General features: G+C 32.8%; 5 protein-coding genes, 1 long non-coding RNA gene and 1 other non-coding gene across 9 annotated transcripts; 4 read left to right on the top strand and 3 right to left on the bottom strand.

Moving 5' to 3' along the window:
• The first annotated feature begins 1610 nt into the window (after positions 1-1610).
• On the top strand, positions 1611-4265 carry LOC108456406 (probable endo-1,3(4)-beta-glucanase ARB_01444). Its single transcript, XM_017755000.2, has one exon. The coding sequence runs from the start codon at positions 1892-1894 to the stop codon at positions 4088-4090; it is 2199 nt and encodes a 732-aa protein (XP_017610489.1). The 5' UTR covers positions 1611-1891; the 3' UTR covers positions 4091-4265.
• An 813-nt stretch (positions 4266-5078) lies between these two features.
• Positions 5079-6909, top strand: LOC108470340 (cinnamoyl-CoA reductase-like SNL6). Its single transcript, XM_017771630.2, has 5 exons — positions 5079-5320; positions 5622-5794; positions 5891-6076; positions 6154-6307; positions 6399-6909. The coding sequence occupies exons 1-5, from the start codon at positions 5113-5115 to the stop codon at positions 6710-6712; spliced, it is 1035 nt and encodes a 344-aa protein (XP_017627119.1). The 5' UTR covers positions 5079-5112; the 3' UTR covers positions 6713-6909.
• A 9189-nt stretch (positions 6910-16098) lies between these two features.
• On the bottom strand, positions 16099-16806 carry LOC128295602 (uncharacterized). Its single transcript, XR_008286143.1, has 2 exons — positions 16665-16806; positions 16099-16449 (listed from the first exon to the last, which is right to left on the bottom strand). It is a non-coding gene; the product is annotated as an uncharacterized LOC128295602 (long non-coding RNA).
• Positions 16807-36810: 20004 nt separating this feature from the next.
• LOC128296140 (small nucleolar RNA R71) lies at positions 36811-36917 on the bottom strand. Its single transcript, XR_008286689.1, has one exon. It is a non-coding gene; the product is annotated as a small nucleolar RNA R71 (small nucleolar RNA).
• An 18248-nt stretch (positions 36918-55165) lies between these two features.
• LOC108489377 (uncharacterized) lies at positions 55166-59573 on the top strand. The gene is made up of 9 exons (XM_017793936.2): positions 55166-55595; positions 56369-56486; positions 56635-56735; positions 57049-57174; positions 57437-57557; positions 57657-57741; positions 58211-58324; positions 58437-58476; positions 59138-59573. Exons 1-9 carry the CDS (start codon positions 55428-55430, stop codon positions 59288-59290), a joined length of 1026 nt encoding a protein of 341 aa, XP_017649425.1. The 5' UTR covers positions 55166-55427; the 3' UTR covers positions 59291-59573.
• Positions 59574-63554: 3981 nt separating this feature from the next.
• Positions 63555-70286, top strand: LOC108457692 (isoprenylcysteine alpha-carbonyl methylesterase ICME-like). 3 transcript variants are annotated; one of them, XR_008285818.1, is made up of 11 exons: positions 63555-64034; positions 64894-64970; positions 65758-65827; positions 66030-66110; positions 66736-66810; positions 67051-67152; positions 67237-67374; positions 68243-68308; positions 68421-68588; positions 68853-68943; positions 69829-69852. XR_008285818.1 is itself a non-coding variant. In XM_017756772.2 (11 exons), the coding sequence occupies exons 1-11, from the start codon at positions 63769-63771 to the stop codon at positions 69988-69990; spliced, it is 1272 nt and encodes a 423-aa protein (XP_017612261.1). In that variant the 5' UTR covers positions 63555-63768; the 3' UTR covers positions 69991-70286. The 3 variants fall into 3 exon arrangements, 2 of the variants coding, with proteins under 2 accessions (XP_017612261.1, XP_017612268.1); XM_017756772.2 differs by having other exon boundaries at positions 68421-68564; positions 69829-70286; XM_017756779.2 differs by having other exon boundaries at positions 63842-64034; positions 64899-64970; positions 68421-68564; positions 69829-70286.
• A 567-nt stretch (positions 70287-70853) lies between these two features.
• Positions 70854-71720, bottom strand: LOC108481324 (uncharacterized). The gene has a single exon (XM_017784474.2). It carries the CDS (start codon positions 71528-71530, stop codon positions 71051-71053), a length of 480 nt encoding a protein of 159 aa, XP_017639963.1. The 5' UTR covers positions 71531-71720; the 3' UTR covers positions 70854-71050.
• Between the last annotated feature and the right edge of the window lie 369 nt (positions 71721-72089).

Genomic DNA, 72089 nt, shown 5'->3' with positions numbered 1-72089 from the left:
AAGTGTATGTTCATTCCTTGCGTTACCTCCATTATCCTTTCTTGTCACAAATTTAAATAATTATATACGTTGGACCAACATTTTTATTGGTTCTTTGGGCTTGATGTTTTATTAATGGGCCTTGAAATCCGTTGACTCTATCCACTTATTATTGGGCTACACACTAACACTACACTGAATTTAGAGACAAAACTCAAATTAAAATATAATATGCCACAATAATTTAATATCAACAACCCAACCGCAATATAAGGATGGATTTTGGTATTAGGAATTATATTATATTTAAAAATGAGTAAATTAATTTGTATATATTAGATCAAAGAGTAAATTAATTATTTTCATTAAAAATTTCATTTATTTCTACTATTAAAATATAATATGATGCATTTTAATAACTAGACAGTTAGACATAGCATGTCATGTGTATATTATGTTGACATATAAGGACCACTTTTTAACAGTAAAATACATTAAATTTTTAACAGAATGACTAGTTTACTCTTTAATTTAACGTACATGAATTAATTTGTCATTTTTTTTTGTAAGAGTAAAGTGCAATCTAACTCATAATGTAGTAGCCTCCATGGTACTTTTACCAAAGTGATTTAAGTTTCATATTGTCACTTTAACAAATTCAAATGGACATCTCATCTCTACTGGAAAAAGAAATCAACCTCTTTCCTGATTTGTAATGAATTAAAAATTCAATTAAACTTAATTGAGTCTTAGCTCGATTGACATCGACATTGTTGCCAGTATAGGAGAACGTGGGTTTTAGTGTTTAAGCGCATTATCCTCATATTTAAAGATCGGAGAGGGCCATGAGTAGTTCTGGAAATGTATAAAAAATTAATTAAACTTTAAAAATATTAAAAGCAAGAAACAACTAAATTTATCTGTGTATATAGCAATAAGTTATTAAACTTCATTTATTTTCGGGTCAGGTCGATGCAGAATTTTAAGCCTAATTTTAAGGTTCGAGCCCAACTCGACTCAAAAAATAGGCCTAAAATTCTGTTCAAGTCCAACTCATTAAAAATGTTAAACTCGAGCTCGACCCGACTCAAATGTAATAATTTTTTAGATTATTTTTTATATAGAAACAAATTTAAAAAATATAATATATAAAATATACACTAAAAATATTAAAATAAATGTTTCTTAATAAATTGGAAATACAAAAAAAAAGTATAAACATATGATTCAGACCGGACTTGAGCCAAAAAAAAATTATTCTCAAAACTTGACCCGTTTAAAAATTGGGCTTTATTTTTTTTGTTTGAACCTATTTTTCGAACTCATATTTTTATGAAAACATTTATTATCGAATTAATTGCATTTAGTTTGATGGAAGCAAATTGAAGAAATGGTTGGAGTTCCCTCTTGCATTTAATAAAATTTTCATGCTTTAAAAAAAATTAAATTTGATAAGAAAACTTAAAAGCAATAACCAAAATTCTCAAGTTGTAAAAACCGTGTTAGATTGAAAAGGATAAGTCTCTGGATTTGCTTACCTCTTAAGCATGAGATTGTATTGAATTGAACATATCCCTTCCTTTGATTGATAGATTAGATATTCTCGTATTACAAAAATGTTAGCATAACTTGCAATCCTCAACAACGACAATAATAAATAGTCCCACATTCGTCGTCATCTTCTTCTTCTTCCCCTTAACTTCCAATCCAACCCTTGTTTATGTTGTAAATGAATTTCATGTTATTGTCATTATTCAATTCAACATCCCCTCCAAGCCAAGTCCCTACATTTCCATAGCCAGAGCAGCCTTATTCATTTGGCCACTCTCACCTACCAATACTACAACAAGACATAGTCAAACTTTCCTTTATTTCCGCCCACGTTCTGCTCACCTTCCTATATATACAAATCATGTTGAAGAAACTCAGGAGAAAAGTCAATACTTTAATCACCAAACCCTTTAAAAAGCCTAAAAAGCCACCCCCTAAATCACCATCACCACTACCACCACCACTACCCCTACCATCTCCACCAATGTCTCCGCCGATGCCTCAAATCCCTCCCAAAAACTACCCTTTTCTCTTCCCCAAAGTACAATCCTCTGTTCTCTCTGACCCTTCTCGTTTCTTCTCCCCAAACCTCCTCTCATCCCCTCTCCCTACTAACTCTTTCTTCCAAAACTTCACTCTCAAAAATGGCGACCAGCCTGAATACATCCACCCTTATCTCATCAAATCAGCCGACTCTTCTCTTTCTATTTCCTACCCATCCTTCTTTCACAGCCCTTCTTTCATTTACCAAATTTTCGTCCCTGATTTAACCATCTCTGCTACCGATAAAACCACCTCAACTTCGGATAAAAGCCACGTTATCTCTTCTTATTGTGATCTCAGTCTTACTTTAGATATCCCTTCCTCCAACCTCCGTTTCTTTCTTGTTCGAGGTAGTCCCTTTGTAACCTGTTCTGTAACCGGCAATACACCGATATCGATCTCCACTGTTCATGCAATTCTCTCGTTTTCTTCCAATAGTTCACTCACCAAGCATACCATTAAGCTGAACAATGGCCAAACTTGGATTATATACGCATCGTCATCCATCAGTTTGAATCATAGTGTTTCTTTGATTACTTCTGGTGGGTTTTCGGGTATTCTTCGGATAGCTGTATTGTCTGATTCTGACCCGACATGTGAATCAATCCTCGATCAGTTCTGTTCTTGCTACCCGACTTCAGGTGATGCAGTTTTAACCAAACCGTTTTGTGTAGAGTATAAATGGGAAAAGAAAGGATGGGGTGATTTGCTTATGCTTGCACACCCACTTCATCTTGATATTTTATGTAAGGACTATTGTGATGTTAAGGTTTTAGAGAATTTTAGGTATAAAAGTATTGATGGGGACCTTGTTGGTATTGTTGGTGATTCCTGGGTGTTGAAACCACACCAAGTTTCAGTAACTTGGCATTCAATTAAAGGGGTTAATGAAGAATCGTATGCTGAGATTGTAACTGCTCTTGCTAAGGACGTTGATGCCTTGGATTCATCGGCTATAACGACGAAATCATCTTATTTTTATGGCAAGTTGATTGCAAGAGCAGCAAGGTTGGCTTTGATTGCTGAAGAAGTGTGCTTTCTTGATGTGATTCCAGCTATAAGAAAGTTCTTGAAGGATACAATTGAGCCATGGCTGGATGGGACTTTTAATGGGAACGGTTTCCTGTATGAATCGAAATGGGGTGGAATTGTGACTAAACAAGGGTCAACGGATTCAGGGGCAGATTTCGGGTTTGGAGTTTACAATGACCACCATTATCATATTGGTTACTTCCTTTATGGAATAGCTGTCTTGACCAAGATTGACCCTGCATGGGGAAGGAGGTATAAGCCCCAAGCTTATTCACTTGTGGCTGATTTTATGAACTTAGGCAGGAGATCGAATTCAAATTATCCAAGAGTGAGGTGTTTCGATTTCTACAAGCTCCATTCTTGGGCTGGAGGGTTGACTGAATTTGCAGATGGAAGGAATCAAGAAAGCACTAGTGAAGCTGTTAATGCATATTACTCTGCTGCACTAATGGGGTTAGCCTATGGAGACACCCATCTTGTTGCAACTGGTTCAACACTTACAGCACTGGAGATTCAAGCAGCGCAAACATGGTGGCATGTTAAGGAAGGAGATAATCTATATGGAGAAGAATTCACTAGAGAAAACAGAGTTGTAGGTGTTTTGTGGGCCAACAAGAGGGACAGTGGTCTTTGGTTTGCTCCTCCTGACTGGAGAGAATGCAGGCTTGGAATCCAATTGCTACCAATATTGCCTATCAGTGAGGTATTGTTCTCTGACATTGAGTTTACCAGACAGCTTGTGAACTGGACATTGCCAGCACTGGGAAGGGAAGGTGTAGGAGAGGGATGGAAAGGGTTTGTATATGCCTTGGAAGCAATTTATGACAAAGAGAGTGCTTTGGAAAAGATAAGGAACCTGTCTGGCCATGATGATGGGAATTCACTTACTAATCTCTTGTGGTGGGTTCATAGCAGAGGTGATGAACTTGAAATTCAACATGGTGCAGAAGGGAAATATTGCTGGTTCACTCATTATTGTCATTGAATTTGCCTTATGGATTTCAATTGAATAAACCATGAAATGTTACTGGACTCAGTTCCTGCCATTTTCTTCTGTGATTGCTGCTTAATGCTATGTATGATGCTTGCTGAAAATGATGTACACATCCAAACTGAAAGGACATTTATATCTATATATATATAAATTCTTATTATTAATATATACCCTGCTGTTTCCACTTAAGTTAATTAACCAATAACATCAAATGTCTTCATGTGATGAACTATGTTTCCCAATGATCTCAAGCATCAAATTAGTGGTTTTCAAATGAATTAGTGTAACATCATCATTAAAAACATAATAAACATGTTTCCGGGAAACAAAAGAGAACATAAAAAACATGATGGATTTATTTTATCTTATGTATTATGATGAAACTCAATGTTCAAATATCAAACAATCTAGTATAATTGCAACTTAATAATACACCATTGCTTGCAAGAACTATTAATACTCAGATTTCAGATGCATCATAGTGTTGAAGAGGATAATTTAACCCTGAATTTATAACACTCATAAATTGGTTTTGCCACTGGAAATAAATGAAAACAGACTGACGACTTTTCCATTTTTGTAAGATATGCTTGCCTGTTATATCTCATTCTTGATTCCTACCAGTCTAAGGCTACCGAACATACAAGGTAGCCGATAAGCTAACCTGTTAAAACTTAAGGCATAGTTTTTATTTTAGTACTGGTATCAATGCAACATTTCGAGATAATTTTAATTTCATGGTCTAATAAACTATATATTTATGCCCCAACTTCACAGAGGAATTCAAACCTTGTATTTATTTCGTATTATTGCAATTTGCATGTGGAAGTTGGGAAGGTGAAAGCAAATTATATGTATTATTGGTCAACTATGACATCAATCCGTTATTCTGACTTCACTTACTTACCACTCTCGTGCTTTTTCCATCTAATCTTCTCCATCTACCCAGCAAACACTTGCTTAAACTCTCATATAAAAACCCAAGCTTATCACACTAATAATAAATAAAGAAGATGGAAGAAATAGAGGTACCAAAACCAATATTGATGCCAATTTCAGGAAAGGAGCAAAAGTGTGTTGGGAATATATTTAGTTGCAGTTTTAATGCAAGAGAGAAGAAACTGATATGTGTGACCAGTGGCAACTCTTACTTGGGTTCTTTCATTGTCAAAGAGCTATTGGCTCATGGTTACCTTGTTCGAGTAACCATTCAACACCCAGGTACTATATTATCATTGCTTGTCTGAGTTTTTCTTTTCTTTTTTTGGGAATTACAATCATGCATAGATTATTTTAGTCAACACCTTATTCTTTTTTTATTTTTCGACATTTGTCTGCTTCTCTCGTGAGTATGGAGATACGATCATCCTACTAGTAACATAGGCTACAAAAAACAATTGTTGACTTTGAAATGTAATTCTTAGTAGTCATCAAAGAAGGGAAGCCTACCATGGTTGAAATGTGCTTAGTACAAAATGATATGCTGGAACTTATTACAGTGTTGATGTTCTTCTCTGAACAGCTGAATTTGAAGATGTGAAAGACCTGCTAGGGGTGGAAGATTTAAACCTATTGGAAAGTGTAGTTGTAACCAAGATGGAAAAATTACAAAGCCTTTGTGATGCTTTTAGAGGTTGCCATGCTGTTTTTCATACATCTTCCTTTATTGATCCACATGGTATCTCTGGTTATTCAGTAAGTTTATTGAACAAATGCATGTCGATTACAACAGATTCTCGTACTGGAGTAACATTTTGTTCTGCAATTGACAACTTTGCTTGATGATTTAAGGAACAAAAGGTGTTTTTGGAGACTGAAGTGGCAAGGACTGTCATGGAAGCTTGTGCTAAGGCAGCCTATATAAAGAGATGCGTCTTCACTTCATCTCTATTGGCATCCATTTGGAGGAATGAAAATATAGATGGAATTATTGATGACAGCTGTTGGAGCAGTGAAGAATTTTGCAGAGAAAAAAAGGTACTTTTTTTCCATAATTGGAACAATTACTTGTTCATAGGCCTCATATGGATGACATTGTTTGTTTTGGACAACAGCTATGGCTTGCATTGGGTAAGACAAAGGCAGAGAAGGTAGCTTGGATGAAAGCAAAGGAGCTAAAAGTAAACCTGGTTACTGTCTGCCCTGGTCTTCTCATGGCTCCCACTTTTCCAAATCCTCATATACAAACTTCTATACCATACCTTAAAGGTACATCGAAACAGAATACTTTTTATGTTGTTCTAACTATTCATTTTTCCTTCAAATATGACCCTTCAAACATATGAAAAACACCATGTAGGTGGGCAGATGATGTTGCAACAAGGTTGCTTAGCAATTGCAGAGGTGGAAAAAGTGGCCAAAGCTCATGTTAGTGTGTATGAAGGCATGAAATATGGAGCAAGTGGACGGTACTTATGCTTTGATGGAGTAGTGCGAAGACAGCAAGAGGCCATTGAGCTTGAAAAGGGTTTAAAAATGACAGGTTTTTTGTTGGGAGAAAGACATGTAGTCTTATCAGAAGAAGATGAAGAAGAAATTCCAATCAAAATTAGGAACTCAAAGCTTGCTGCCCTCTTAAATAAAATCAATCAACGCTTGCCTTGTAAAACTTGAAACCTCGTTGTTGTAATGTTTTATTGAGATTTTTATTTCTCGATGATTGTTGGAATCAAACTGAGTCTGTTGGACCAGAATTGATTGATATATGGGAAATATTCTAACATTTTGTTGAGATTTTTGTTCCCAGTGGTGAAATCATAAAATTATTTTGAAGGCCAAAACTGAATAAATTTTTTTGAGAGTTAGTGCAATTTATCATTATATTAACTTGTAGTTTTATAAAAGTTAAAATTACTACGTAAATAACTTTTCATTTTAACGCTAGAAAGATGCTTTTAACTATCTTTGGATCGAGCTTTCCCGGGCTAACTTTAGTATAAGCAGGACAACTGAAAATTTTAAAATTAGAATAATTGGGAGGATTACCTGACCATATCTCCTCTGAAACTTTACCGTTCAACGCTCGATGAAGAGATCAATTCACCAAATAACTTGCTAGGTTTACGACTTCAACCCAAAATTCATTCCCTAAGCCTACATTAGAAAGCATGCATTCTAACAAGGTTCTGTTCATTCTTTCTGCAACTCCCTTCTGCTGTGGAGTTCCAATAATGGTTCGATGTCTTTCAATTCCTTCCCGTTTGCAAAGATCGTTAAACACTGACGAACATAACTCAAGGTCATTACCCGTTCTCAATCGCTTCATGAATTTTCCAGTTTTTCTTTCTAACGATGTCTTCCACTGTTTGACGATTCCGAGGACTTCGCTTTTCTATTTTAAGAAATAAACCCAAACTTTTCTGGAGTAATCATCAATGAAAGTTAGGAAGTATTTATTGCCTCCCTTTGAGATATCAGGAGACGGACCCCATAAATCGAAATGAATGTAATCAATAGTCCCTTTTGTTTTGTGCACTGTTAAATTGAAGTTGACTAGAGTTTGCTTCCCGGAAATGCAATGCTCGTAGAAACCTAACTTACCAACTCCAGTGTCTTTTGAGAATTCCTCTATTGCACAACTTTTCTCACTCATATGCCTAGCTGCATGTGCCAAATTTTGGTTTAATTGGAACCGACGGAGAAAAAATCACATCGCGTCGTCGTGACATGGAGAATGTCATTGTCGGGACGTCGTGTCGTCACGACATCGGGGTCTTTCTTGTCTTGACATGGTGACAATTTCAGTTGTTCTTCAGTAATTATAGTCGCACTAGTTACGATTGACTCTTGCAGAATGTATAGATTGCCTTTTTTTTCTGTCATCTCATCACAACGAGAGCTTTATGAAAGACTTTTAAGTCATTTGATTCAATGACTATCCTGCAACCGTTAGAATCCAAAATTGCCAACGAGATGAATTTTTTCTTTAAGTAGAGTACATACCTGACGTCTGAAAGTGTTTGAATAAATTTGTCGTGCATTCTAATTTGTATGGTTCCTATGCCGACTATCTTAAATGGAGAATTACTCCTTATTAGCACAACTCTACCTTCAACTGAATTGTACGTAGAGAACCAGCCCTTTATTGAGACACATGTGATAGGAGCACCCTGAATCTAGGATCCATTTGGAAGTAAGATTAGAGCTTTTGCTCGTCAACACTAATAAGAAATCATCACCTCTGTCTTTGACTACACTAGCATAAACAACTTCAGCTTTTCGCATGTCTCTCTTGTCATTTTTAGCATCCCTCTTAATTTTATTTTGAAGTTTCCAGCATTCTGCCATAACATGTCCCACATTTTAGCAATAGCCACAATATTTGTCACGGTTCCTAGATTTGGATCTCATTTTAGACTTGTTTTGGTTTGGCGTTCTTTATTGTTGTTTGCCTCTTGCAACTAGAATTGAGGCTTGCCCGTCTGACTTTTTGTTTGGTCTTAACTCATTATTGAGTTTATCCTTACTCAACAGATTCCCTTTCACGCCCTCAAATGAGAGATGATCTCTCCCATAAATCAAAGTTTCCCTGAAAGTTTTATAAGAAGAAGACAAAGAGCATAACAACAACAAAGCTTGATCCTTTTCATTAATCTCTGCTTCAATATTCTTTAAATCATTAAGAAGGGTAACAAACTCTTTAATATGAGCTCTAATAGGCTCACCTTTGGCCATTCTGAATGTGTAGAGACATTGTTTTAATACTAACCTATTGGCCAAGTATTTCGTCATGTACAGGGCTTCCAGTTTCTTCCACAATGTATATGTTGTTTTTTCTTTCGAAACCTCCTGTAACACATTATTTGTTAGGTATAATTGAATTTTAGATGGAACCTTTTTTTTTATTTAACTTATCCTATTCTAATTGTTCTATGTCATTAGGTTTCTTCTTTGCAAGGATCCTCTCAAGATAACTCTGGATCAAAATTGCTGACATGCGAACTTGTCATAAACTGAAATTTGTAATGCCGTCAAACTTGTCAATATCAAACCTTGATGCTACCATCTCTGAACGGGTTGAATACGAAAATCGAACTAGCTCTGATACCAGTTTGTAAGGAATAAACCTCTGTATGCAATGAACAAGTAAATAAAAAAGAATCGAAAAGATTGAACACGCAAACTTTAACGTGAAAAAACTCCTCAAATAAGGATAAAAAACCACGAGTAAAAGGAGATTTCACTATAAATAAAGAAGAGCACAAAAGATAGAGAGAATTGAAGGAAAACTTGAAGCCCCACAAGAAAAACTCTTCAAAACAGAAAAACAAAATTCTCTCAATCCGAATATTTCTGTTATGTTTAAACCTAGAGTAACTAAGACCTATTTATAGGCTGAAGTTCATAGTATATTTGACTAGAATAACTCTAAGTTAATCAAAGTTTAAGTGGGAAACTAAAAATAGAGTTAAATTGAGAGAAGAAAAATTGAAAAATTTGTATTGCACGTCGCCACGTCGTGATGTAGCTTGATATGTCATTGGGACGTGAGGAACTGCCGCATCATCGAGACAAAGTGCTATCTGTTGGGACGTCGTGTGCTGTTTGGTCAAAATAAAAGGCATTCTCCCACACTTTCCTTACCAATTCAAAGTTTGAATACTCTTTTCTAAGAGCAGAAACCTAATTTGACAAGTCACACAATTTGGTGTATGGAGGGGCAAAACTATAGGGGCTGGAAGGGGCCCCGACCTCCCCTAAAATGGAATTTTTTTTATTTAGGCCCTTTAAAATTTTTAAAATTTTAAATTAGGAAAGGTAAAATTATACTTTGGCTCTCCTAAAAATATAAAAATTTGATTTAATCCTTTAAAATTTATAAAGATATAGGCTATTAAAATGGTGAAATTACATTTTTGCTATCTTAAAAATTACAATTTAATTTTGGCCATTAAAAAATTTTATGTAACAGCCGATTTTTCAGTGGTGTCGAAAACAGTGGTTCGAGGCCATCAAATCTAGAGACTAAGCTTATAAATATTATTATTTAATATTTACGAGTCAAATAGGGTTTTAAAAAATTGAATTAGTAATTTATGTTTTTTAATGAATTATTAGGTTCGAGTGGTAAAACCCTAAGTCAAGTGGTTTTAGAAAGTAAGTTATCGGGACCTCATTTCCATAAATTGAGCCATAAATATTTTTATAAATATTTACGGAGTGTTATTAAGGTAGGATTAAAGTTTCGTTGAAAAATTTTAACGTTTCGATAGTTCATTAATTAAAAAGGACTAAATTGAAAAAGGTACAAAACTTGCTAATTGTAATAATTAAGTGACTAAATGGCTTAATTAATAAATGAGGGAGGACTTAAGAAACAATTATGCCTAAATTAAAAGATGAGGTGGCATAAGGAAAAATAATAACAAAATAAAGCGACAAATTTGTAATATTGTTGAAATTAAAACAAACAAATTGAAATTGAAGATATTTTATACAATTGTTCTTCAATTTCGGTTCAAAAAGACACACGGAGAGCTTATTAAGCTGGTATTACCTATTTTTGCTTAATGTGAGTCCAATTCTTACCCGTTTCTTATAATTTTTATGTTTTTGAGATTGTTACAATTAGGTCCAACTAAATCTTACCTTAGTTTTTTATTTTATTAAAAATTTTGGAAGTTACCCTTGATGGATATTAGATGCTTTTTGATGAATAACATAGATTTAGACCCTTAATTGTGTTGTATGATGATTTTATAAAGTGATTTTGTTAAATATTGATTTTGGAATTAAATTGTGAAAATGTTAAAATATTAGGGCTTAATAGTGAATTTTTGGTTTATTAGGGCTTTATAATGGCTTATAATATCTGAATAAATTATTGATTGAGGAAAATTAGTTAATTTGATAGATTAATTAATTAAATGATTAAACCGCAAAAATTATAAAAGTTTGGGGTAATTGTGTAAATTAAAAAAAGGTATTAATTGTGAAGTGAATTGAAAGTGAAATTTATGCTAATGAATGAGTAATTTTATATTTTAGATCAAGATCCCGTAGATACTCGTGCAAAAGGAAAAATAGCAGAATAGTCCCTGAACTTCTACAATTACTACAATTCAATCCAAGTAAGTTCGTACAGTTAAACTTTAATATTTGTATAAATTGATGATTGGTATTAAGCATATATTTTATTGTTGGAAATAATTTATTGTTCGAATTATAATATTGAATTGGATATTCGATTTGAATTGAACGCGAGATTTGAGTACATTCGTGATTTGGCATATGACGGTATTGGAAGAAGATATCGGAAAATTACCCAAGTAAATCGGGGTTCAGCAGTTGTTGTGAAATCTCATGTTTTACTTTCTGTTTATCTTTTTCGAGCTTCTGTTCTACTCTTATGAGTTTTTATTTAGCTCTTTCGAGCTTCTGTTCAACTCTTATGAGTTTCTGTTTAGCCCTTCGAGCTTCTATTTAACTTTCGAGCTTCTGTTGGTATATTTGGGACACCAGCTCTTATGAGCTTCTGTCGATAATGTACTATTATCCGTAAGTCGTTCTTCAATTTGGGAAAGTCTTGGTAAAGTGATATATTTATTGAATTTGAAAGACATGCTATTTATTTTGTATTGACTTGAAAACAAATTTATTTATCAATTGAAGTTGTAATTGATAGGTAGTTGTCGTGAATGATTTTTATTATTTGATTTATTATAATTAGTTCGGTAAGATTTTTGTTAAATCCGTCAAACTTACTAAGCCTCATTAAGCTTATCTGTATTGTTTAATGTTATTGTAGATTTTCGAAAGGTTGGACGATCAAATCAACACTCAACTTGCACTATCTAACTTATCTCGGTAGTTTTTGAAACATTAAATACGGTTTATATGGCATGTATAGGCTTTTGTACAACCTTGGTCAAAGTTTAGCTTATACAAATATTATAAATAATATTATGTTTATATAATCAACTTACATATTGGTATGAGATTATAGTATAATTGTGATGTCAGTATGTGAGATATATGTATGTATGTAATTGAGTTATATTGAAATTTGGTAACTTGGTTAGATAAACTAATTAGGTAAGGTTGGATACTTGATTGACATTTTTTAGATTGTCATTTGAGGTGCTTAATGGTTTATTAGTTGTATGTGGTGATAATACATGTTTAAGACTTGATTTTTAGCTTGATTTGAATGCCTTATTATAACTTATTGATGTGCATTTTGTTGAGGCTAGGTTGATGTCAATTTGGGTGAGAAATGTGGCTTAGAAAATGACTTATTTTCGTTCACACAGGTAGAGACACGGGCGTGTGTCTCAGCCGTATGTCAGGCAACACGGCCTTGTGTCCCTTGTATCTTTTAATTTGTGTAAGTCAATATGCTCACACGACCTAGCACACAGGCTTGTGGCTCGGCCGTGTGACCCAAGTCAGTATACTCACGCGGGCACAGACACAGGCTAAGACATGGCCACATGTCCTTATTTCGAATGCCCACATTGCTTGGCCACACGGCTGTGTGACCCCTGCAATGTTAAAAATTTTAAATAATTCTGAAAAATTCTCTGAGTTTCCGATTTAGTCCCAACTTTTTTCTAGTATGTATTTCGGGTCTTGAGTGCTCGTTTAAGGGACAATATATATGATTTTGATTGGTTTTATTATGAATATTGATATGTAATGAAACGCTTGAAATTTCTTTCTGATTGATTCGTAAACCCCGATAATGTTCTGTAACCCTATTCTGGCGACAGATATAGGTTAGGGGTGTTACATTCTGGTTTAACCCTGGGTGTATGTTTATTGTCTTGAGGTTTTGTTGAGTTTTATTCTTTGGTTTGTTTTTCAAAGAAATTCACGGTTTCAACTCAAACATGCTGAAAGAGTGTTGGTTCTGCGATTTCCTTTGCAAAGGTGGGTAGGATTGTGTGTTTGTTTATGGGATGTAATTTATACAAGGTGGGAATCTAATGTTTTGAAAATGCTTGCGAGATGGTTGCAACAATTTGCTTCATCTTTGATGTTCTTTGGATTCGATTACAATAGTTGGTGTCCTCTATTGAGATTTGTGCAAGGTTCTACTGCAATCTACTTTTTATGTTTTTGTATCATTTTGGTGTCTTTTTGTTTCCTCGAAGATGGTTCGAGATCTGAGGTTAGTTTGATGGTGGTTATCGGTGTTAGGAAATACAATGACAAAACGGAGAGCCAATAGGGTAGTTTGGCAGATTTTCAATTTCTAGTGTTAATGTCAATGTGTTGTTGCTCTTTGTTGTGGGTTATCTTTATTGACAGAGGTTGCATTGTTTCTTTTGGCATTTTTCCGTCTTGCGTTGATTAGGTGTCGTTTTGGGTATGGAATCATTATGTGCTATTATGATTGACACCACCACATTTATTCACCATTTCAATAAAATTATTTTCTAAGCAAAAAAAAGAAGGGATTAGTGTGACTGCTAAGTTTGATCTTTTCCATTTCAATCAGCTCACTTTAATTTTTTTGATAGAAAATAGCTTAGAGTTAATTTTTTAAAATGATAATGGTTAAAGACAATTTTTTTTATTTACCTAAGGCATTAGTTTTTTACTATGTTGCATAAGTAGAATACGTATAAAACTACATTTTCTATATTTAACTTTGATTAGAATAAGGTTTTTTAGCCTTTAAATAGATGTAGTTGGAACTCCACTTGTATCATTCGATTTTCAACACTAGAGAATTTTCTTCTCCTCTGCCTGTAGTTTTTTTCCCGAAAAGGTTTCCACACAAAATCTGTGTTTCCTTTCTTATTGCTTTCCAATCGTTCTATATTGCCATTGCCAACGTTCAATTTTTACAGCATAATTTAACTATATAAATATATTTTTTTAAGAAACAATATAAACATTGCAAGGGAAGAAAATTGATAAAATATAAACGAAGGTTATTACTTAATAACCTATGCATTTAGGGGAAGAAAATTGTAACCTCCATTTTCATTCTTTATGTATACCATTTTAGTAAGAATTTTGTTTTAAAATATTATAATCGATCTACTAATTGTATATAAATTCATCCACTTGAACTTTAAAGAAGTCACTTGTTATAAATATATTTTGGAATTATATTTGATATGCATTAAAATTCTTCAATTCATTATCGATTGAGTCTTAGTTCAATTGACATTGGCATTGTTAACAATGTAGGAGGACGTAAGTTTGAGTTCACTGAAGCGCATTATCTTCCTATTTAAAGATTGGGGAAGGACTATGAATAATTATAAACATTGTATCAAAAAATTCATCAACTCATTAATGAGAAAAATAAAAAATAAATACTTTTTAATAAATACTTAAAAGTTTATTTAAATTTAATTAAAATTAATTATATATTTCTCTCCAATTTTCTACTCTCTGTACCTGTGTATCTACAGAAAATTGAGAAAGCTTTAGAGTTCATTAAAATCTTAAAAAAAAAATTTGGAATTTATAAGACTGGGGTTTAGGATTAAAGTTGGATTGAAGCAAAGGGATTGTGAAATTTGAATATCTGAAAATTTGTAAAAGTCAACAACATTCTTTTTTTGGTTCAGAAAAACTCTTCAATAAACTAGTTATTAAGAGTCATTCTTGAAAGCATCCTATCAAATTTAACAATTTTAAATAACAATAATTAGCCTCAATCACATGTATATATTTTAAAATTTTATTTATTTAAGCAGCTGATTAAAAAGCCTAAAGGAATTTATAAATTTTTAAAAGTTTATAATAACGTAAATCAAGTTTAAAGCAGTACTTTCAAATTAATTCTTGAAAGTAAATTTTGTTATTGTCTACCTTGGGCTTCTCATAGCTCCCACATTTCCATGTTTTTTACATACAAACTTCTATACCATACATTAAAGTATATTGAAACCAAATACTTTATATGTTACTCTGATTATTCATTTTTCTTTCGAATTCACCTTTTAAACATATGGAAAAAAAAAACCATACAGACAAGTAAATGATGTTGCAACAATGCTATTTAGCAATTATGGAGGTGAAAAAAAGGGACAAAGCTAATGTTAGTATGATGAATGGATTATAAATAAATGTGTGATATTTATGCTTTGATGAAGTGGTGGGAAGAACTCAAGAGACATTGAAATTGAAAAGGGTCTAAAAATGGGAGGTATTTTGTCAAAAGAAGATGATGAAGAAATTCTTATTTAAATTAACAATTCAAATCTTGTTATCCTCTTCAATGCTTATCAACTTGAAATCTTGTTATTCTAACATTCTGTTGGGATTTTTGTTTCCTCAATTAAATTGTTAATACAAGGAAAATGAAAAAATCTTCGATTACTCGAGCATTTCTTTTTTCAACACAATATAGAGTGTTTACAATTGAATGGTTATTGGAATCAGCTTGAGTTGATATATAGGAAATAATTTAATATTTTGTTGGGATTTTTGTTCCCCTCAACAATGGGTGAAGCAAGAAAATTGTTTTGAGGCCAGAAATGAATAATAACTTTTTTGGAAGCCAAAGTACAATTTTACCATTATATTAACTTGTAATTTCATAAAAGCTAAAAGAATTATATAGAGAATTTTTCATTTTGGGTCAAAAGATCACTCACTACCAACCCCGTCTTTGCCCCTACCCACCAATCAAATGTTAATAGAAGGGAAAAGAAATAAACCTTTGAGCACTCAAACATGTCTCTTTCAACACAACAAATAGATTTATAAGTACAATTCAATAAAGAATTAATGAAGTATCAAATTCATCAATGCAAGACCATCAAGAAGATTTTTAAATGTAAATTTTATATGTTAGATATGTCACGATTACACAATATAAATACAACATGAAAAAAACATACACGCAACATGAATATATTATTCATATTTAAGTTGGAAGCATGATTTTATATGTTAAATATGTCACGATTACACAATATAAACATAACATGAAAAAAACATACACGCAACATGAATACATTATTCATATTTAAGTTGGAAGTATGATTTAATTATTAGTTCATTATCTATATTTTTCAAGATCAACCAAGTCGTTTTTAGTATAACAAAAAGCAAATTAATTCTTTTTACACCCATTTTTATTCACTAATTTTTAGTACAAATTATTGAAAGGCCTAAAATTGGAGCCTCTGAAAGAAAACAGTATATTTTTTATGCAGTACAATGGCACAAACAATAGCCGCGCACACAGTTATAGTGTTTGCAACCTTGTCCACATGGCTTGGCGCAGTCTGAATCTTTGCTGCATTTAGCATCATTGGATGGTAGTGGCTCAAATACTGGCAAGCAACTACATTTTTTGGTTTTTAAGTCACAAAGGTCGAGATGTTCACAATTCAATTGACACTCTGAGTCGTGAGTACATGCTTCTGAGTTCAATACACCTGCAAATTAAACAATAATTTTCATCATTTATTTGTTTTATTTAATTATCTATTTTAGGTATATATATATATATAATGAATTTGAGACAAATGAGATTTAAATCACAACAATTGCAGCTCCTCTTTTATCTTTAGACTATAAACTCTTTTGTACTAAATTTTTTTTATGATGTAACGATTAAAAATTAGAGTAGAGAAATATTGTATATACTTACAAAATGTTGCAATCAAAATCACGAAACAAGAAGCAATGCCACAAGAAGCCATTGTTTGCAAACTATTGAGAGATATAACTAAGAATTGATTATATGAAGATGAGCTAGTTATGTACAAAGTATGAGATATGTTATACATTTTATAGTTGAATTTGTAAACCTTTTGAACCTAATATTAAATTATGCAATAACAAGTTGATGATCTTTTTCCAATTGTGTACAAAAAAAAAATCCCATATTAGGAAAATAGAGATTTTGCAATTTAATATTCACATCACTTATGGTATAACAAGGTTAAGAGTACAAGTAAATTAGTTATAGTTACCATATATATATTAATACATTTTTATATTTTTACAATTAATTGAAATAATTTTCTAAAATAATTTTTATTTAAGTTAAATTATTAAGTTAAGATTTGGGGTTGTTATTATTTTTAGTTGAAAGGTTAGATGGGTGACAAAATAAATTAATGTAATTCATAAAGTTGATGGCATGAAAAATTTTATGTTACGTGTCATGATTTCTTTCTTTTTTATACTAAATATAAAATTGTAAGATGCTCAAATGAGTTAGGCAACACTCTTTAGTTAAGTTTCAGTCTATTTAGAGATTTGGATACTTCGCTTTTAGTCTATCTTAAAGCTTTATGATTCTTTTGTGTGCACTTGTAAAGACATTAAAAAGTTCTATTCTCCAGTGTAGAAAAACTTGCTTTCCCTTAATAATTCTTCCAATGAGTTTGTTATTTGTCCAAATTTTGCAAAATAAGATTTCAAGTTGAATAGTTATCACTAGAATGCATCAGACAACCAAAAGCTTCCTAACAATTAATTCATTTAACGAAAGGCCCTACATATGATTCAAGATGTCTTGTGCTTCGATATTTTCATCAAAATGATGTGACTTACAAGTGTACCTTGTTTACTTCATCCTAAAAAGATAATGGTTGTTTACTAGCACATACCTTTGTAAGCCTCATTTTTCTTTATTTTTCCATATCTAAGGCATTCTAGTTTCATGGTGTGTAATGATTTTTACTAGACAACTATTATTCGAAATTGAAATTGAAACTCAGATTCTTTAGATATGGTATAGTTTTTAAGTTTGAATCTGAAAATGAAAAGATGTAGTTTGGAATTCTAATTTGTTTTAATTGTTCCCATTTAATTATAGCCTTTCAAGTAACTGATTGCATTATAAGATACCATTTGAGATCAGTATGGTTGGCAGGTTTAATCCTTTCCATTTTGATCAGTTCACTTTATTTTTTTTATAGAAATTGATTAGAGTTATTTTAAAGACAATCTTCTTGTATGTTGGGGATCTAGTGTCTTAGTGTAGTGATTTTATTTATGTACTTGTAATTTTTCAAATAAACTAGTTTAATAAAATATATAATTATCATTAATATCTTTGTATATTGTTCTCAACAGTTTTTGTACACAAAGAAAAATAAAAGTAAATATTGACCCATTGATTATCTAAACATTTAACTAATATTAGGTTGCATTACATGGTAGGATCGTAATTCGAGAAAAGAACTTACATTAATAGATAATCTAAATACGTCCTTAGTATAATCGGAGTTGAGAAAATTGATTAAAATACTAATATGTCATCTATCAAGTCCAAATAGAGAGGTACCTTATCTTTGGTATCGGAGCGGATAACTCCTAAAAAATATAGGCAGAGGTGTGACTGACTGGATTATCACTACATCGAACAAGAACCAAGTAGAATAGATCCTAAATATGTTTAAGGGTTTATTCACTTGTGCTGTTTATAATGTGACTTATCTCAATCCTGAATAAGTGATTGACTATGTGTGCGTGACTCATATATTTCGATGTATTCATAGCCTATGTTCAATTGATAATAGAATCGAAAGCTAGTACGTTGGTACACAACTTCTACATGACACAACTTCACTTGCAATAGTGGAATTCAAAGCTCAACAAAAGATAATGATGTCCTCTCATCGTCATTACATGATAGATGGAAAGTAATGTGACCATAGGTCATTTGTCTTAAAGATAAATGACCTAATTATTATTTGCTAGTAATTGACTTTTTATAAAGGAAGATGTAATGGCTACCATGAGATAAAATAGGATTATATTTGGAAAACAAATTTATCCCAAAGAGATTAAGGACATTCTATGAGAATAACACACTTATGACAAGGCTATTGGACGAGCAGTTGATGGATAGCTTTCACAATGGTATATAATAAGGGAGAGTTTAATCATGGTATTATAGTGGAATGACTCCATGATTAAATAATGTTATAATTAATAGGCAAAGAGCTTAAACTTAATTATAAATTATTTGAGCTCTATTTGTATATGTCTAATCAACCACTCTACTAGCTTGAGCTAACCTAAAACTAATTGCATATAGAATCAACATTGTGGAATGAGTGAAAATAGTGAGTAAGAGAAATGAATTGCATGTATCACAATCTGCAGTGAATTCATATTCTTGTTAAGTACAAAAGGTGACTTAGAAATTAATTTAATTTTACTTAGAAATTAAATTAATTTTATTGAATTATTAATTAATTTTAATTATAGAAGTTCGAAAGTGAGAGCTAAGTTAATTAGTTATCATGAATTTTTGAATGAGACAACTAAATATATTTCCTCATAGAATCTAATACGATAGAATTGTCATGAATTTAACGAAATAAGAATTGGGTTGAGAAAATAATTTAATTGGGAAACTGATTTAGTTAAATTAATTAAATAAATAATATTTTGGGAAATAGAAATTAGTTATTGGGTTGGATAAGTTATAACTTTTAGATAAATGTCTAGATAACACATATAATTATACCAAATATAGGAAAAGCCCCATAGGCCCAATTTCAATATGAGGGGTAGCAAACCCTAGTTTCCCTAGGGATGCTACCCCCTTTATTTTACTTTACATAGAACTTTGTATTTTCTATTAAAATATGATTTTTAATTACACCTTATTTAATTAGAACTCTTATACTGTTTCTCTATAATTAAAAACTATGAGCTAACCTATTTAAACACATATTGAGTGTCATTATTCTGTCAAAAAATAGTGGTAAATTATTCTTTTAGAATAATTTATATTTTTGTGAAAAACTCGTAGTTTTCGATTATATAGAGAGAATTAACTTTCCCATTGAAAGCTAAGAAAAGTTTTTATTTTTTGCACTTGGTTTGTTTTGTTTGAGCTCACAGACAAAGTAATTTGAATTTCAAGGATAAAGGAGAACATCATTCGATAGAAAGAAAAGATTATTTATGAGACTTGTTGGAGCAGTGAAGAATTTTGTAGAGAAAATAAGGAATTTTGCTTCTATATTGGAACAACTACTTGTTCATAGGCCTCAAAACATATGGATGACATTTTTTTTGTCTAGTACAACAACTATGGCATGCATTGGGTAAGACCAAGGCTGATAAGTTATCTACTGCAGTTCGTTGTAGTAGATTAAACCAATTTCTATTCTTAAGGAGCTCATATAAAAGCAATTTAGTTATGTGTTTACTTAGTTTTCATTTTTAGTTCATAAATAATAAAAAATGTGAATTATGCCATTTATATGACCTTAAGGGCCAAAATAGGCCTAAAGGAAGGCTAACATATTCGGTGAGCATGCAGAACATCATTTGAATGCATAGGAACACGAGACTGGTCTCGATGTTGTAACAGGAAGCGTTAATGTCGTAACATAGTGAACAAAGCACTCAAAAGGAGCAAACTGCCTTCAATGTAGTGACAAAGATAGAGTGTGTCGCGACACATCCCTGCAATCCAGTATAAGCTTGTAAACTACCATCAGTGTTGTGACACAAGCTGGGTGTCATGACACAGAGACCGCCTTGACGAGGAGAATTGATGAGCCAAGGGCGTTTTGGTCTGCATAACAAACTTTAATGCAAAAACGTCAGCCGAACTAGGTCAATGGACACCAACCAACCCTAAGCCTATAAATAGACAACCTTCAAAAATGGTTTTTATTCAAGTTTCAGTAGACGACATCATGTAGTTTAGTTTTTAGTTTATTTCTAGTTTATTTTGTACTTAGGTTTTCTTTTATCATTGTAATTTTACTTTTTTTTCTATTTAGTTCTTCGAAGATTTTGATTTGTGGAGATAATCGACTTTTTGTGGATTATCATTCGTGCTAAATCAATATATCATGATTCTTCTTAAACTCTTTACTTAACCTGTTCTTTATGTTTATCTTTTCAATTAAGTTTATGATGTTTATGAGATCCATGAGGAACTAATCCCCTTTGTAGGGGATTAATGAGTGGACGTGGGAATAATTAACTCTTATGTAGGGATTCTTAGCGGATCAACTGATTGCGATAAGAAGAGCTTGAGACCCTAAGCCTGACAACCCTAGGAAGTCATCTAGATGGGAATGAACCCAAAATTGGTATTGCCTATCCGTGAACACTTAGAGCCCCAAACCCTGACGAGACGGTCTGACCTAAATTTCGAACGTTACATTAGCCACCAAAGTCACTCTTTGTAACACCATGGAACACACCATCCAACCAACCACACCACACCATTGCAACATAATACATATTAAAAAGAAATCCTATTTACATGCTTTTCTAGTAATAGCCCAAATTTTAGCGATGTAGGAAATAGTGGTTCGAGACCACCAAATTCGGCAAATGAACTCGTAAATTATATTATTTAATATTTACGAGCCAAATGTAGCTTTTAAAAGATTTTTGAAATAGTAAGTTTTGTTTTATAAAGATTTATTTGGTTAAGAAATTGAGAAAAAGAGGTATTGAGATCTCGGTGTTATAAATCGAGCCATAAATATTTTATGAATATTTACGAAGTGTCAATAAGGTAGTCAATTAGATAAAAAAGACTAAATTGAAAAGGTGCAAAAGTTGCTAAAGTGATTAAATAGCTTAACCATTAAATAAGGAAGGATTAAAAGGGAAAATGGACCATTTTAAAATGGCTGAGGTGGCATAGCGTGAAAAAAATCAAAGATTTTTATGTGAAAAGGACAAAAGTGGAATTTTAACAAAAGTTACATGGCCAAAGTTGACTTTAATGATTTATAGGTCATTTCTTCTTCAATTTTCTGTAAAAAATAGCCATGGAAAAGGGTTTTGAGCTGGTATTTCATATTTTAATTCAAGTAAGTTCAATTCTTGCTTTTTCCTTAAATTATTATATTTTTGGACTTTTACAATTAGGTCCAACTTAGTATTCTATTAGTTTTTGATTTTGTTGAAAATTTGGAAGTTATCATTGGTAAGGTCATATGATTTTTTTTATTTGATGATGAAATTGAGATGTTAATGGATGTTTAAAGGTGTTTTACTAAAGAATTTTGGATGAAAACATGTTGTAGGGGTTAAATTGAAAAGTGTTGAATTTTTGGAAAATTCTAAAATTTCATGGATTTCATGTGCTGTGATTGGTATGTATGAGAATAATTAGGCTTGGAATAAGGATTAAATTGCAAGAATTTCATTTTACGAGCCTAGGGACGAAATCGTCATGTATCAAAAGTTTAGGGGAAAAATAGTAATCAATATTTTGTACTAAAATAGTTTTGGACAGTAGCAGTAGTCTAACTTTGAAAAATAACCAAAAATTGTGGAAATCAAATTAGAGGATGAATGAATATTAAATTAAAACTTGTTGAGTCTAGTTTCTCATAGATGAAACGGTGTAAGTAATGGAATTGTAAATCATGAGATATAATAAATTTCGTGAGACAAGGTTAGAATGATTTTGGGTTCCCCTGTTCTGAATTTGGAAAATCATCAAAAATTGGAGAAAAATAATTATGGGTTTAAATATATATGTTTAAATTCTTTTTTAGTCTATTTTCAAGAAAAATAAATAGGAATATCATCCAACTTTTGTGTTAAGAGATAATTAATTTTTAGTAAGCAAAGGTCAAAGCTGTCAAACAGCAGAACATGGATAAATTTGAAGATTTTACTATACTAATTGGCAAAACTATAAATTCTGAAGTTTTTATGGTAGAAGGATATATAAATCTAGTTTCAAAAACATCAAACGGATCTTAATTTGGAGTTCTGTAGCTCAAGATAAAAGTAATTTAGTGACTATGGCACGGATGGATAGCTTTGAATATACATATAAGTAAATAGTGAAATTATAGATAATGTTACTTATAAGCGTGATATATACATTAAGGATGTGGAATGGAGAGGAGGAGGAAAATATATGAATTACTTGTGTATAAATTGATCACAAGCCCGATTATAATCGATAAACGTTGAATTAGAAATGATATAGTGTTTTATTTCAAATATTTATTATGAAATTAAGATTATCATTATGGTATAAAAAACGAATTGTAAGTTTGTGTAACTTGAATTGTATTCTTAAATGTTTGAAATGTATGTTTATGTGATGGAAATGTATTTTGAATTCTCAATGTATGATTATTGATGAAATGTTGATAATATTCAATAAAAAGAGAAATAAATCCCGGTTGAATGGAATGGAATTCGATGGATCATTGAAAAGGATTTGAAGGTAAAAAGGATCTAGCCCAGATGGGTGATCCTGATATAAGCCCTCCCGAAGAATATGTGTGAAAAGGATCTAGCCCAGATGGGTGATCTTGATATAAGCCCTCCCGAAGAATATGTGTGAAATAGATTTAGCCCAGACGGGTAATTCAAAGTAAATGTGAGTCTAGATTTAGCCTGGACTGGTAATCCAGAGAAAGCTCTATAGAGTATTTGTCATTGTAGGGGATTTAGCCTGAACTGGTAATCTTGACAATACTCTTTGAGCATATGTTACAGGGGATTTAGCCTGGACTGGTAATCCCACTACAAGAAATGAGGTTCGCGAGAGTGTGCTTTCTTACAAGGGATGTAACACCCCCAACCCTTTTCCGACATCGGAACAGGAATATGGAGTATTACTAGTCACTATAGATTAAACAGGAATAATACAAGAATATTCATTATACAGTTCAATAATTTGTCTTATTGACCCTTTAATGGACTCTCGAGGCCCAAAGAAGAAGTTAGAAACGAATCAGAATCCGATCAGAAACTTATAAAACTTTTCGTAAAATTTCTGAAGTATTTCTTATGAATAGTACCCACACACCCGTGTGGTCTAGGAGACACGCCTGTGTGTCTCCATGATAGGTCTGTGTTGACTAACCGTGTGGCTCACACGGCTAGGATACGCCCGTGTCCTTTACCCGTGAAACTTTCTGACTTATTGTTCATTAGCAAATTAGTTTCACATAGTCAAGACACACGCTCATATGCTTAACCTGTGTGGATTTATTTTCAATTCAAATCTAATGCAATTTTCACACGGCCAGGGCACATGCCCGTGTGCTGTGGCCGTGTGCCTCACATGGCTGAGACACACGCCTGTGTCTCTACCAGTGTGGCTATTACTGGGCATTCTGTTTACAACATTAAAGGTGCAGGGGACACACGACCTAACCACATGCCCATGTATAAGCTGTGTGTCTCATACGGTCTGATCACACGCCCGTGTGCTAGGTGTATGGACTAAAAAATAAGCCTTTCAATTCAAGTTTACCAACCCTGTAAACCTTGAATAACAAGCAACTTAAAATCCAATTTTTCAATCAATGCAAAACACAATTAAATACATCTAAAACATGTCAAAACTGTCAATATAACGATCTAACTCATGTATGTTTATAAAAATCTAACATAAATTCTCTAAACAATTTATTTAAATACCATCCAAATCAATTCAAAGTAAACCATGTAAATGACCATATTATAAGACATATGTTTGTATATATAGATGATAAACCGTAATTTATACATATTTTTACCCCATGTTAAACGAATTTTATGGATGATTTCCTATTAGAATTGGTGAATTCGATGCTCCTAATGCTTTAATTTCATGTTTTATACTTAGGAAAGCATAGGAGAGCGAAAGGCACGAGAAACGAGCCAAAAACAAAGAAAATGGGTCAAAGTACGAAATCAACACGGCCTGAACTTCCTCACACGGCAGCCCACATGTAACACCCTTACCCCTTACTGTCATTAGGAACAGATACAAGGTATTACCGTAACATAACACATACCATTAAACATAACCGAAATATAAATATGTCATCCAATTTGATAGTGCATCGTATAATATATGTCTTGAACAATATTAGCCAACTTTAATGGCTTGTACAAATTAGCTGGTCGAGTCATCAGTAACTAATATTTTAAACCTAGACAAATATGACACGTAACAAAATAATTAAGCCTACTATACATGCCATAATTCAAAACGTTTAGTTCAAATACCCTAAAGTATGATAGTGCGGTAGATCTTCACGATCCTTAACTCCCGAGCAAGCCAAAGAACACTATAAGACAAAAGAGAGAAACAAAGTAAGCTTATAGCTTAGTAAGTAAGTATGTAAATACTAATTAAAAAAAATCTAACATGTTTACACAACAATTCAAGTATATCTACTTTAACTTCACTATTCATTCCACTTTGTTTAAGCTGTCTCTGCTGCGTCATATTCACTAAATAAATCATAACTCGAGTTACAAAACTCAAATTCAAATTCGTAAAATTTCCTGAATCTAGACTCATAAAGCTTTTTGCTAATTTTTTTCTATAATTTTGGTTCAGCCGAATAGTACAGTTTATTAGTTAAAGTTTCCCTGTTACACATTTCGACTGATCTGACCTCTATTCACTACAAATTGAATTTCTCTCAGTACACAATTCAAACAACCCTGAAGTCTATTTCATTTAAAACTAGTCTCAATAAGGAATTTAGGCATGTAAACTATATTTCTTAATTTGCTTTGTACAATTTTTAATGATTTTTCAAAGTTGGAACAGGGATCACGTATTCATCCTGAGCAAGTCACATACAATTGTAAATATCTCAAAATATAGAATTCCTTTGCTTGCTCTGTTTCTTTTATATGAAAGTAGACTCATTAAACTTTAATTTCACATCTCATTCAACCTCTAATTATATTCCTCCTATTTTTGTGATTTTTCAAAATCACGTCACTGCTACCATCTAAAAACAGTTTTAATGCTAATTTCACTCTTTCACACATTCTTTATGCTAACCTCATTTTATCTTATATATGTATATACCACAAATCATTTTCACCACATTTCATTCACCATAAGTGTAGGTCCAAACCACAATATCACCACAAAACCATCCCGTTGAACAATTCGGATCAATCCTCGATATTTAATGGTTTCAAAGACACACCCCCACCATCATACTTCGTTTAGTTCGGCTCTTTTGTACACATGGTGAACACTTAGTACCACTCATGCGACCCAACCGATTTGTCTCGTAGCTCTCTTGTCTACATGGTGTCCTTCACTTGGAATCACGCATGCGACCCAGCTACATTTATCTTTCACGTAGCTCTCTTGTCTACATGGTGTCCTTCACTTGGAATCACGCATGCGACCTAGCTACATTTATCTTTCACGTAGCTCTCTTGTCTACATGGGATACATCTCGTATCACACATGTGACCTAGCTACTACAGGGTGTCTCATAGCTTTCTTGTACACATGATGTGCACTCAGCATCATACATGTGACCTAGCTACGCTCCCTCTATTTCATTTGATCTCTCCGAATGTTCAACCGGGATCTCTCTTTCTATATTTATTTCCATTCTTCCAATAGTCGATTTATATTTTAACATCAGCTAGTATATTTATATAATAGGCTGAAATATAAGAATGTACATGAAATTATTGTAATATTTACATACAAACTTACCTTGGTGCAAAATGTGGAAATTTTGCAATTTAGTCCAAAACTTTTTCCTTCCCTGCTCGAGATCAATTCGCATCTTTCTTGATCTATAATAACACATTTAGCTCATTTAATACTCATACTATTTATTTCAATCCAAAATAACATCATGGAAAAATTACATTTTGCCCCTAACTTTTCAAAATTACAATTTTGCCCCTAGGCTCGGAATTTAATTTCAGCCCTTATTCTTATATTTTATGATATGCTGAACATTTTCTCTTCTACAACAACATCAAATTCTCACTCTATCATATAGTTATGAACAATAGGTATTTTTACCGATTATGCCATTTTACTCGTTTTCACTTAAAACCGAGTAGCACAAGTTATTTAACATAATTTAAAACCTCATATTCTATCATAAAACATCAAAATACACAAATTTCACCTATGGGTATTTTTCCAAATGTGAACCCTAGGTTAAATTATTACTAGCATAAGCTTAATCGAGCTTCCGGATTCAAAAACGTAAAGAACATTAAAAGCGGGCTTGGAATCACTTACTATGGAGCTTGAAAATTGAAGAAACCCTAGCTATGGAGAGAGGGAGAATTCGCAGCAACTAAGGAGGATGATGATCAATTTTGTGTTATTTTTCCCATTTTATTTCATTTAATATCCAAATGACCAAAATGCCCTCCTTACTAAACTTTCAAAAATTCCTTCCATGTCCTTATTTTGTCCATGAACTTAAAATTGGTCAAATTGCTATTTAAGACCTCCTAATTAATATTCCAAAACAATTTCATACTAAAACTTCGAATGCAAATTTTGCAACTTATTCGATTTAATCCCTACTTTCAATTTAAGCACTTTAGGCATAGAATTTCATCACGAAATTTTCACACAATCATGCAATCATATCATAAACCCCAAAATAATTATAAAACAATTATTTCTATCTCGAATTTGTGGTCACGAAACCACTATTCCGATTAGGCCCTAATTCGGGTTGTCACAATTCTCCCCTTTTGAGATTTTCGTCCCGAAAATCTTACCCAGAAAGAGGTTTGGGTACTGTTTCCTCATAGCTTCCTCAGTTCCCACGTAGCCTCTTCTATCCCATGTCGTGCCACAATACTTTCACTAAAGCTATACTTTTATTTCTTAACTGTTTAACCTCTCGAGCCAAAATCTTTATTGGTTTCTCCTCATAGGTCATATCCGATCGAATCTCAATTTCGTTGGGAAATCACATGTGAAGGATCGAACGATAATGTCGCAACATTGATACATGAAACACGTTATGAATTCTTTCTAACTCTGCCAGTAAGGCCAACCGATATGCCATGGTCCAATTCTCTCAAGAATCTCAGACGGCCCAATAAAACGCGGACTCAACTTGCCTTTTCGACTAAATCTCGAATCTTTTTCCATGGTGACACCTTCAAGAACACTTTATCACCCACCGAAATTCAATCTCTTTTCTTTTAAATCTGATATGACTTTTGTCGATCTGAAGCGACTTTCAAGCAATCCGAATTACTTTTATTTTCTCTTGGTTTCTTTAACTAGATCAACTCCATGAATCTGTTTCTCACTAAGCTCGGTCCAATATAAAGGAGTTCGACACTTACGACCATACAAGGCTTCAGACAAAGTGCCATTTGTATACTTGATTGATAATCTGTTATTGTAGGCAAACTCAATCAAAGATAGATATTTCTCCCAACTACCTCCAAATTCTAAAACACAAGATCTAAGCATATCTTCGAGTACCGGATTACTCTTTCCGTTTGACCATCTGTTTGTGGATGAAATGCGGTACTAAAGTTCAATTTTGTACCCAAAGCTTCTTGTAACTTTTTCCAAAATCTCGAGGTAAATCTTGGATCTCTATCGATATTATAGACATAGGTACTCGTGCAACTTCACAATTTCAAAGAATATATAATTCGCTAATTTATCAAGTGAGTAATCAGACGCATCTTGGTATAAAGTGGGTGACTTTGTTAATCTATCAACCACTACCCAAACAAAGATCCTTCTTTTTAGGAGTTAAAGGCAAACCGTTACAAAATCCATGGTAATCTTGTCCCATTTCCACTCGTGCACCATTACGGTTGAAGTAATCTCAAGGCACTTGATGTTCAAACTTTTACTTGTTGATGATCAAACACTTGGTTACAAATTCGAAATGTCCCTTTTCATACCGCCACCAATACAGACTTCTTTAAATCATTATACATTTTGTGCTACCAGGATGAACTCGATAAATGACCATTGTGCGCCTCATGTAATATTTTCGAATCAATTTATCGCTTTTCGCACACATATCCTGTCTCGAAACATCAAGCATCATCCGGTCCAACTCGAAAATCGAGTCGTAACTTTGATTCAGTATTGAGTTCTCTTGATCCGTAACTCACTATCATTCTTTTGAGCATCACAAATCAACTGGAGAAATAACGGTTTAGCTCTCATCTCGCTAAGATTGACCCATCATCGACAATGCTAACCCCGTGTTCATGGCTCTCAAAGTAAAAAGAAATTTTCGCTCAAGGCGCCAAGAACTACATTTGCTTTTCCGGATGATAATCAATCACTAAATCATAATCCTTTAATAATTCAAGCCATCTTCATTGTCGCAGATTCAGATCCTTTTGATTCATCAAGTACTTCAAACTTTTGTGATCAAGTAAAAATTCGCATTTTCACCGTACAAATAATGTCACCAAATCTTCAAGGCAAAACAACAATGCCGGCCCAAATCATGTGTAGGATAGTTCTTCTCATGTGGTTTTAACTGTCTCAAGCATAAGCTACCACTTTACCCTCTTGCATCAACACACATCCAAGGCACATCAATGATGCATCACTATAAATTACTGAACTCCTTTCCCGACTGGGTCGTACTAAAATTGGTGCTTCAATCAATCGTGCTTTCAATTTTTCAAAACTTTGTTGACATTTATCATCCATTCAAACTTAACATTCTTTTGCAACAACTTAGTCATAGGAGAGGCAATCATCGAAAATCCTTCAACAAAACGTCTATAATACCCGCTAAGCCTAAAAAGCTTCTAACCTCGGATACATTCTTGGCGGTTTCAATCAACGATCGCAGAAATCTTGCTTGGATCCACCCGAATACCATCACCTGAGACTATATGCCCCAAAAATCCGACTTCACGAAGCCATAACTCACTTTTACTAAACTTGGCAAACAGTTTCTTTTCTCTCAAGATCTGCAATATAGTTCTCAAGTGTTCGGCATGTTCAGACTCATCTCGAGAATAAATTAAAATGTCATCTATAAACACTACTACAAACTTATCCAAATATGGTCGGAAGATCCGATTCATTAAGTCCATAAATATAGCTGGAGCATTTGTTTAGCCGAAAGGCATCACAAGAAACTCATAATGTCCATACCTTGTCCTAAAGGCGGTTTTCGACATCTCGACTCCTTAACTCTCATTTGGTAGTAACCGACCTCAATTCAATCTTTGAAAACACTGTGGCCCCTTTAACCGATCGAATAAATCATCAATCCTCGCAACGGGTACTTGTTCTTTATAGTCACCTTATTGTCGACGGTAATCAATGCAAAGTCTCATTGAACCATCCTTCTTCTTTACGAATAATACAGAGCACCCAGGAGAGAAACTCGGTCTCACAAATCCCTTTGTCTCGTTAACTCCCTGAATCGAGCCTTCAATTCTTTTAATTCAATGAGCCATTCTATATGGAGCAATCGAGATCGGTGCAATACCCGCAACAAATCAATGGCAAAATCTATCTCTCTGTTCGGAGGCAACCTGCAATTCCTCAGAAATACATCCGAAACTCACAGACTATCAGATCGATTCAAATTTCAGTTGAGGCAACTCAATATTCATTACATAAGCGGATAAGCTTCACACCCTTTTCTCATGTATTTGCGTGCGGACATGTGCGAAATCACCATAGGCAATTTATTTGATTCATCTGTTTCAACCCACGTAATTTCTCCATTTTCACATTTCAACTCTAGTGTCTTTTGTTTACAATCTACCTTAGCATCATACAATGTTAACCGGTCCATTCCCAAGATAACGTCAAACTCACCAAATGGTAACAAAGATCAAGTTGGCCGAAAAAAAGTGACCTTGAATCATTAATGGGCAATTCTTGCAAACCTTGTCAACTAGCACATATTGGCCTAAGGGTTCGACACTTTAATCGTAAACTCAAGAAATTCAACAGCAACTTTTTATTGGATACTAAATTCATGCAAATATAGGAATGAGTGGACCCGGATCAATCAATGCAATAACAATAGTATCATAGAGAGAAAATGTACCAAGAATAACATCGGAGATGATGCATCTTCTCGGCACGTATAGCATAAGCTCTAGCAGTGCTCTAGCTTTCGATCTTGCCGTTAAATCTTTCATCACGCTTTTACTACTAGTCCCACCTCCAAGATTTCTCGGTGGTCTACCTCTACTAGCGGTGGTATTTTGTCTAGCACTCAAATCTTTCTTCTTTAACTTTCTCCGGACAATCTCTAATAAAATGCTCGCGAGAACCGCTTTTGAAACAAGCTCGCTTCGGCCCCCAACACTCACCATAATGTTGCTCGCCACATTGTCGACACTCGGGCTTTCTAGGTCGCACATTACCCACACTTGCCATCAAGTAGCTTGAGCTTTAGACCCGAATATGTTCTACCACGATCTCTGTGTGAATCCCCAATTGAAACCTGTCATTCGAGGGTTTGTCTCTTTGGACCTCTTAGGTTGAGATTGAAATGGCTTGCTTATCTGTCTTTTTCGACATCTCGGCCTCAATAGCGCCTTTTCTTCTTTCTTTGTTCAATTCTTGGCTTTAAGAGCTCGATCAACCAATACTACAAATTCTTTCAACTCCAAAATTCCTACAAGCACTTTAATGTCCTCATTCAGCCCATCTTCAAATCTTCTACACATAATGGCCTCGGTGGACACACATTCCGGGCATACTTGCTTGAGTCTTACAAATTCGCGCTCATACTGCTACGACATTTTCCCTCGCTTCAATTCAAGGAACTCCTTCCGTTTTTATCAATAAATCACGACTTATGTATTTCTTTCTAAATTCTTCCGAAGAAATCCCAAGTAACTTTTTCTTTTGGCACCATTGCAACCAAAGTCTTCCACCGGTGGTAAGTCAATCTCTCAAAAGTGATACAAGACACTTTAAGCATTCCTCGGGTGTACATGAGAGCTCATCAAATATACGGGTAGAATTTTCAAGCCGAATTTCGCTTTCGGGATCATCATCGACCTTTGCTCTAAACTCTTGCCCCTTGTTTTGAATCTTGTCAACCGGAGGCTTGTTCATTCTTACCAAATCTATACCTTGAGCAGCCCACAGAATCGCCCGAGGTATAGGAGGGGTGGAGGAGGTTGAGCATTTGGATTTGCTCGAATAAATTCAAGATACCAATTGTTCATCATTTGGAGAAAGGCATCCCGAGCCTCATCTCCTTGTCTCAATGTCTCAGTCTACTTTCCACAAGCGCGTCCCTTGTGCAGAGCGGCACATTACTAGCAAAGATCATCACCGCAGTTCCTTCAGGATCCATTACTATATTAAAACAAAACACAGCTTTAGAATAATCAGAGTCACCACACTATCACAATATTTTTATGGCATGTATAGCTAGACTTTTACACACACTTTATTAGTCCGAGAACCGACTAAACCATAGCTCGATACCACTAAATGTAACACCCTTACCCGTTACCGTCATAGGAACAGATACAAGGTATTACCGTAACATAACACATACCATTAAACATAACCGAAATATAAATATGTCATCCAATTTGATAGTGCATCGTATAATATATGTCTTGAACAATATTAGCCAACTTTAATGGCTTGTACAAATTAGCTGGTCGAGCATCAGAACTAATATTTTAAACCTAGACAAATATGACACGTAACAAAATAATTAAGCCTACTATACATGCCATAATTCAAAACGTTTAGTTCAAATACCCTAAAGTATGATAGTGCGGGTAGATCTTCACGATCCTTAACTCCCGAGCAAGTCAAGAACACTATAAGACAAAAGAGAGAAACAAAGTAAGCTTATAGCTTAGTAAGTAAGTATGTAAATACTAATTAAAAAAATCTAACATGTTTACACAACAATTCAAGTATATCTACTTTAACTTCACTATTCATTCCACTTTGTTTAAGCTGTCTCTGCAAGGCCATATTCACTAAATAAATCATAACTCGAGTTACAAAACTCAAATTCAAATCCGTAAAATTTCCCTGAATCTAGACTCATAAAGCTTTTTGCTAATTTTTTTTCTATAATTTTGGTTCAGCCGAATAGTACAGTTTATTAGTTAAAGTTTCCTGTTACACATTTCGACCGATCTGACCTCTGTTCACTACAAATTGAATTTCTCTCAGTACACAATTCAAACAACCCTGAAGTCTGTTTCATTTAAAACTAGTCTCAATAAGGAATTTAGGCATGTAAACTATATTTCTTAATTTGCTTTGTACAATTTTTAATGATTTTTCAAAGTTGGAACAGGGGATCACGTATTCATCCTGAGCAAGTCACATACAATTGTAAATATCTCAAAATATAGAATTCCTTTGCTTGCTCTGTTTCTTTTATATGAAAGTAGACTCATTAAACTTTAATTTCACATCTCATTCAACCTCTAATTATATTCCTCCTATTTTTTGTGATTTTTCAAAATCACGTCACTGCTACCATCTAAAAACAGTTTTAATGCTAATTTCACTCTTTCACACATTCTTTATGCTAACCTCATTTTATCTTATATATGTATATACCACAAATCATTTTCACCACATTTCATTCACCATAAGTGTAGGTCCAAACCACAATATCACCACAAAACCATCCCGTTGAACAATTCGGATCAATCCTCGATATTTAATGGTTTCAGCACACAGCCCCACCATTCATACTTTGTTTAGTTCGGCTCTCTTGTACACATGGTGAACACTTAGTACCACTCATGCGACCCAACCGATTTGTCTCGTAGCTCTCTTGTCTACATGGTGTCCTTCACTTGGAATCACGCATGCGACCCAGCTACATTTATCTTTCACGTAGCTCTCTTGTCTACATGGTGTCCTTCACTTGGAATCACGCATGCGACCTAGCTACATTTATCTTTCACGTAGCTCTCTTGTCTACATGGGATACATCTCGTATCACACATGTGACCTAGCTACTACTACAGGTGTCTCGTAGCTTTCTTGTACACATGATGTGCACTCAGCATCATACATGTGACCTAGCTACGCCCTCTATTTCATTCGATCTCTAGAATGTTCAACCGGATCTCTCTCTATATTTATTTCCATTCTTCCAATAGTCGATTTATATTTTAACATCAGCTAGTATATTTATATAATAGGCTGAAATATAAGAATGTACATGAAATTATTGTAATATTTACATACAAACATACCTTGGTGCAAAATATGGAAATTTTGCAATTTAGTCCAAAACTTTTCCTTCCCTGCTCGAGATCAATTCCGTCTTTCTTGATCTATAATAACACATTTAGCTCATTTAATACTCATACTATTTATTTCAATCCAAAATAACATCATGGAAAAATTACATTTTTGCCCCTAACTTTTCAAAATTACAATTTTGCCCCTAGGCTCGGAATTTAATTTCAGCCCTTATTCTTATATTTTATGATATGCTGAACATTTTCTCTTCTACAACAACATCAAATTCTCACTCTATCATATAGTTATGAACAATAGGTATTTTTACCGATTATGCTGCTTTTACTCGTTTTCACTTAAAACCGAGTAGCACAAGTTATTTAACATAATTTAAAACCTCATATTCTATCATAAAACATCAAAATACACAAATTTCACCTATGGGTATTTTTCCAAATGTGAACCCTAGGTTAAATTATTACTAGCATAAGCTTAATCGAGCTTCCGGATTCAAAAACGTAAAGAACATTAAAAGCGGGCTTGGAATCACTTACTATGGAGCTTGAAAATTGAAGAAACCCTAGCTATGGAGAGAGGGAGAATTCGGCAGCAACTAAGGAGGATGATGATCAATTTTGTGTTATTTTTCCCATTTTATTTCATTTAATATCCAAATGACCAAAATGCCCTCCTTACTAAACTTTCAAAAATTCCTTCCATGTCCTTATTTTGTCCATGAACTTAAAATTGGTCAAATTGCTATTTAAGACCTCCTAATTAATATTCCAAAACAATTTCATACTAAAAACTTCTGGAATGCAAATTTTGCAACTTATTCGATTTAATCCCTACTTTCAATTTAAGCACTTTAGGCATAGAATTTCATCACGAAATTTTCACACAATCATGCAGTCATATCATAAACCCCAAAATAATTATAAAACAATTATTTCTATCTCGGATTTGTGGTCACGAAACCACTATTCCGATTAGGCCCTAATTCGGGTTGTCACACCACACGGCCGTGTCAATTTGCCAGAATCGAAGCACGACTCACACAGGTAGACACACACCGTGCTATTCTAACAGGCTCGAGCACGGCCTGAAACAATCACACATGGGCATGTCACACGGGCGTGTCCTTGTCGAGCCCAAGTTGTGTCCAATTAGGAAAAGGCAACTTTTGAGGGTTCTTAGGCATCATAAAGCCTATAAATACACCCCAGAGGAGGAAAGAAAGGGGAGGCAGAGAATAGGGTGTAAGGAATTACTCTAAGAAAGCCGATTGATCCATCTCAGAAGCCGGATTCACCATCAAGACTGAAGATCTCTCTTCAATTTCCCTTCAGGAGTTTTGGGTTTTCTTTATGTTTTGTATTCGTTATTCTTCTGAGATGTTTTCCTTTTTAGTTATGAACTAAATCCCCTAAATACCTAAGGGGAATGAAACCTAAGACGAATCTTGTTATTATTTTCTGAATTATATGATAAATATTTAACTTGTTCTTAATTATGTGTTCTTAATTCTAGTTTTGATATCCCAGGATACTGATTCAAGATAAGCTCTTATTCAGAGGAGGAATAGACCCTTGTAAGAGTACATTTGTCATAATTAAGCGGAGTTGTTTGCGCGCCTAGACATAGGGTGACAAGATTTTACCGGATTAGGGTGAAACCTAATAAGGGGATCCATAGATCGAGTTAATGCAACCCTAGGGTGTTAATTAGAGAAAAGTCTCAATTATTCAATCTAGGGATTAGACGTTATTAGTCTTGAATAGGGATAATAACATAACTTAGGGATCTCTACGGAACAAGTTAAATGAATAAATCGTCCGATTCGGGGCCAGGATAACAAGTGCAGTCTAAGTAGATTTTTTTCTTAGGTATTTTCTTAATTCAATCGATTTTCCCAAAAGCAATTCCCCAATTCCATTCTCTGTGAATTCTTAGTTTAGATAATTAGCTAATTAAAACAAAAACCTCTTTATTCTTAGGCTAGATAATGAAAAGACAGACATTACTAGTACTTTTAGTTCCCTTGGGTTTGACAATCCGGTCTTGCTAAAACTATACTACTGTTCGATAGGTACACTTGCCTACATCGCGATAATAGTTAGTTTCAAGAATGATAAATAATAAATATTTAAAACCTATCACGAAATCACGCAATCAAGTTTTTGGCGCCGTTACTGGGGAACTAAAATATTAGGAACACTCAATTTTTATTATTTTAGCCTTTTATTTTTCTTGCAATCTAATTTTATTTTTAATTTTATTCTAATTTACTAAATTTTCTTTCTTTCTTCTGGCAGGTTTTTATAGTTTATGACTAGAAGAAACCCGTCAAGACCACTACTTTTTAACGAAGAAATCAATCGCACAGTTCGTAGAACCAAAGAGAAATAAGGTGAAGCCTAAGATACACAGAAAACGAGCAAGAAGACGATACTCAACCCCCAATCAAAGAGATGGCTGAAAACCAAGACAATCAGCTACCTCCTGCAATTGCGGCTAATCAAAATCCTGCTCCACGTACTATGTATGATTATGCTAAACCTTCTTTAACAGGAACTAAATCAAGCACAGTTAGACCTGCTGTAGCTGCAAATACTTTTGAACTGAAACCTAACACAATTCAAATGATACAACAGGTTGTTCAGTTTGATGGTTTGTAGGATGAAGATCCCAACGCTCACTTATCAAACTTTTTGGAACTATGCGATACATTTAAAATTAATGGCGTTCTGACGATTCCATTCGTCTCCCTTTCTCATTGAGGAACAAAGCTAAACAGTGGTTGAACTCGTTACCATGAGGGTCAATTACTATTTGGGAACAAATGACCAAAAAATTTTTACTAAAATATTTTCCGCTGGCTAAAACGGCTAAATTACGTAATGATATCTCTTCTTTTACGCAGATGAATTTAGAAACACTCTACGATGCGTGGGAGAGATACAAGGACCTTTTGAGAATGTGCCTTCACCATGGGTTACCGCTTTGGCTTCAGGTTCAAACATTCCATAATGGCCTGAATCCTTCGACTCGGCAAATGGTTGACACAGCTGCTGGTGGAACCATTAATAATAAAACACCTGAAGATGCTTATGAGTTCATAGAGGAGATGTCACTGAATAACTATCAGTGGCAAGTCATGAGGACAAAACCAACTAAAATAGTAGGCGTTTATAATGTCGATTCGATTACTATGCTATCAAACCAGGTAGAACTTCTAAATAAAAAGATTGATGGTTTTCTTAGTTCTTCACAGGTTCACCCAATAATGCAGTGTGAAGCAAGTGGAGGTAGAACAAGCCACTCGGATTACCAACCTTATGGGCACAACATCGATAACGAGCAATTAAATTACATGGGTAATAATCCTCGACCTCAAAACAATCCATATAGTAACACTTAAAATGCAGGTTAGAGGAACCACCCTAATTTCTCGTGGGGTAGTCAAGGAAATCAAAGACCACAACCACCTCCATACTACCAACAACCACCCTACCAACAGGAAAAAGAAACTGAACCTTGAAGAGATGCTCACAAAGTTTACCTTGTGTCAAAAACCCGTTTCCAAAACACCGAGACAGCACTTAAAAATTAACAAGCGTCAATCCAAGGGCTCGAAACTCAAATAGGCCAGCTTTCCAAACTAATCTCTGAACGACCACAAGGGAGCTCACCAAGTAATACTGAACCTAACCCAAGGGAACAGCTCAACGCGATTAATGTTCAAGATGAAGAAGGATTCGTTGAGCTTGAGCCAGAACCGAGGCAAGAAACTATGGTAAGCAAAGGTCAATGTGAGGTAGATCACAATAAAAACAAATCGGTGAATGTCGAATATAAACCTCGTGTGCCATACCCCAACGGGACAAAGAGAGACCGCTCAGATAAACAATTTGGTAAATTCCTTAAAATCTTAGAAAAATTACATATTAACTTACCATTTATTGAAGCTCTATCATAGATGCCAAACGCAATGAACTTTTTAAAGGAGTTTTTAGCAAATAAGCGGAAGATGGACGAGGCATCGCATGTGGAGCTAAATGCAGTTTGCTCAGCTTTTCTCCAGAATAAACTACCCAACAAACTTAAAAATCCAGGGAGTTTTACAATTCCTTGCTTAATTGATAGTTTAGATGTTAATAATGCATTAGCTTATTTGGGGGCTAGTATTAACGTCATGCCTTACAAAATGTTCAAACAATTAGGTCTCGGGAAACCCAAACAGACTAGGATGAGCATTTAATTAGCAGATAAAACTATAAGATTCTCTAGGGGTATTATTGAAGATGTGCTAGTTAAAATCGATAAATTTATATTTCCCATTGACTTCATTACTCTAGACATAGAGGAGGATAGCAACACTCCTTTAATTCTAGGAAGGCTCTTTTTAGCAACTGCTAAAACAATTATTGATATTGGCACAGGTGAACTCACACTCCGTGTGGGAGACGAAACAATACCCTTCAAGCTCGCAATTCTAGCAACACAGTGGAAATTGAAGGTGATCGTCTAAACCATTCTACTAAAACTAACAATATGGTGTAACCTTCTTTGCTGGAAATGAGTCTGAAGGAAGTACATGAACCATTCTCAAGCAATAGTAGAAGACCCATTCATGAAGATCGAAGGCTACAAATCGAGGAGCTAGATGAATGGCGGACGCATAAACCGAGAACACCTGACAAACCGAATCTACGATAGAACAAGCTCAATCCCTTTCCAAATCAACTTAAGGTTGGAGATAGGGTCTAATTAGATACCACAAATCCCCACATTGTTGCTGCCACATCGAATGAAAAAATTCCTCTTACAGTACTCAGTATTTTCCCATTCGGTACGGTTGATGTGAGTCATCCCAAGTTCGACACTTTTAAGGTAAACAACACCCGTTTAAAACCTTATTTTGATGAGATTAATAGCAGGAATGAGGAGTATAAACTCCTCAGACCACCATGATCTTTCAACGGAGAGGTAAGTCAAGCTTAGACTATAAATAAGCGCTTCTCGGGAGGCAACCCGAGCACTAACTGTATTAACTTCTTTAAAATTTCGTCTTCAACATCTAACTTACTAACAGAGCGCTTGAATAAAGGTTTTCCACAGGGACACGGCCAAGAGCACGGGCGTGCTTAGGGCCGTGTGAAAACAGGACAACAATTTTTCCCAAACATGGGCTACGATAAAACGCCATGGCCGTGCGACATGGTCGTGGTTGAACCTACCAAAACAACACGGGGGTGAGACACGCCCGTGTAGAAGAACCGTGGGTGAACCTGTTAAAACAACACGGATGTGCGACACGCCAGTGTCTAGCACCCGTGGACGACATGATCAAAATAACACGAGAGTGCGGAGAGGTACACGACCGTGGGAGAAGCGAACCGTGCCAGACACGGCCGTGCGACACAATCATGTAGCCACACGGCCTAGACATACGGGCATGCCAGAAGGCCGTGTGACGACATCTCAATTCGCGACGAACACGGACGGGACACGATCCACACAGGCATGTGCACCGGTCGTGCCACTTGAAAATTTTGATTATTTATCTTATTTTATCTTATTTTATTTTATTTTTCTTTTATTAAGTTTTTAAGATTCATTTGTTTGTTTTTAAACACGACTTATCTTTATCACTACTATCAAATTATTCCCTTAACTCTCCTTTTATCATTCAGAATCATGCTTGCCCTCCAGCTTTATTTTCAATACTCGATCTCACCAATCCAAGAATATCATCCATTCTTAATTCAAGAAGTTTCACTTCTCTCCCTATCTTATTTTTATATTCTAATATCTACCTTTGTACATTAAGGGCAATGTACATATTAAGTGTGGGAGGTATTTATTTCATTATTAGAAAAATCCCTAAATGACTACCTTGTGCTCTTGAAAACCTTTCATATCATATGTAGGATAAATTTTGATTGATTTATGATTTTTACTGATATATCTTGAATTAAAACATAAGCATTTATGCATTGATTGTTTAAACTTTAAGACACTAGAGAATCAAGCATGATAAGTTGATTTTTAAGAATTTAAAATTATAGGTTTTTTCCCCAAGTCTAGGTATTCTTTGAATTGGAATTCACGAGTTTAAACATCAAAAAGCCATAATTTTTGTGAGATTTTTGAGCCGTTTGAGCATCTATTAATTCTTTCATGCTCACTTTTATTATTGCTTTGAGTGCGTCAATATCGAATTGTTATTCTAGAACTTGCCTGATTATGCATGTCAAGACTATACTATTTGATTTGATATGTCAAGATGATAGGGGCACTTAGGATTAACCCACTCATGCCATGAAAAGCCTACCTCCACGATTAACCCTTAGTAAACCCTTTTGAGCCTAACAAGCCATTCCTTGTATTACCCTCAATATCAACCCTTAACCTATTATTATTGAAATCCCCTAAATTAATTTGATCCCTATTTTTGTCGAGATTTAAGTTGAGTAAATTGCTTAGCTATGTCTTGTTTGTAATAAGTTAGTCTATGTTATTTAACTTGTTCTTAAAAAAAAAAACTATGTATAAACATTAGTAATTCCATATTTTGAGAAGAAGCTCTGTTGTATGCAAGTGATGTTAACTATTTTTCTAGTTAGGCAATTTTTTAATTCGATCTCGATTCTAACCATTTCTTTCAGCTTGTGACCATACCCCCTAACCAAGCCTCGTTACAACCTTCTAAAGACCTTTTGATTGATGTTTCATCTCAATTTATAGTGGTGGAGATTTGATTTTCATGCAAGCCTAAGGTAATGACTTTTCATTATTGACTATTGAGTACTTTATTTATTGTCCTTAAAACACCTCGAGTGATTTGAGTGAATCTGTAGTGAGGATATGAAACTCTGTGATATTTTGAATCAAAGGTAATTACTTAGATGAGGGGAGACACCTATATTTGCATGATTAAATACTCAACTTGGAATGTTTGAAACTTTTATGTTCTTTTAGTTGAATTCTCAATGTATGATTGCCTATGGATTATTTTGAGATATTATCTATAGAAATTATAAATTGAGAAGAATTTATTCTGATTATAAGTTGAGAATTTTGCTTGAGGACAAGTAAATGCTTAAGTGTGGGGGTATTTGATAAACTGTAATTTATACATATTTTTACCCCATGTTAAACGCATTTTATGGATGATTTCCCATTAGAATTGGTGAATTCAATGCTTCTAATGCTTTAATTTCATGTTTTGTACTTAGGAGAGCATAGAAGAGCGAAAGGAATGAGAAACGGGACAAAAAAGGAGAAAATGGGCCAAAGTACGAAATCAGCACGGCCTGGACTTCCTCACACGGGCAGCCCACACGGCCGTGTCAATTTGGCAGAATCGCAGCATGACTCACACAGGTAGACACACACCATGCTATTCTAACAGGCTCGAGCACGGCCTGAAATAATCACACACGGGCGTGTCCTTGTCGAGCCCAAGTTGAGTCCAATTAGGAAAATGCCACTTTTGAGGGCTCTTAGGCATCCTAAGGCCTATAAATACACCCTAGAGGAGGAAAGAAATGGGAGGCAGAGAACAGGGTGTAAGGAATTACTTCAAGGAAGCCGATTGATCCATTTCAGAAGCCGAATTCACCATCAACACTGAAGATCTCTCTTCAATTTCCCTTCAGGAGTTTTGAGTTTTTTTTTATGTTTTGTATTCGTTATTCTTCTGAAATAGTTTCCTTTTTAGTTATGAACTAAATTCCCTAAATACCTAAGGGGAATAAAACCTAAGACGAATCTTGCTATTATTTTCTGAATTGTATGATAAATATTTAACTTGTTCTTAATTATGTGTTCTTAATTCTTGTTTTGATATCCCAGGATACTGATTCAAGATAAGCTCTTATTCAGAGGAGGAATAGACCATGTCTAAGAGTACATTTGTCATAATTAAGCGGAGTTGTTTGCGTGCCTAGACATAGGGTGACAAGATTTTGTCGGATTAGGGTGAAACCTCATAAGGGGATCCATAGATCGAGTTAATACAACCCTAGGGTGTTAATTAGAGAAAAGTCTCAATTATTCAATCTAGGGATTAGACGTTATTAGTCTTGAATAGGGATAATAACATAACTTAGGGATCTCTACGGAACAAGTTAAATGAATAAATCGTCCGATTCGGGGCCAGGATAACAAGTACAGTTTAGGTGGATTTTTCCTTAAGTATTGTCTTAATTCAATCGATTTTCCCAAAAGCAATTCCCAATTCCATTTTCTGTGAATTCTTAGTTTAGATAATTAGTTTGTTAAAACAAAAACCTCTTTATTCTTAGGCTAGATAATAAAAAGACAGTCATTACTTGTACTTTTAGTTCTCTTGGGTTCGACAATCTGGTCTTGCTAAAATTATACTACTGTTCGATAGGTACACTTGCCTACATCGCGATAATAGTTAGTTTCAAGAACGATAAATTATAAATATTTAAAACCTATCACAAAATCACGCGATCAATAGGTCAACCAATATTATCTTATACACCATTAATATTCACATCTCAAAAATGACATCAAAAGACAACCTAGGTACATGCCATTTTCAAAAGAGAAAATGCATCACCACGTATTTGAGTTCGGGATTGGCTTGGATGCTGAGTAGTTAGTCACTTTTGTACCTAACCTATGCACAGAAACAAACCATACGCTGAGTACACACTCAGTGGTATTTCTATAAATTAACACTTAAATCAATTATTAACTCAAATTCATTTAAACTATAAATTTTTAATTTTATAACAATAATTATATTCACAACTCATTCTCAAAGAAATATTCAATTCAATTCAAAATCAATCAATAACAATTAGTTATTCAGTACAGTAGTACAGTCATTCAGTTGTTCAGTACAATAGTTTGCCTCTATTAACATAACTCGAACCTAAACGGATACACGGATCCAACCAACACACTAATACGGCACTTAGTGCCTCATTGGCTTTGCCAAAATAAACAGTAACATTACGGTACTCAGTACCTCATCGAATTAACCGAAGTAACAGTAACAGTACGACACTTATAGTGCCTCATCGACTCGAGATCGAAGTATCCCTGAACACTTCCAATCCTATGGCATGCCAACTATATCCGACTTAGCCTGATACTGTTAATAGGGTATTCATTTCACTTTCAATTTTCAGATAACAGTCAATTCACACTTCAATTCAATATTCACAACTTATTTCGATCCAATAGAAAAATAGCAATTCTTACCTCTATCTCACTTCCCATACACATTAAATAATAAAAACAACAGTTAATTATTTAGTTTGGTTTATAGTAATACAAATCGTAATTCTCGGATTACTCTTTGTCAACCTTCTTTTTTCCAATTCTCGGATTACTCTTCGTCAACCTTCTTTTTTCCTTTCTTTTTTGGAGTCTCCGGTACTATATTAGGTATGGAAATTAAACAATTTACACTATTAATACAAAATTAATTCACAATAAATAATTGAATTTCTATTTAATTCAAACATAATTTTCAATTTGATCCTAATTAACTCATTTACTTGTATCACTCAATTCATACTTCATTTCTATTCAATTTCCTATCATATTCACCCTAACCATCAAATATTCATGATAAAACCCTAATATCAAGTTTCTTTCAATTTCGTCCCTCAAACACAAAACTTATAGCTTCTTTTACAATTTAATACCTTAATCAATTCTAACTTGATATTCATTCAATTAAATCCCTAAGTCAACAATTTGTTCAACATGAACCATGCTTAAAAACTTATAAAACTCTAAAACGTCAACTTTATTCAACAAAATTTTGTTTTAAAGCTTTTAAAACATCAAAATTAAAATAAATAGACTTAATTGACCTACCAAATTAAGCTTCAAACCGTAAAACCTCAATTTTCCCTTTTCTTTTTCTTTCATTCTTTCTTTCTCCCTTTTCGTTTCATTCTCTGTTTCTTTTCTATTTTGTTTCTTTATTTTCTTTTACTTATTTTATGTTTTATTATATTATTATATTATATTTTAGTAATAATTATTATTAACTTAAATAATAAGTAAATACATACATGTATTACAAATGTATGTATAATATTTATTACACATGTATTTAATTTTTACCATACATTTGGCACCTATGGCTTAATTGCTAATTGAGTCCCTTGATTTTTCTTTATTCTATAATTCAAATTTCACACTTTATTCAATCTAGTCCTTATACTAAATTAACTTTAATTCAAGCTAATTCTCTTAACCAAAATCTAATTAATCACTCAACTAACATTCGTAAATATTTCTAATAAATATTTACGAACCCAATTTATGAGAACAGTAACCTAGAAATACAATTTCTGATACCCATAAATTTCGGGTCATTATAAGGGATTTAGCTTGGACTGGTAATCCTACTATAAGAAATGAGGTTCGCGAAAGTGTGGTCTCTGAAAAGAACTTATGTATATATGTGTACGAATTAACAGTTAATTGTACACCATGAGTGTACTATAGGAACTATTGAAATTCTGAGAAATTCAACGGGATAAATATGGAAAACAGTAAATACATGGAATTATGAAATTGGTGAGCGTATTCACAAGAATTTATCATTTGAAATTGTGATTGACAGGAAGAAATAGTGAATTGCATACTTATGTATGGTTACAAGTATTTATTTGAAACACAAATGATAAACCATAATATATATATATATATATATATATATATTTTTATCCCATACTTGGCATATTTTTGGATGATTTATCATAAGATTTAGTGAATTTGATGCTCCTAATCCTTTAATTTCATTTTTTATACTCAGGTGAGCATAGGAAGGTGAAAAGAGTAAGAAACGGGCCAAAAATGGACAAAATGGGCTTATCCCAATATTTCACACGGCCTAGGCATTTTCACACGGATAAACCACACGCCCGTGTGTCATAGCCATGTCGACTAAAAACCAAGTCAGAATTGCATACAGCCTGAGGACCTTCACACGGGCGTGGCACACGGCCATGTCCCTGTCGAGCCCAAGTCTAATTCTACTCAGAAAAGGCTAATTTTGAGGGTTTTGAAGCATTCCAAAGTCTATATAAACACCCTAGAAGAGGATCAAAGGGGGGACGCAGAGTGGAAGGAAGAAAATACTCAAGGACAGCCATCGGAATCAGCTTAGAAGCAGGATCTACTTCAAGACTGAAGATCTCCATTCAATTTCCCTAGAAGTTCTTTGGGTTTCTTTATGTTTTGTTGTTTTCCTAATTTTGAGATGTTTTCTATTATTATGAACTAAACTCCCTAAATACCTAAGGGAGATGAAACCTAGGACGAATCTTATTACTATTTGAATTATATGATAAATACTTGTTCTTATTCTTAATTGTGAGTTCTAATTCTTGCTTTAATATTCCAATATATTAATTCAGGTTTTTGATGTGCTTATTCAGTGGAGCAAAAGTCCCTGTTTAAGAGTAGATCATTCATAATTAAGCGGAGTTGCATGCAATCCTAGAGATAGGACAACATAAATCTACCGGATTAGAGTCAAATCTAATAAGGGAATCCATAGACCGAGTTAACGCGACAATATAGGTTTTAATTAGAAAGAGGTTTCAATTAATCAACCTAGAGTCAGTTGTTTTTAGTCTCGAAAGAGATATTAACATAAATCAGGGATTTCTACGGATTAAGTCAAGTAAATAAATTGTCTAATTTAGAAGTAATAAGTGAAGTCTAGGTGGATTCTTCCTTGAGTATTGTCTTCTCCATCGGTTTCCTAAAAAGTATTTTCCAATTTTAATCTCTGTCATAATCTTAGTTAATTGGATAATTAGTTTAGTTTAGAAAACAGTCTTTCAATTCTTAGGCTAGATAATAAAAAGATAGTAATTACTAGTACTTTTAGTCATTGTGGATACGATATTTCTGATCTCACCAAAACTATACTACTGTTCGATAGGTGCGCTTGCCTTAGTCAAATTTTTAGTTAGTTTCACGACTATCAACAAGAAAATGATGGTTATTGATATGTGGAGGCATGAGACTATGATATATGAACATGGAATATGTTTGATAAATATTTTCATCCATAATTATAGAATTATGTACCTCATGTGTACTATTTGCATAAAGATGATATTTCAAATACTTTGATGAGTAAAGCTTAAATATAAAATAGTATGAAATCAAGACAAGTTGTTATGAAATTGTATTTAAAATACAGAGATATGGTTGTTATATGTTATATGATTACATAATGTGAAATTGTCTATATACATGAGAAATTTAGTGAAAATTGAGCCCATACATGTTTCTTGGTATTTATATGAAGTGTACGACTAACAAGGGTGATGAGGTTATGTGTTAGGGCTCGTGATCAAGATGATTGAATATGCCTTGTATGTTTATATTAAATTTAAATGAGTGAATTTTCAGAAGCTCGTTGGTTAGGAAGCTCGACGGAGATCACTCACACTATCCACCGGCATATTTTGGTATGAATGGTAAATGAATTATGGTTATAATAGCATGTATAGCTTAATTAGTTAATGTTGGTTTATAAATGATCTAACTGTAACTAGCCATTGGTATGGCTTGTATTTAGTAAGTTTTGAGTTACATATAATTATGATTTTATCATATTTGATATGGGTTTAAAATGAACAAATGATGAGATGGTATTAGTATAGGGATGAAGATGATGGTTAAGAATGCTATAAAAATTTATGAATATGTCTATCTATATATGAATAGTTGATTGATAATTTTAGATATTTAACCATATAAATTGAATCTTGAACATATTTAAATGTTGGTGTAAGTAAAAGACCAAGTGGGTGAGAAATGAGGCTTGGATATAGCTTTGATTTTGTCCACATGGCTAAATACACGGGCGTGTGATATGACCGTGTGAATCCTGCACCTAATTTGAAAATAAAAATTAACCACACAGCCTAGCAACACGGGCGTGTGCCTTGGCTGTGTGAGATCAATTTGTTCATGAGTTGCAAGTCAGGGAGTTACACGGCCTAGGGACATGGGCATGTGACCCCTGTAATAGAGAAAAAAAGTTTTGGAGATTATGCGAAAATTTCTCTATGATCCCGAGTTAGTCTCGAATCGTTTCTAATATATGTTTTGGGTTTCGAGAGCCCAATAGAGGGACATTACAATTACGTTCAGAATATGAATAGTAAAATGACTCAATTTAATGAAAAATGATTCTGTAAACTCCAGTAATGCCTCGTACCTTATTCTGGTAATGGATACAGGTAAGGTGTGTTACAACACACCCCTAAAACAGTTCGAAATTTTTTTTTTTTTGCCACATGCAAACCCACATTGTAGTGAACCTAATTAAAAACCTTAGTAGCTTGCAGATGTTCTGGTAACCTCCTAGGTTGCGACTTACCTCGCAGACACCTTGTTTGCAACCTGCCCTACGAACTCTTATTGTTGGCAAACCCTTCTGCTAGGCGAACTCAGACACTAATCTTCCCCTGAGTTAATAGGTTGTTTTGTTGGTGGTACGTTCACGAACTCCCTTACCTTGGCGTACCCACTTATATTGGTGAACCTATTTACTCTAAGCGAGTTGACCTACCTTGGCGAACCCTCTTTTTTGGCATGTACCCTACTGGCAGACACCCTATTGACGAACTCGTGGTTGTGGCGAACCCCTCACTTTAGCAAACTATTATCCTGGCAGACTTTCTATTTTGGCGTACTCTCTCCTAGTGGAGAACTATATAATTAGGCAAACTTTACCCCCAATATAGTTATATCTTACTAAACAATTTAATTGTTGTGGTATATAACATCATTTTTCATAAATGGTGAGACATTACTAAGTCTACCTATTGACACTTCTCTTGTACAGTTCATAGGTATTAATATATCATACTACAACTTACCTTTAATGTATACTAAGTTTCATTTTAATTCAAACAAACATGGGATATAATGGCATAACTCATAATCTGAAGAACTTTTTGGTCTGCATAAGTATGTTAGTTCATCAATTTATCAACTACCATCATGCAACATAGTCCAATCACTCATCATCCCATTAAGCAATTATAAAAGTTCCCAAAATCCAAAACTAAACAATCCATAATGTCCATTTGCAACCCACCAAAATTTATTTAAAATTCTAAGTCTAAATCTAATCTCATGAAAACAATCCCACATTGCCTTCCTTTTTAAGGTTTAGAAACCTATCATATACTCAAGGGATTTGCCTTGCAATGGATCACCGGAATACCATACTTCACTACTTATCCTACATGCTATTTATCTACAAGGTATGTGCAAGGAGTGTGAGCTTATTGAAGCTGAGTGAATGCTTAAGCATACGACATATAGACACATCAATCATGCTAGAATTTAAACATGCTATAACAGCTCACATAACAATTACATTACTCATACACATTATAGTGATATATTGGCAATTTGTAAATGTGAAACATAATCATAATTTATATGCTTTAGATAAATAGATATCCATACACTCCAAAGGACTCAAAGAGTCTTGTACTATTTCCAAGAAGTATAGCACAAGTGCTCACACTCTTCAAACACTCCATGCTATCTACGGTGAATGGATTTATGCTCAAAATTCTCTTATCTCTCCAACGCTATCTTTAGGCCACAATGCCCTAACACATAATAAAAAGGGTGAGGACTCACAACCCTATGGCATGCCAATGCTATCCAACAGTTTCAAGTGTTTACAATGCCAACATATCATTTTTAACACATTCACAATATACAATATAATGGGGCTCGCAATACTACAGAGCTCTCACGTAATAGTTCGCAATATCACAGTTTGCATTTTGCAGTGCTTGCAATACATATAGGTTTGCAATAACATGAGTTCGCATTTATCATGGGTTCACATATAACATGGGTTCGCATGTACATTGGTTCGTACAATATATAGGATTCGCATAACATACGGGTTCGCAGAACATGTAACAGGGTTCCCATAACGTAAGGTTCTGATTTGCTATAATTCGGTGTAACAGATTAAATTAGTTTTCACACTTTAGGAGCTTGAACATGAGCATTTAGTTAAGTTTTAATTATATTTTCGTAAGTATTACTTAAGTTAATAAAATTTGCAATTTGAGTCCTTTATTGACCATAGTGGCCGAATGAGGCCTAAATGTGAGCTAATATACTTAATAAGTGTGTAGGAGACCATTAGAGGGCATATTAACCCAATACTAGTCACTAGGTTACAACACGGAGCATGCAATGTTGCAACATAAAGAGCAGAATAGAAGAATTCCAAGACTGCCTTTAATGTCATGACACAACCTGAGGATGTCGCGGCATACCCTTGAAGACACCCTGAAGCTGAGCATACTACCCTCGATGTCGCGACATAGGACTTGGTGTGTCACGACATCGAGGGTAGTATGCTCAGCTTCAGGGTGTCAAGGGCGTTTTGGTCCTCACAATCAAATATTAAGCACGAGGATGGTAACTGACCTAAGGTTGAGGATGAAAACCACCGTAAAGTCTATAAATAGGCTCATTTAGCACATGTTACCGAGACCTTTTGATTTGTATAATTTTCTCTTTAGATTTAATCTTTAGATTTCCTCTTTAGATTTAATCTTTAGATTTTCTCTTTCTTAGGTTTTAGATTTCTATTCTTGTTATTTTATTTTTGTGAATAAATCAAATTTTGGAATTACTGTCAAACTCTGTAAGGATTCTGCGCTTAAATTCAAGTACAAATTAGGCTTCTTCTAAACTCTATTCTTGAATTGTTCTTTATGTTCATTCTTCCATTCAAGTTTATATCGTTAATTATATTCATGAGGAACTAATCTTCTTGTGGGGGATTAGCGAGTGGAGGTATGAATAATTAACTGTTTTGTAGGGATTTCTTAACGAATCAGCTGTTCCGGAAAGGAAGAATCTAAACCTTAAGCCTGACAACCCTAGGAAGTCATCAAGGTGAGAATTAACCCAAAATTGGTATGGCCTATCCGTGAACTCCTTAACCCTAAATCGGTCTGGACTGTGAGGTCAGAAGAAAAATAGTTCTTGCTGACTTGGTATTTTAGTGGATGCATCGAAAGATCCTGCTAGGGAATTAACTAGTTGATTGAACAAGAAAGCCCAAGACGACAATTGATTATGACTACCAAAGCGAGCTAATCACTCATGCCCAGATTTGATACTGATTCTATTATTTGATTTCTTGTTTTTCATTTATTTCCTTTCTTATTATTTTTTATCAAAAATCTTTTTTTAATTCTTCGTACTATAATTCGATTAAAGTACTAATTAGATCTATTTATGATTAGATTAGAATTAATTTAGTGCTCGCTTCCCTTGGGTGCAATCCTCGGAGTACTTACCTACTCATTGTAACTATATTACAACCTGACCTGTACACTTGCGGATACCTCTTTTTCGCATCTTTTGTGCAGGATTTCTACTCTGGACGTTGGTACGTCTGGAGGCGGTCAAGTTGTTGGCACCATTGCAGGGGAGGCAACGTCACTATTTTAGTTTTAATTTCTGTATATTAATAGAATAATTAGAAATTTTTTAGGTATAGTTATAATTTAATTTTCTTATTTTCTACTAATTTTATCTTTTTGGGTTTAATGTATGACTTGTAGTAGGGGAACACCTATGAGCCAACTACAAATCTAGAAAAATAATAATATAATGAATCGAATTTTACGGTTATCGAAAAATTTTATTTTTGGGTCTTGTTTTTCAAAATGGATTCATAAATATTTATTAAAAATATTTGCGAAGTTAATTGAGTGATTAATTAGAGTTTAATAAGGTGAATTAGCTTAAATTGAGGCTAAATAGGTATAAGGATTAAATTGAATAAAATGTGAAAGTTGAATTATAGATTAAAAGAAAATGTAAAGGACCAAAATGGCAATTATGTCATTTGTCCTAATTTAGGCTGCAAAAGATGGAAAATTCTAAGATTTTTCTTAGAATAATTAATTTATTATTATGGTTATTATTATTTAATTGATATTAAATTATTATATTATTAAATAAATTAAAATAGTGATAAATGTGTGGTAATAAAATATACATGTGTAATAAATATTATACATACATTTGTAATACATGTATGTATTTACTTATTATTTAAGTAAATATTATTATATTAAAATTATTATTGTATATTAATTAACTAAAGTTAATAAATGAATGAATTAAAGAAAGACAAATGTGTGATGATGATTTGATACAAGTGTATTAATAAAATACATACATTTGTAATACTTGTATTTAGTTATTAAATAGATAATTATTAAGTAAAATATATTTATTAATTAAATAATAATATTATAAGATTTTTATGTAATAAATAAATTAAATTATGACAAATGTATGATTATAAATGGATATATATGTACTAATAATATACACGTATATAAATAATAAATAAGTATTACTAATTTAAGTATAAATAATATATATATATATATATATATATATATATATATAATAGTTTAATGAAAATAAAAGAAAGAAACAGAATAGAAGAAACAAAACAAAGAAGGAAGGAAAAAAGATAGAAAGGAAAGAAGAAAGGAAAATTAAGGGTTAATTTGGTATGTGATGAATTTATATTGATTGAATTAAGTTGAATTATATATATATATATATATATATATATGTATGTTAATGTGATATTGTGCAATTATGACAATTGAATTTTGGGGTGTTACATTCAGTACAGTTCATCATAATTGCATAATATCACATTCACACACACACATATATATATATATATTTATAATATATAATTCGATTTAATTCAATCAATATAAATTCATCACATATTAAATTAATCCATTTCCATTATAAACACAATAATTCTTAGTTCAACATTTACTAAATGCATTGAATAAAAAATATAACAATTAATAACTAAGTTCAGATTATAGAAATACAAACCGTAATTTCCGAGCTAACCCTCGTCGACTTTGCCTTTTTCTTGCTTAGCCGAGATTTTCGGCACAATGTTAGCTACGGAAATTAAAACAATTTAAAATTCATCAATATACAATTTCATTTTATTTATTTCAATTTCAACTCAATATTTACATAACTTCTAATTTAATCCCAATTCAAACTAACTTGTTTTCTTTACAATTTATTCTCTATTTTTCACTCAACTATCACTTAAAACCAAATTTCAACTCTCTAATTTCTCCATAAATTCATAATTTCAAATTTCTTTCAATTTAGTCCCTAAAGCATAAAACTTATGAATTACTTTACAATTCAATCCTTGTTTCACTTGTAACTTGAATTTCTATCAATTTAATCCCTAGTTCATCATTTTATTCAACATGAACCATATTTAGAAATCTAATATCTTCCAAAATATCAACTTAATTCCATCAAAACCTTATTCCAAGGCTTTTAAAACATTAAGTAAAAAAGGCTAAATTGACTTATCTATTTAGACTTCAAACTTCAAACCTTTAATTTTCCCTTTTCTTCTTTCCTTTCTATCTTTTTTTTCCTTCCTTCTTTGTTTCGTTTCTTCTTCTTCTATTCTGTTTCTTTCCTTCTTTTTCTTTCTTTTATTTTCATTAAACTATTTTATATATATATATTATTTATACTTAAATTAGTAATACTTATTTATTATTTATATATGTGTATATTATTAGTGCATATGTATCCATTTATAACCATACATTTGTCATAATTTAATTTATTTATTACGTAAAAATTTATAATATAATTATTTAATTAATAGATATATTTTACTTAATAATTATCTATTTAAAAACTAAATACAAGTATTACAAATATATGTATTTTTATTAATATACTTGTATCAAATCATCATCACACATTTGTCTTGCTTTAATTCATTTATTTATTTATTTTATTTAATTAATATACAATAATAATTTTAATATAATAATATTTACTTAAATAATAAGTAAATACATACATGTATTACAAATGTATATATAATATTTATTACACATGTATATTTTATTACCACCACATTTGTCATTATTTTAATTTATTTAATAATATAATAATTTAATATCAATTAAATAATAATAACCATAATAATAATAAATTAATTATTCTAAGAAAAATCTTAGTTTTTCCATCTTTTGCCGCCTAAATTAGGACAAATGGCATAATTCTCATTTTGGTCCTTTACATTTTCTTTTAATCTATAATTCAACTTTCATATTTTATTCAATTTAATCCTTATACCTATTTAGCCTCAATTTAAGCTAATTCACCTTATTAAACTCTAATTAATCACTCAATTAACTTCGTAAATATTTTTAATAAATATTTACGAATCCATTTTTCAGAAATGGAAATCCGAAAATAATTTTTTCTGATAATCATAAAATTCGAGTCGTTACACAGAAATCGTCAGCAACAACAACAGTAGCAACAGCAGATGCAAAATCCACCACTTGTTGTAGGCAACGTACCACGTGAGAATCCATTGTTCGACGAGGCTAACAATAACAATCTAGAAGATCCACCACCACCATAACTACCCACAAATATAAACGTGGCACGCAACAAGAGGATTCTGAGAGAGTATGCACTACCGAATCTGGATATGGTTCAAGGGAGTATAACAAGGCCAGCTATCATAATCAATAATTTCGAAATTAAGCTAGCTATGATCTATATATGATTTAGAATAGTTTGCAGTTTCACGGAACAATGACAGAGGATTCGAGTTAGCATTTAAAATAGTTCTTCTAGTTTTATGATACCTTCAAATACAATGGGGTCACTGATAATAATTAAGTAAATTTCTAGTACTGAAGGTTTATTGTTGTTCCATATTTTAATGAAACATTATGCTGGAAATTTGAGTAGAAAATAAATGTTATCTTCCATGGAATGGCAGTTCCTAGGTTTCATGTTCTTTAACAAATAAAAGAAGATAATGACGCTGATGGTGTTAGAAAAGAAAAGAAATAAAAAATATTTTTAATATTAGTTTTTTCTTTTCTAATTTTATTATTTTTAAATATATTTTTAGATTATGACATTATTTATGTCATATGTAATAATTTTATTTTGCCATCAGTCCTGAATTTAATGGTATTGGACTCAGTAACTGATTAAGTCGACGGAAAAAAGTGGACAAAAAAACTATAAGTACTAATTTTATATTTAACTATAATTTTTGAGAGTTTTATTATTATAAATACAATACTTTCACAAATATAATATAAATACAAATATATATTTGACGAACTAGGATATAAAATTAAACCAATATAAAACACAAAGTACGAGGAATAAAAAAAAATCCTACAAAATCTATACATATTATACACACATGATAGGATTAGAGACACATATTTCAATAATTTATCGTGAAATTATAAATACTCAAATCCTCTACCATATAAATACTTCTTTTATATTTTTACAATAAATAATTTTCTAAATAAAGTCAATAAAAATATTTTTAAGTAAAAATAAAAAAGAAAATCATTTTGTCTTACCCTATTATCATTTCTATTAAGTACAGGTGTTTATAAATTTCATATTCAGTCGAAAATTTTAAAATTTTCATTCAAATTCATTTAGATTGGATTAGCTCCGATAACTTATATAATAAAAAGTATGTTTTATAATTAAAGTTTTATAAAGTATTAATTTTATCATTAGAATAGAAAATCAATAAAATTATTTTATTCAAATCTCACCTCAAATCGAAGTTATAACAAACTTGAGTTTAGGAGAAAATTGAGGGGAGGACCAAAAATCAAAGGTCAAATTTTGCTATAAGTCTTTGTACTTTGTATAAGTTATGGATTTAGTCCATTTATTTTAATTTGGTCAATTTTTATTTTTGAAGTGTTTAAATTTTGAAATTTCAAACCTAACTAAATAGTAATAGTTAAATCTATTTGATTAAAATTTTAATTGGTCCTGAACTATGTCTAAAATTGTAAAATTAGTCAATGTTCTTCAATTAGATAATTTATTAATATTTGTATTTTTGAATTTTAAAATTGTAATCTTGATGCAAATTACACTTTAAATTGTTAGTACTTTTTTTGCAAGTAGTATGTGGAAACATCAAGCTAAAATGACACTATATATGTGACAATATATTTGTCACATTAAATATAATGTAATGAATTTTATAGAATTTTAAAATTAATAAAATACAAGAACTAAAAATGACTAAATCAAAGTTTAAGAATTAAATCCACCTTGTGTATAGTACAGGGACTAATGACAGTTTAACCAAAATAAAATATTGGACCAGGCTTAAACAAAGTCGTTTTGGGTCGATGAACATCGGAGAGGAGAAGAGAAGACTTGCTAGTGGACCTAAAACAGCATTTTAAAAACTACTCCCCATGTTATCTTCTCCTTCTTCTTCTTCGTCTTCCTTTGCTGCCTTCTCAACTGAAGCAGATTTTTTTTTTTTCCTTTTTTAAAGTAACCATTTTTAGCGACAAAAAGTAAAGAAAATTAAAAATGAGTGAAGATCCCCAGAAACTCAAGAAAATAGCTGCGGCCGCCTACGATTACGAGAACGATCCCAGGTGGGCTGATTATTGGTCCAATATCTTGATTCCTCCTCACATGGCTTCTCGCTCTGATGTTGTTGATCACTTCAAGCGCAAGTTCTACCAGCGCTATATCGTTTGTTCCTTTTCTTCTCTTTTTCTTTGCATAATTTTACCAATTTGGGTATATTTGAGATTCTCTGTCTGAGTTTTTATTTCTCTACCAACTTGCAATCTTGATTTCTTAGCTGATTACGACGGAATTTTGCTATCTCACGTCTGCTTTTTCCTCTCTTCTTTTAGTGTGATATTCATGAATCTTGGAATTGACATTTGGAATTTTCCACTAGGGTTTTCTTAATATCTTATTTATTAACTTTTATTTCTGGGGGTTGTTAATTTATATATGATTATTTATTAGTATGATGCTTTTTTGGGATATTAGATACTATAAGACAGCAACACAAAAAACAATTTCGAATTGCTTTTCTTCTAACCCAATTTGATTTTGTTTTCGGAAGTTTTACTTCTCAAGTCTTCATCAAATTCCTATGGAGTTGCTAGAAAAACTAAGTAAACAGTATAAAGCAAGACCATTATTTATTAAGAATGAAAGCTCAAGTGTAATGCAACTCCAAATACTAAAGGCAAGTGGTAAAAGAAATAATTTAATATATTCATAGTTGTTAATTGTTAAAATGGTCTACATAAGGATCATAGGGAATGCATGTCCTATTTCAATGGTACTTGGCTTACATGTTAATGTTGTTTGTGCAATTTCTTGCGATCGTTCTACTTTGCTATATGAGGGTAATTCACATTGTAACACATTTCTCTTTCAATAATTTTCTAGTATTGTTCCATGACCTGCTCATAACTAATGATTTATGGGATGTCTTTCATGAAAAGGATCCTGATCTTGTGGTAGAGGCTATGTCATCAAGTGCACAAACAGGATCAGCAAAACCAACTTCATCGTCAGCCTCATCATCGGTAGCAAATGGTGAAGCTCGAACGCACAGTGCAGGTAAAAAATCGTTGCTTCTGAAATTGAGGTTATGGAAAGAAACTAAACTCGTAATAAATAATATAAAAATTGGATAATTTTTCTATTTGATCTTCCTTATTAAGGTGTTATTTCCTTCATTGAACTCAATCGTAAATTCATGATCTAGGCTCAACAGCTAGAACTTCAGGGCCATCAGCAGGTTCAGGTTCAAATACAACTTCTCTGCGCTGGGATCGGCACACAATACAATTTTCTGTCAATGCTTGGGTATACTACGCCCCACTATTCCATTTCTTTCTCCCACATGAACATATTTGTATATTAGCAGATGATTCTTGCCTTCTTATCCCTCCTTTTTTTTTTTAAATGAGTAAAAAGTGCATTTTGTTTCCCTCTTTATTCTTGCATCTGCCATAGAGAGACCACCTTGTCGAGGAGCTGATTGGCTGTTAATGTATAATTAAATTTATAAGATGTAATATTTAGCCAGTTGCTAGTCTTGTAACTTGGGCCATTTTTGACTTCATGTACATATTTTTGTTAGATTCTTTTTTCCTTAGTTTTGTTTTTTATCTTGCAGGTTTTTATTGTGGCTGTGCTTGCCATCTTTCCACTTGTCCCTAAAAGTCTTTCAAATAGGGCTTATCGGCTTTCATTTATGGGCACTGCTTGTTCTTCTGTATACTCTTTGTATGCACTATATGGGGTAAACATATTTCTACTGACTTGTCATACATTTGGTAAATATATGATAGTTTTTTGGATAAGGAAAGTGCCTGTTTGGGTGGCTGGGTTACAGTGTTTCTTTACCTTCTTTTTTTTTTTTTGGATTGTCTGTTTTAGTTTCTTTTGTTTTGAGAGAGTCCGGGCCTTGTTTTAATTTTAATAATAATCCAGCCATTCTTTTTTTCAAAAAAAATATATATATGATAGTTTTTTCTGTTGAACCTATTCTATATGTTATGCAGAGGCCAAGAGCATGGACTTTACAAGATGTTCAAGTGTATTTTCAATCAGTAATTACAACCAAAGATTTTATCTACTTTATCTACTGCCTTACATTTGTCACTTCACATCTTTGCCTTAAATGTAAGCATTCTTCTGCTCATAAACACTTTTTACATTTTTGCTCCTGAATTCTCTTTATTATTATGTAGTATGATGAATTGATATGGACCTTCACTGCAGTTGCTTTGATTCCCATTTTATGCCGATCAGTCGAACGCATTGCAAAGTTCTTAAGGCATAATTTTAGTCGTTCTACCTTGTACAGGTAGACCTTTATTCAGATAAACTATCTTCTGTATTACAGTGGTTTAGGTTTTTTTTTTTTTTTTAATTAATCTTGTGATCAGACTATTAATGTTCACTACAAGAAATTCAGTTAAATTTGCTGGGTGATATTTCCTTATATGAAATGGCATAAAGTTCAGATGGATGGAAATTGTGTTATTATCTGAGAAGGCACAGTAAGGAGGATTATACACTCAACTTTTGCTGAAAGGAATGGTGCTAATAAACAAAAAAATGTACTTCGTGAATGTTAATGCTACTTATCCCTTTTTTCACTTTAACCAATTCCTTAGATGTATTCTCTCAAAAAAAAAAAAAAAAAAATTCCCCAGATGTATAGTACTTCAATTTGTTTTATGACATTCATTTTGATGTCACCTCAAACCTGGATGAAATGAAATGTTTGCGTCATGCATGTGCATGTGTAACTCTGAGGGTTTATTGAACAGGAAGTATTTGGAAGATCCTTGTGTGTGGGTAGAATCAAACACCACCACCCTGAGCATTCTATCATCACATGCTGAGATTGGACTTGGCTGGCTTCTACTTGTTTCCTTGTTCTCGTCAGTTGCTGATATCTTTTTTCTCTTTTTGGTTCATATTTCCCTCTAAGCTTATACATTCCATGACCTCTAGCTTTTCTAATTTGCTGAAATTTTCTATTAAATTTTGTAGGTGGCAACGCAACATTGTACAAACTTTCATGTACTGGCAGGTCTGTAACACTACTTCTTACTTTTCATGTATTTACCTTTTTGTTTATTAGTGATTCTTTGGATGGCAATGGCATGATAGGTGGGTTCAGTACCTAGTTTGGTTATTACCAAAAAACTAGTATTGGAGCATATGACTTATCAGTTAGATACTTATTGATCCTTTGGTCTTTGTTCATATATTAATGAATGTGTTCTGCTTGTGCTGTATGATTTTTATGCATCTTATTATTCAGGAATTAATTTTTTTGCTCTGTAAAAAGAAAAAGAGTTGAAATACAAGTTATTAGTTCTCTCTTTTTCCATTTTTAGTTTTAAATGATTTTGAATATAAAGTTTCTTGAACTTGTTTATATAATTTTCTTTGCATATAAAGATTGGTATTTGATGTTTCTTCTTGGATTGATCTTCAGATATGTCCTTTTCCCTTCCTAGTGCTTCTGTCCCCATTTTTCTCTCTTGCATTGTTCGTATCAATGATATGTTCAACTTCATTCAGATCATGGAGCTGTTACTTCATTGATGCAAACAATGCTTTTACTAATATTATGGGGAAAAATATTAAATACGAAATAGTTTTGTATAGAAAAATCTTTCTCAACATCGAATGCATTTCAAACGGTCTAAACCCTTTGTGCTTTGCTTTCATCCCCTGTCTGACAGCTGTTGAAGCTTATGTACCATTCTCCTGTTAGCGCTGGTTACCACCAGAGTGTGTGGGCGAAGATCGGGAGGACTATTAATCCACTTATCCTGCGTTATGTACCATTTTTGAACACTCCGGTTTCTGCAATTCAGAAATGGTGGTCCAGATAGAAGTAATATACAAAGGATTCTTTCTTCGTTTTCTAGCTTTTTTTTTTTTTTTTTGTTGGGGGGGGGGATAAAATGAAGTTCTATTCCAACATCCAAAATGCAAGATAAACTTGCTACCTGAGAACTATGGGTACTGCCTTACAAGTTACAGTCTACTACATAATTGAACATTGACAGCAGTGTATGTGATAATTCCTACAACCCTTGAATTGAGTCTCTGAATTGAGTCTCACAATATTAGCAATAATAATAATAATCTGATATGTTTTGGCATTGCATTGAAGATGGACATCCCAGTTGTGTGTTTTAGCAAGTGACAGCTTGAAAATGTTGTTTGTTTTTGCTGTCAAGAAAGTGACGCGAAGAAGTTTTTCTTTTTCTTGCAATCTATGATAGTATATGAAAAAGATAAGTCCAATATTCTTACATGACACATGTCCACTTGATAATGATTAAGGGTTTTTTTCTTAGTATATAACAATGATCAATTTTCAGTAATAGTTCTTATACTAAAATTAAGTTTGAGACTTATGCTTTATTTTTGTATATTATTTGATATTTCAACTTTTAGTTCATTTAAATATTTTATTTTATTAAAATATGTTTAGGTGAATTTTAAAAAATGTTAATACGGTTAAACTATATTCTTATTCCTAAATTTAAATCCATTTCAATATATATTTTGTTCCGTAACTGAGTTTTTTTCAATTTCAAAATATTATATTAGTAAATTATAATTTAATAAAAGAGATTTAATTTGTGAAAATAAAAATATAAAGATTAAATTTTAAAAACACAAAAATACACAAATTTAAAGTTATTGTAACTTTTAAATTTATAATTTTAAAAACTATTTTATCAATCAAGGCGAATCATGCCTAAAAGATATATTCTTATTAAAAATTCAAACTATTTATGATTTTAAAATATTTAAATCAGTTGGACAAATTAAATCCGACTCTAAAAAGCCTAAAGGCTAAACATAGAATTTCGTTATTATTATTATTATTATTATTATTTGGGATCGAAACCTAAAGATAGATTTGATATGGGATTATCCTTGTCTTTAGAAACGTGCAAAAGAAACAAATTGAGTTGAGTCTAACACATAATACTATTATTATATTATAAATTTATTATTTAAGACATAAGATAAGATTTTGTATTAAAAAAGATGTAAGATAAGATTTAGATCACCCAAAATAGAAAATGATAATTCATGCATGTTATATGTTATAACATCCTTATTTAAAATATTAAAAATTTTTACGATAAATTTATTTAAATTTTAAGTCATTAATAATTTTCTATATTGATTTAATATGTTATCAAATTTATATTATTGTTTCCTATCACATTAGATTTGAATTATTTTTGTATTATTTTCATATTATAATCTAAAACAAACAAAAGGAAAAGATATAATAATTTTTATTTATTTATTTCGTATTATAATTATACTGATATTTATACCACATAAAAAATATATTGATATTTATATAAATTTTGAAATGTTACATTAATTATGAACTTTTTTATTGCATTATATTTTATGGAAATTATATACATAGTCATTCAATTATAAAAAAAATTCATTTTAGACATTCAAAATAAAAATTTAGTAATTTAGGCATCCATATTATATAATTCTATCATTTCAGTCATTTATATTAAAATCATAAGCAGTAAGTTGACATGGTTTTTTCTTTTAAATTTTGATTTCCATGTAATTAAAGAAAAATCCATGTCATTGTCATTAATTAAAAAATTTATCATTTTAGTCCCCAAACTTTTTATTTAATTTAAATGAGGCATAACCCTAAAAAATTGGGATATTTGCTTTGTGAGCCTTTTGGTGTTAGTTTTAAACGCAACGGTAAAAAAGGAGGAATTGGAAAGGGAAGATAAAGGAATTTGGGTTAGGGTTTCATTTTCAAATCAAATTTGGGAATTTCAGGAATGGTAAGATAAAGGACCTTGTTTCCTTAAGCTTGGGTCACATCTACAACCCACTAACGCTCAAGCCACCACCATGTGGGGCGTCATTGTCACTATTGATGCTCTTTGGTCATCCAAGTTTCTTTCTTTTTAAATCATTATTTCTTTATTGCTATTAGATCCATAAAAAATTCGTTTTGATTGTTTATCATCAGATTTTTTTTCCTGTATTCATTAAATTGTTTTTGGATCTATCTTTGTGCGATCTGAGATGAGAAAGACGATGTAAAACAGTAAAATATTTTTTTTAATTCTAAGTTAAAATTTGAGGAAAACTATGTCAGCTTAGACTTATGGGGGGTTTTAACTATTTAATTATTGTTTTTCTTTTTTATTTATTTATTAACAATTAGTATTGACCAATTATATTTTATTTCTTGAAAGTGGTAATGTGACACCCAATGATTGGTTTACGTCTAAAAAAAATGTCATGTCATATTTTCGTTAAAGTTTTAATAAGAGTGACTAAAATGAATAAATTATATAACGTAAGTGCTTAAATTATAAACTTCTTATTTTGAGTGCTTAAAATGAGAACTTTTTATAGTTGGGTGACTTCAGTGTAGTTTACTCAATATTTTATAACTAAAGTACATCCAAAGTCACTAAATTATTAATAAGTTTATGTTTAAGTTACTCAACTTCAAAAAGTAACAAAATGGTCACTAAACTACTCGAAAATTTTCATTTAAATCAAAGGTCTTCTTTGTTTGTACAACCCAAGCCCGACCTTGGGGGTCATTTGGAGGTGCGGCCGCCTAAGGCCTAAGGTTAAAAGGAGTCCAAAATATTGTTTCTCAATTTTTAATGGGCCCAATTTTTTTTTAAGTTTTAAAAGTAAAAAAAAAATTATCAAATTTTAAGGGCTCAAATTTTTTTATTAACTTTTAAGGAATCTAAAATCCGATTTTATTGTTTTGTCTAGGTCCCCAAAAATGTCAAGAACTAGCCTAGTATTGTCTACACCAATAAAAAACTCTCATTCCTATTCTATTCTCCAATCTCCGACACTAACCATTAAATCGACTTGGATATAAAGTATGTTCATCTACTTGTCGATGGGTACTGATCCATTGTACCGATCATCAGATTGTCGCTTCAAACTTGTTAGCTAAACTTCAAAAAAAAATTTAACAACTCGGTGACTTACATAAAAACTTTTGTAAAAATTAATGACTTAAATGAAAGTTTTTAAATAATTTAGTGACCATTTTGTAATATTTTAAAATTGAGTAATTAAAATATAAATTTATTAATAGTTTAATAATTTTAGATATAGTTTCTACATATTTTATTATTATTTAACAATGTTGCACTTTTATCATGTAATTGTACCCAACATCGCCAAATCAAACAGGCAGGTTGTCATCCATGATCCACTAGCGTTGCTGATCTGGTTATGACCCACGACGCATTGATTGGCATGAGCCACGGTGTGATTATTTCTATTTTTGGCGAAGTATACACTAAACCCAAACTTATCCATTTAATAAAATATACATTTTCTACTAAATCAAACTCTGACATTTAAATAGCTGCCACCTTCAACTTTTAGATTCGTATATAAATATTATTATTTGTAATTTTCAATCTTTTATAAAAATAAAATTATAATCATAACGTTTATTTTGTTTTATCATTTTAGCTTTAATTTTATTTCTTTTAGATCACTTTGGAATTCAACATTTTAAATATTAACTATTCAAATTTTAGCAATATTAATATGAAAATTTAGAATTTTTTAAATTTTTAAATTTTTATGAAATATATGAAAATTATTATGTAAGCTATTAGTATTTTAATGGTGTCGTCAATTTTTTATTTAAAGGAAAACAATTTGATTAAAATAATAAAAATAAACTTATAGTGATAGAAAATAAATGTTATTATTATACCAAAATGGAATACAATCTTATCTATTTTATTAGGTGAAGAAATAAATTATAATATTTTTTATGAAATTTAAAAGTTAAATATAATTTATTTAGAGATGAAGCAAAATTATTCATAATAAAAATTAGAATTTTATAATTTAGATGTTTTGGTGGTAGTGATATTTTAGATAATTACTTTTTGGAAGGAATATTTTAAAATTACTTTATGTATTAAATAAATATGTTTGTTTTACTTAAAGAAGAAAACAAAAATGAAAAAATTGGCAATCCAATCCTATCGTGTCTGGGGTATTCTAAGATGGACCCCACTATTTAATCTCTTGCCACGTGGCACGACATTAATCGTACTCCAAAGTAGTAACATCAATACCAAAAGCAAAGGAAAAAAATTACCTAATGACAACAATAACAACAAAATTTGAACCAAACAAAAAGAATAAAAAGGCTTTGAACAAAGCAAGGCAACGCAAGGAATCAACACAAATCATTGACTAAAATCAGATTAAATTTAAATAAAGAAAAAATTCCTTTCGTAAATCTGAGATCCCCGCTCTTTCTTATTTTTTTAATTTTTAGGGACCGGCGATGGCATCAATGTCACCGCCGATACATGACCTCCGTCAACACGATGAAACTGCTACTCATTTTTATTTGGACGTTAGGTGTTTGATTTGCAGGTTCCTCGGCTTCATTTTTGGGACGGAGACCTTCGGAAACCACCAGCAACAGCAGTTCCCTCGGAAGCCGGAAAATATGGAGAGGCAGTCGTCTTTTAGCCGAGACTTCGGCCATGCGGCCGCCGAGACTTATCTTATTACGCGGCTTACATTTACTCTCCTTCGATATCTCGGGTATATAATATACATTGATATTATATTATACATATTATTTGCGAATTTCAAGTGCTTTCATTTTATACTGAATTTTGTTGAAGTGGCACTTTTATAAGAATCGAGTTAATATTTTTTGAAATTAATTTAGTTTAATATTTTCGATTCTAGGCGGTATTTGGTTGCCTAGGTAGTTGAAGGAAAGAAGAGAAGCAAAGTGAATTACGTAATTTTTTTGAATGTTTGCTTAGGAGTTGAGAGAAAGTAGGTTGAGTCGCGTTGTGTTCCAATTGAGGATCTGCGGCTCTATTAGGTTGAGCAAATTTTCACCCGCTTTATGATTTAATGGAAATGTTTTTATCACTGTCAAGTCTCAACCTTATTCTGCTACATTTGAGCTTGGTTCTTCTCAAAATTGCTTGCTGCTTAGTGTTTTGTTGATCACCTTTTCGGTACTTTTAGGCATGTTATTTGGACTCTGGTGTGACTTTTGGATATGAATATGAGCCCGACTTACCTTATGTTTAAATTTTATAAGGTTTTTCATTTACGTGGAGGGTGCTTAGAGGGTCATATCAAACATGTTTGTTGGACATGGGTATTAAACACGGATGTTTAAAAGAAAGATGAAGAGTTGTAGCAAGGTAGATTTAGAGATAAAATTAATGAACAAAAATAGTTCCTTTTTTAGCATCATTTACACAAATATGTATATTTACGTTAGATTTTAGAGATAGAATGAGTGAACAACAAAAACAATCTAGCTTGTACATGCAAATAGGCATATATGTGTACATGTTTTATTGTCCACAAGCTTATTTTGTATTGCTTTCAACTTCATTATTATATGTATTTGTTTTAATCATACATTTGCATTCAGGGTAGGCTACCGGTGGTACACAAGATTAGTTGCCCTTGCTTGTTATGCTTTGCTTCTTATGCCTGGTTTTCTTCAAGGTATTTTCTATATTATTGATTGATGATATCTTCTGTATGAACTTGCAAACTTGTTATGAGGAATAATTTACTTTTCTTCTTACATGAAAATAGTAGATTTTGGCTAAAGTGAAAGTTTAACAAGAGGTTGCCTCTTGTAAATCATCTAAGAAGCAAAAAGGGTAAATATAAAAATGAGGAAAAAGGAAAAGGACTTCAAGGTGTTGGGAACTTAGTATATTTTGCATAACCTATTCATTATTTTTTGTTTAGCTCATTTGATATGTAGCATTATCTAAAAACTTTTGAAATTATCAGAGTTCCTTTCAAGCTCATATATATATATGACCCGCATGATATTTTACAAAAATATTTGAATACTATATATTGACCCAATATTTCTTTCCCGGTGGGGTCATTTTAGAATATTCATTAACAATATATGTTTCTAGAACTTTTTGAATTGTCAGTGACCAAGTGAATTCATTGACTGAGCTGTAACTCTACCCTATGTGTCATAGTTCTCCCACTAACTGGATTCAAGGGGGACAACTTTTCGTGTCTGCTGGGAGTTGCAGTCAAGTTTGTGATCATACAGCTGCTTGCATGGGAATAAATGACAGTTGCCTTATGTTTGCCTTCATGCTTAGGCAGTTTAGAGATAATTATATTTGTGAAGAATGTGATCATACAGCTCTCTGCTCTTTTGTTCGCCTATGCCAGAAATAGTTACTTTTGTTGGTTGCTTTCAAATATCTTCAGATTGATAGAATATGATTTCTTAAGCATTTCTTGTTAATCTTTGCAGTTGCGTACTGTTACTTTTTCTCGAGCCAAGTGCGACGGAGTATTGTTTATGGAGATCAACCAAGGAATAGGTATGTGAATATGTGACACATAATTATGGAGTTAGGCCAAGAACCATGCATTATGCTGGCAGAATGCTGGACTCTTACTTCTAGTAGCTATGGATCAAACCTGGCTCATCAAACAAAAAGACTAGCAGTAAGATTTTACGAACTTGCTTGTTACATATCATATATTAATGCTGCTGTTTTCTCTTTGATGGTGGTTTGACAGATTGGATCTCTACTTGCCCACAAATACTAATGGCCCAAAGCCAGTTGTGGTGTTTGTGACTGGGGGAGCATGGATAATTGGGTGAGTGACTTGAGATTGCTGCATGGTGTATCGGTCTCATTTTAATATACAACTGTGGATTTTGCATTTTCATTTAATTTGGTAGAGTTGAACGTTCGTCGGTTCAGACGGTTTCAAAAACTGATTAAACTGACATAAAACTGACCAAACTGATGAATTGATTTGATTAACTGAAAAAATGAGTGGGAACTTGGAGGATGAGAGAACATGGGGTGGAAGAATTAGTGGGAACTAAATCAAACTTTTATAAAAGGGAAAAACGGAGGCAGAGAGAACATGAGGTGGAAGAATGGGTGGAACTAAATCAAGCTTTTGTTGCTTCCAACCATAAATCCAACATAAGTATGAAATACATGATATAGCTTTAAAATTCCTTAATATTTCATGAAGGGTTCTGCATTGGGTTGTTCTTACGATCTCGATGATCATCTATTGAAATATATTATTTGAGGTCTATATAAACCCAAAGAGAATTTAAGGCTGAAATTGCTCATTCAGTGGACTTGAATGATCAAACGGTGTATCAACCTCTTTCATGTCTAGCTGACCGTTAATATTTATTGTAAGTATATAATATTATTCATTGTTTTTAATGTTATGTTTCTGAACTTTTCTGTTGATTTAGGTACAAGGCTTGGGGTTCTCTTCTAGGACTACAATTGGCAGAAAGAGATATCATAGTAGCATGTGTTGATTACAGGTATTACTTTGGTTGATGCCACGGCATGGTTCTAGAGTTCATGTTTGCCAAAAATGCCACCCACGTATGAAGTATTCTAAGTGTCGAAATAAATACTTCATTAACAAAATACCATATCCAATGAATGATTTTGCCTCTATGCTCCATACAGTTTCTCTCCCCTGTTATTAACTGATTCATTTATGAATCCTGTCTTTTTTCTTCTAGTGCTAACCATCTTTGCTTGATATTTGTATGCAGGAACTTTCCCCAGGGAACCATTAGTGATATGGTGAAAGATGTATCTCAAGGGATCTCATTTGTCTGCAATCTCATTGACAGATTTGGAGGTGATCCTAATAGGTGACTGACTGCTTTCTTTGATTTTGCATGCCTCTTCTATTTCCTTATTATCTCAATTTACTCTTTTATGGTTATTTTGAATAGAATCTATTTAATGGGGCAGTCAGCGGGTGCACATATTTCTGCTTGTGTTCTTTTGGAGCAAGCAATCAAAGAATCTAGAGGAGAAAGCACTACCTGGAGTGTCTCCCAAATAAAAGCTTATTTTGGCTTATCTGGAGGGTAAACTTTTATGGTTTTTTATCTATTATGTGCAGAATGTCATACTTTCCCAGTTTTTGGGGCTTAATCAGTGTATATAAGCAACGGGATTAACGATTCACCAGGATCTTTATGTGGCTACCATGTTCATGATGCTATCTGAATACCCTTTTATTACCTTTTGTATGATAAAAATGTTTTTGTCCTAATAATGAATGAGCAACCAGCTACATTTTTCATTTCTTCTTATGTAGGGTGCATGACTGTCTCATTGAAATGGTTATGAACATTAATGCTTCAGATAATACCCAGCTGAAAGACATTTAGCTATACCTTTTTTTGTGAAGCATTTGTTGATGGTTTTTTTTTGGAAAGTACATCTTGTCAATATCTTGAATCACTGCTGTTGTTTTGTTTTGATGGTTTGTTCTAAGTTCATGATTTGTAAATAATTCTCCTTAGATTTCATGCATCTTTTCACTCTGGAATTTGATCTTTTTTATCATAGTTTCCATCCTTTCTGAATCTCCTAAAAGATATCTTGCAAGACAATATCACTACACTGGGAATGTCTTGTGTACGGTGCTTTTTGTTATGTTATTTTAAAAAGACATTTTGTGGTGTATTGATTTCTCAAGTATCAGCCGGTAAGCAACCTGCTTCCTACCTGTCATATGCCAGAAAGAAATTTAGCTTAGTTACTACACACTAAATTTTTCCTTTTAAATGAGACAACATTAACTGAAACTAGTTTTCTTATGGAACCAGTTAATCCTTTTCTGTTGATTGATAGTTGTACATTATATGGTCTTATTCCCCTGTTAAATTGTATAAATAGATTGCTAGTTGTACCCGGATACGTGCTTATTCCCGTTTAAATTGTGAATAGGTACAATTTATTTAATTTGGTCGACCATTTTCACAATCGAGGCCTTTATCGTTCCATCTTTTTAAGGTATAGTCCCTATAATATTTTCTGGTAACTATTCTTTCTATGCTTATTATTTTCCTTTTACTACCCCATGTACCATTTATTGGCCAGCTAAAGCTCTGTTTCAATGTTACAGCATCATGGAAGGGGAAGAATCCTTTGAACAATTTTCTCCTGAAGTTAGAATAAAAGATCCACGCAATAGAGAAGCTGCTTCTTTTCTTCCTCCTATTAAACTTTTTCATGGAACTTCAGATTATTCAATACCATCAGATGCCAGGTCAGAATGCCTGTTGACATAGTGGTAACTAAGTTCTATCGGATATAGCACCTAGATGTTAACCATTTAATACCTTCGTTTACTTCTATTTAATTCCATTACTATATTTTTATTCTGGAATTATAAGATGTATTAAGTAATAACGATTGCAATTGGAATGATTCTGCCAGATTGTGCTTTGTAGTGAATGTATTTTCATGAACAGACATCATACTGCTGCAATGGATTTACTGCTATTTTTCACAGAAACAGGTGTATTGTTTCTTGACATTGATGTTTACTGTGCAGTATAAACCTTGTAGAAGCTCTTAAGGGGGTAGGAGCTGAGGCAGAAGTAATTTTATATGAAGGAAAATCCCATACTGATCTGTTTTTACAGGTTAGTGATTATTGCTAGCTTTTTAATGTCAATATAGGTTTTAATAGTCTTGTTTTACTGCAGTCTAGTCATCCACCTCTAATATTTTGTTATGTGAATAAACTAATATAAAAAATTTGCATTTCACATTCATTATCATACTTGACTCATGGTCCTTTTAAATCTACATATAAACTGGGATGACAATGTCGAACTTCGGTTTAGTTTAACTTAACAGGGAAATGAATCAATTTCCCGAGATCTTTGTGAACTTAGCTCAAACTACTTGAAGCTTTACTTGGAAACAGTAATTCTAATAGTACTGACAACTAGCATATGCTGTTTTACTGGTGCTTGGAATTACCTCCCTAAATGCACCCAATTCACCAAACAATGATCTCTACTGCATTTCTTTTTTTGGTACGGCACTTGAAGGTTTCCCAGCTTTCCAGTCCTTGAGCAGTTAAATTTGCAACAAATATCTGTCAATATGGCATCAATAAACTCAATAAAAGTAGTATGGAGGCCCTTGTACTAGGAGTAGGATTGCATTTTGCCTCCTCTACTTAAAAAATAGGCAAGTTAGTCCCCATATCTTAGATCAAAGAGCAAACTAATTTTTTTGTTAAAAATTACATCTATTTTTATTGTTAAAAATTTGTTCTTATATGTCAGCATGAGGTACACATGGCACGTTACGTGTTTATCCTGTCCACGATACTTGTATTTTGTAGTACAAATTGATGAATTTTTTTAATAGAAAAGGCCAATTTGCTCTTTGAACTAACGTATAAGGACTAATTTATTCATTTTTTAAGTAAAGGGTCAAAATACAATTTGACTTTTAATACAGGGACCTCCATAAGAATTTTACCGATACCCCTAAAATTTACTACTACTATGCAGGATCCATTAAGAGGAGGAAAAGATGATCTATTTGATCATGTGGTTTCCGTCATACATGCTGGTGATGAGGAAGCTCTTGCCAAGGATGCTTCGGCACCTCCGAGGAAACGCCTCGTGCCGGAGATTTTGTTAAGGTTGGCACGTCATATCAGCCCCTTTTGATTTGTGGCCGAGATGTTTCTTTTCTTAAGCTGGATTTCCTCCATATTCATATTCCTTGTTGCAACCATTGGGTTCTTTCGTTCCTATTTAGATATTGTAGGAACATCAGCCTGCCAGGAAATATACAGTGCATTTTCCTTTAAAACATAGGCAGCGTTTGGTGTCATTTTTTAATATCCCCACAGTGATTTTTATTATTAGGATTATCTTATCACTTGTGGTTTGGAATCATTGATTGATTATGTAAGAATCACTGTGTTTTGTTTTATTAAAAATCAAATATTATTTTGTTTGAATGTCTCGAAATAATCAGGCATATTGCACAAGCTAATCATTTCAATATTGTGAAAATATTAGTATTTACTCTACATTGAACTCCAGTTATATTATTAAAAGTATTTGTTAAATATATATATATATATATATATATGTAAAAATGAATTATAAAAGAAAACTATACATTAAAATTAAAATTAAAGATGATTGTTTCGGAATCTCGGATTTCATCAGAATTTAATATAAGGGTAAAAATATGGAATTAAGATAAACAGATTTCTTCACTTGTTTAAGCACTTTGAAACTTCCTTTCAAAAAAAAAAAAGTGTTTAATTTAATGTAAATATGATATTTAAGATAAAATGTAAAATTCATTAGTTATATCATATTCGATAATCTACTGATTTCATTAGTTATATCATATTCGATAATCTACTGATTTTATAACGGTTAAACATTGATTCAATTTTATCTAATTAGTTTTTACCTGCTGAACTCAACTGGTAACATTGATTAAATGTTATGTCGTAGGTTCATAATAATCCTTATACACCACCTGAGAAAAAAGAGTAGCGACGTATAACATATTTTGAGATTGAATTTAGGACCACGTAGCACCTTTCTTTGATAGTCAGCTTTTTTTTCTGCTTTTTTTAAATCATAAAATACATTTATTTAAAACAAAAACCCCAAAAAAGAACACTGATGAAGCAAATAGGATACAAGGCAGGGCAGGGTCTGAATGAAGGAAATGACATACCTAGAACAAGTAGACCAAAAAACTCTAATGGAATTCACCAAATGTCGGCTTTTTGGGTATAGGGCGACGGTATGCAGTTTCAACGATGTCATGGTTTGTGCCACATACACGACGCCTTAGCAGAAACCGTTTCAACTTACTGCATCTGCTGCTCTTTTTCCTGGGGTCTTGATGATTATCTACAACAAAATCTGCATCTATCCTCAAAAGCTCCTCGTAGAATTGGATCCCACTCAGCTGAATAAGATGATCAAGTCTCTTTGAAATGCTTTGGACTTCCCAAGGATCCAGTAGAGAATTATGGGTGGTGGTGGTGGAAGATCCCATGCTGTTCTTGTTGTTGTTTCTCATGGCTTCTAACTTGTAACGTGAAGGGCCAGGACCAGGAGCTCGTCGAGTCCGTATGACATCGAATTCTGGTATGGCCATAGGGGAACCGGAACTACCACGCTGGTACCATGCCCAAGCAGCTGCTTTCACAAATTCTAAATCCTTGTTTGCCATGAGAAATGGGTTGTCATAGTTATGTTTTGGCTTTAACGAAGGAGGAGGGTGGGAGTGGTTGGGATCTAAATCGGGAGATTGCTTGGTTATTAGAAATGAATGAGAGCATTAAATGAAAAAGGGAAATGAACGAGTCACTAAAAGAGAAGAGGTTGAAAGTTAAGCTAATGCGGTTGGGTTGGGTTGGTTCCTCACTTGACTTCGACAATCCAAAAACCAAACAGTTGGGTTTTGGGTTGTCCACGTCACAGTCCTAGGAATTTACTTGTTATGAAAAATAGAAAATGGCATTTCTTTTATTTGGGAACTCTCTCTTTTCATGTGTATGCTCTGTTTTGTCTTTCCCTTCACATTCCAATTTGGAAATGCCATGCCCCGCCATAGCATGGATCTAATTATTATTATTTTTTATTACTGATAGGATAAACTCGATACTAAAAATATTTAATATTTTATACTACATAAATTGTTAAAACTTCTTGTAATATGTTTGCTGTTGCATGTATACAACGTTTATAATACTCATTTTATGTATTACATATGTATATGTTACAAATAT

This window comes from Gossypium arboreum, chromosome 7, assembly GCF_025698485.1.
Source record: "Gossypium arboreum isolate Shixiya-1 chromosome 7, ASM2569848v2, whole genome shotgun sequence".
Taxonomy (NCBI): domain Eukaryota; kingdom Viridiplantae; phylum Streptophyta; class Magnoliopsida; order Malvales; family Malvaceae; genus Gossypium; species Gossypium arboreum.
Note: the sequence above shows the minus strand (reverse complement) of the source record. Positions and strands in the feature narration are given on the sequence as shown.

Coding starts and splice junctions, on each gene's coding strand:
- LOC108456406 (XM_017755000.2), top strand. CDS start 1,892: ATGTTGAAGAAACTCAGGAGAAAAGTCAATACTTTAATCACCAAACCC.
- LOC108470340 (XM_017771630.2), top strand. CDS start 5,113: ATGGAAGAAATAGAGGTACCAAAACCAATATTGATGCCAATTTCAGGA. Junction 5,795..5,890: donor ATGGTATCTCTGGTTATTCA/GTAAGTTTATTG, acceptor TGATGATTTAAG/GAACAAAAGGTGTTTTTGGA. Junction 6,077..6,153: donor AATTTTGCAGAGAAAAAAAG/GTACTTTTTTTC, acceptor TTTGGACAACAG/CTATGGCTTGCATTGGGTAA.
- LOC108489377 (XM_017793936.2), top strand. CDS start 55,428: ATGAGTGAAGATCCCCAGAAACTCAAGAAAATAGCTGCGGCCGCCTAC. Junction 56,487..56,634: donor AGCTCGAACGCACAGTGCAG/GTAAAAAATCGT, acceptor TTCATGATCTAG/GCTCAACAGCTAGAACTTCA. Junction 56,736..57,048: donor AATTTTCTGTCAATGCTTGG/GTATACTACGCC, acceptor TTTATCTTGCAG/GTTTTTATTGTGGCTGTGCT.
- LOC108457692 (XM_017756772.2), top strand. CDS start 63,769: ATGGCATCAATGTCACCGCCGATACATGACCTCCGTCAACACGATGAA. Junction 64,035..64,893: donor ACTCTCCTTCGATATCTCGG/GTATATAATATA, acceptor ATTTGCATTCAG/GGTAGGCTACCGGTGGTACA. Junction 67,375..68,242: donor TATTTTGGCTTATCTGGAGG/GTAAACTTTTAT, acceptor AATTGTGAATAG/GTACAATTTATTTAATTTGG.
- LOC108481324 (XM_017784474.2), bottom strand. CDS start 71,530: ATGGCAAACAAGGATTTAGAATTTGTGAAAGCAGCTGCTTGGGCATGG.